The sequence below is a fragment of the Nansenia antarctica genome (assembly GCF_963989245.1).
Source record: "Nansenia antarctica genome assembly, chromosome: 2".
Taxonomy (NCBI): Eukaryota; Metazoa; Chordata; class Actinopteri; order Argentiniformes; family Microstomatidae; genus Nansenia; species Nansenia antarctica.
Window position 1 is genome coordinate 79,005,960 of NC_137675.1, and position 72,089 is coordinate 79,078,048.

A 72,089-nucleotide genomic window follows, 5' to 3' on the forward strand; every position below is an offset into this window, starting at 1 on the left:
AGGTAGTCTGTATACATGGGGTGTGCTTGTTAAGGTTAGGTAGTCTGTATACATGAGGTGTGCTTGTTAAGGTTAGGTAGTCTGTATACATGGGGTGTGTTAAGGTTAGGTAGTCTGTATACATGGGCTGTGCTTGTTAAGGTTAGGTAGTCTGTATACATGAGGTGTGCTTGTTAAGGTTAGGTAGTCTGTATACATGGGGTGTGTTAAGGTTAGGTAGTGTGTATACATGGGGTGTGTTAAGGTTAGGTAGTCTGTATACATGGGATGTGCTTGTTAAGGTTAGGTAGTCTGTAAACATGGGGTGTGTTAAGGTTAGGTAGTCTGTATACATGAGGTGTGCTTGTTAAGGTTAGGTAGTCTGTATACATGGGATGTGTTAAGGTTAGGTAGTCTGTATACATGAGGTGTGTTAAGGTTAGGTAGTCTGTATACATGGGGTGTGTTAAGGTTAGGTAGTGTGTATACATGGGGTGTGTTAAGGTTAGGTAGTGTGTATACATGGGGTGTGTTAAGGTTAGGTAGTCTGTATACATGGGATGTGCTTGTTAAGGTTAGGTAGTCTGTATACATGGGGTGTGTTAAGGTTAGGTAGTCTGTATACATGAGGTGTGCTTGTTAAGGTTAGGTAGTCTGTATACATGGGGTGTGTTAAGGTTAGGTAGTCTGTATACATGAGGTGTGTTAAGGTTAGGTAGTCTGTATACATGGGGTGTGTTAAGGTTAGGTAGTCTGTATACATGGGGTGTGTTAAGGTTAGGTAGTCTGTATACATGGGGTGTGCTTGTTAAGGTTAGGTAGTCTGTATACATGAGGTGTGCTTGTTAAGGTTAGGTAGTCTGTATACATGGGGTGTGTTAAGGTTAGGTAGTCTGTATACATGGGCTGTGCTTGTTAAGGTTAGGTAGTCTGTATACATGAGGTGTGCTTGTTAAGGTTAGGTAGTCTGTATACATGGGGTGTGTTAAGGTTAGGTAGTCTGTATACATGGGGTGTGTTAAGGTTAGGTAGTCTGTATACATGGGGTGTGTTAAGGTTAGGTAGTGTGTATACATGGGGTGTGCTTGTTAAGGTTAGGTAGTCTGTATACATGGGGTGTGTTAAGGTTAGGTAGTCTGTATACATGAGGTGTGCTTGTTAAGGTTAGGTAGTCTGTATACATGGGGTGTGTTAAGGTTAGGTAGTCTGTATACATGGGGTGTGTTAAGGTTAGGTAGTCTGTATACATGGGGTGTGTTAAGGTTAGGTAGTGTGTATACATGGGGTGTGCTTGTTAAGGTTAGGTAGTCTGTATACATGGGGTGTGTTAAGGTTAGGTAGTCTGTATACATGGGCTGTGCTTGTTAAGGTTAGGTAGTCTGTATACATGAGGTGTGCTTGTTAAGGTTAGGTAGTCTGTATACATGGGGTGTGTTAAGGTTAGGTAGTGTGTATACATGGGGTGTGCTTGTTAAGGTTAGGTAGTCTGTATACATGAGGTGTGCTTGTTAAGGTTAGGTAGTCTGTATACATGGGGTGTGTTAAGGTTAGGTAGTCTGTATACATGAGGTGTGCTTGTTAAGGTTAGGTAGTCTGTATACATGGGATGTGTTAAGGTTAGGTAGTCTGTATACATGAGGTGTGTTAAGGTTAGGTAGTCTGTATACATGGGGTGTGTTAAGGTTAGGTAGTGTGTATACATGGGGTGTGTTAAGGTTAGGTAGTGTGTATACATGGGGTGTGTTAAGGTTAGGTAGTCTGTATACATGGGATGTGCTTGTTAAGGTTAGGTAGTCTGTATACATGGGGTGTGTTAAGGTTAGGTAGTCTGTATACATGAGGTGTGCTTGTTAAGGTTAGGTAGTCTGTATACATGGGATGTGTTAAGGTTAGGTAGTCTGTATACATGAGGTGTGTTAAGGTTAGGTAGTCTGTATACATGGGGTGTGTTAAGGTTAGGTAGTCTGTATACATGGGGTGTGTTAAGGTTAGGTAGTCTGTATACATGGGGTGTGCTTGTTAAGGTTAGGTAGTCTGTATACATGAGGTGTGCTTGTTAAGGTTAGGTAGTCTGTATACATGGGGTGTGTTAAGGTTAGGTAGTCTGTATACATGGGCTGTGCTTGTTAAGGTTAGGTAGTCTGTATACATGAGGTGTGCTTGTTAAGGTTAGGTAGTCTGTATACATGGGGTGTGTTAAGGTTAGGTAGTCTGTATACATGGGGTGTGTTAAGGTTAGGTAGTCTGTATACATGGGGTGTGTTAAGGTTAGGTAGTGTGTATACATGGGGTGTGCTTGTTAAGGTTAGGTAGTCTGTATACATGGGGTGTGTTAAGGTTAGGTAGTCTGTATACATGGGGTGTGCTTGTTAAGGTTAGGTAGTCTGTATACATGGGGTGTGCTTGTTAAGGTTAGGTAGTCTGTATACATGAGGTGTGCTTGTTAAGGTTAGGTAGTCTGTATACATGGGGTGTGTTAAGGTTAGGTAGTCTGTATACATGGGCTGTGCTTGTTAAGGTTAGGTAGTCTGTATACATGAGGTGTGCTTGTTAAGGTTAGGTAGTGTGTATACATGGGGTGTGTTAAGGTTAGGTAGTCTGTATACATGAGGTGTGTTAAGGTTAGGTAGTCTGTATACATGAGGTGTGCTTGTTAAGGTTAGGTAGTGTGTATACATGGGGTGTGTTAAGGTTTAGGTAGTCTGTATACATGAGGTGTGTTAAGGTTAGGTAGTCTGTATACATGGGGTGTGAACCTCTTCTTATCCACCTCATTTTTCTGGTTTTCTGCTCGAAATGACATGCCCACAGTGAATATAGAATATCTCCACAATCACAAGGGCCTTCATAATGATCTTGTTATCAAATGAAAGCTAACACCTGTGGGGTGGCTGTAGAAGTGTCAGAATCAAAATCTATGTTACTGTGTCAGAGTAAATAGAGCTAGAACATTATAAAACATCTCAAATTCAATCTCCGCCTAAAAAAACAACAGCTTTTACAGTGAATATCACCTTGGAAACCTGATAACCAAGCCCAAATCATCTAGGAATCAGTACTCCAGGGTCTTATTAGTACTTGTGCCAAAGTTGATGCTAGTAATGTGAGCAAATGCAACTTTGTACCTGTTTTAGTACAGGTATGTTTAGGCGGACACCTATATGTTTAGGCCATTTGGAGATATGTTGGCACCATCTTTGACCTTTGACCTTTCTCATGTATCAGATTTCTTTTTCTTTTTTTTTTTCTTTTTTGGGATTTTTTTGAGTTGAGAGGAAATTTGGCGTTGAAACCGGACATGACACATTCTCCAGTTGGAGAAAACTGGATGTGACTTAGGCCGTGTTTACCGTCTCTGGAAAAAATGGTGGCATCGTATAGCATGCAAAGTTGTGAAAAAAATGTGATATCGATGAAGAGAATTGATCGAGTTAAACTCTTTATATCACTTCGGATCCCCATGAGGGTCCGTGGATATAAAGAGGCTTTAGGTTTGGTAGTCTGTATACATGAGGTGTGTTAAGGTTAGGTAGTCTGTATACATGGGGTGTGTTAAGGTTAGGTAGTCTGTATACATGGGGTGTGCTTGTTAAGGTTAGGTAGTCTGTATACATGAGGTGTGCTTGTTAAGGTTAGGTAGTCTGTATACATGGGGTGTGTTAAGGTTAGGTAGTCTGTATACATGGGCTGTGCTTGTTAAGGTTAGGTAGTCTGTATACATGAGGTGTGCTTGTTAAGGTTAGGTAGTCTGTATACATGGGGTGTGCTTGTTAAGGTTAGGTAGTCTGTATACATGGGGTGTGTTAAGGTTAGGTAGTGTGTATACATGGGGTGTATTAAGGTTAGGTAGTCTGTATACATGAGGTGTGCTTGTTAAGGTTAGGTAGTGTGTATACATGGGGTGTGTTAAGGTTAGGTAGTCTGTATACATGAGGTGTGTTAAGGTTAGGTAGTCTGTATACATGAGGTGTGCTTGTTAAGGTTAGGTAGTGTGTATACATGGGGTGTGTTAAGGTTTAGGTAGTCTGTATACATGAGGTGTGTTAAGGTTAGGTAGTCTGTATACATGGGGTGTGTTAAGGTTTGGTAGTCTGTATACATGAGGTGTGTTAAGGTTAGGTAGTCTGTATACATGGGGTGTGTTAAGGTTAGGTAGTCTGTATACATGGGGTGTGCTTGTTAAGGTTAGGTAGTCTGTATACATGAGGTGTGCTTGTTAAGGTTAGGTAGTCTGTATACATGGGGTGTGTTAAGGTTAGGTAGTCTGTATACATGGGCTGTGCTTGTTAAGGTTAGGTAGTCTGTATACATGAGGTGTGCTTGTTAAGGTTAGGTAGTCTGTATACATGGGGTGTGCTTGTTAAGGTTAGGTAGTCTGTATACATGGGGTGTGTTAAGGTTAGGTAGTGTGTATACATGGGGTGTGTTAAGGTTAGGTAGTCTGTATACATGAGGTGTGCTTGTTAAGGTTAGGTAGTGTGTATACATGGGGTGTGTTAAGGTTAGGTAGTCTGTATACATGAGGTGTGTTAAGGTTAGGTAGTCTGTATACATGAGGTGTGCTTGTTAAGATTAGGTAGTGTGTATACATGGGGTGTGTTAAGGTTTAGGTAGTCTGTATACATGAGGTGTGTTAAGGTTAAGTAGTCTGTATACATGGGGTGTGTTAAGGTTTGGTAGTCTGTATACATGGGGTGTGTTAAGGTTAGGTAGTGTGTATACATGAGGTGTGTTAAGGTTAGGTAGTCTGTATACATGGGGTGTGTTAAGGTTAGGTAGTCTGTATACATGAGGTGTGTTAAGGTTAGGTAGTCTGTATACATGAGGTGTGCTTGTTAAGGTTTGGTAGTCTGTATACATGGGGTGTGCTTGTTAAGGTTAGGTAGTCTGTATACATGGGGTGTGCTTGTTAAGGTTAGGTAGTCTGTATACATGAGGTGTGCTTGTTAAGGTTAGGTAGTCTGTATACATGGGGTGTGTTAAGGTTAGGTAGTCTGTATACATGAGGTGTGTTAAGGTTTGGTAGTGTGTATACATGGGGTGCGTTAAGGTTAGGTAGTCTGTATACATGGGGTGTGCTTGTTAAGGTTAGGTAGTCTGTATACATGAGGTGTGTTAAGGTTAGGTAGTCTGTATACATGAGGTGTGTTAAGGTTAGGTAGTCTGTATACATGGGGTGTGTTAAGGTTAGGTAGTCTGTATACATGAGGTGTGTTAAGGTTAGGTAGTCTGTATACATGAGGTGTGCTTGTTAAGGTTAGGTAGTCTGTATACATGGGGTGTGTTAAGGTTAGGTAGTCTGTATACATGAGGTGTGCTTGTTAAGGTTAGGTAGTCTGTATACATGGGGTGTGTTAAGGTTAGGTAGTCTGTATACATGAGGTGTGCTTGTTAAGGTTAGGTAGTCTGTATACATGGGGTGTGTTAAGGTTAGGTAGTCTGTATACATGGGGTGTGCTTGTTAAGGTTAGGTTGTGTGTGTGTGTGTGTGTGTGTGTGTGTGTGTGTGTGTGTGTGTGTGAGTGTGTGTGTGAAGTGAGCTACAGAAATCCATATATTTTGAGTGAGTCAGCTTAAAATCCCAAACTGAGATAACAACAAATGCGCATTTCTTCCGCAAGATGGCGCCATCTCCTCACAAAACAGCAGGCCTACATTTCACCTAAATGATATTGCCTGATCAATGAAAATAAATAAATCCAAATTATTTTTCAGCAAAAACTAAATTATATGATATTGTGTATGCTATATATTACATAAACCTAAATAAATTCTCGAAATATACGTCGATATAGATTACTTACAATAATAAGAATACGTATTATTGCTTATGGTAATGATTCGTTGGAAAACCAACATCCAATTCATTACAAAGGCGACCGACGTCGCACGACAACATTCGATTCTCAATTCACACCACCGACCGGGGAGGCTGATTACTATAGGTTCTACCAATCCTACCCAATATTGCTTGCCTTGCCTTCCAGAATTTCTACAATATGCAACTGGGCATATTGTGCTTACATGCTTGATTATTATTATTATTATTATTATTATTATTATTATTATTATGTAATATAGGTGTCTTGTAATCCCATATGAGATGGGCCTTGTAGCTGTGTATGCTCCAGTCTCTCTCCCCGTTATGGGTGACTCAATTAATTTATATGTTACGGTACATGTAGGGAAACTAGGGTTAGGGTTAGGTGCTAGGCTGACTTGGTACATGCTGGCATGTCTCACCCTAACCCTAACCTTAACCTTAAAGGGCTCTGCACACAGCGTGCGATTCTGTTGCGCGTCAACATTCCATTTTGAAGTTTGAATGGAAGTCTATGAGAACATCGTAAAACATCGCATCCCAATGCACACAGCGTGCGATGCAATTTCTGTTGTATGTTCTCATAGACTTCCATTCAAACTTCAAAATGGAACGTTCACGCGCAACAGAAATCGCACGCTGTGTGCAGAGCCCTTAACCCTAACCCTAACACCTAACCCTAGTTTTCCCACATGTACCGTATTTCTACATGTACCGTAATATACACCAGTTGAAGTTTCCCAATTTTCCCATTGTGACGCAATCCGTCGCACGACTATGCACGACAATCGATATTTAGCAGTGCGACAGAATGTCCGATGCGACTCGTCGCACCCCGTGTGCATTGTCTCATTCAAAACAATGGAAGCGATAACCCAAACAATTCTGTCGCACGACAAAATCGCACGCTGTGTGCATTGGCCTTGTAAACGTGTGCTTATTTGAAAGGTTTAAAACATAAAATCATGCCACAGTATTTTATATTGAATATATTATTATTAAAATACCACTTTTAACAGTTTTAACTGTTCCTTTGTTAGGACGGTTGTTGCGCCACCTGACATTTTGGGGGGTTTGAGATGCTAAAACACAAAGTAATCCATATTATTAGAATGACAATACATTCAAACTAAACATGCTGTATAGAATAAAATCATATATGACTTGAATTGATTAATCTATTTTTAAATGGAAATAATATACTCGGACACAAAAATATGTCATGTCATTGACCCATGTCTTAGGACAGTGATGTGTGTCACAAGTTAACCAAGTCAACACAAAGGCGTGTTAACCTCACCATAATTGTATGATTTTTCCTTGACTTGTTACGTTCTCTGGGTATGTGATAGAAGCGCTATACAAATAAAATGCGTTATTATTATTATTATTATTATTATTATTATTATGACTTTTGGGAAGGGAATTGAGGTTGAGAGATGATTTCCGCTTAAACTTACCGCTACTTACCATACCTGTCAGTTTTACACTCTAGTACTGCTGCATAGATATACATAGAAATTACAACACAAAATCTGAGAGGTTTATACATTTTGGGAGAGAAAGCGGGCCCTGCCCTGTCCTTATCGTGGCTAATCAATCAAGTGCGCTAGTAGAATACTATTATAATAATATCTGCTGCCATGAGTTGGGTGATTGTTGACGTGCAAATTGCAATCAATGAAATGCACAGACAAGTCGGCTAGCCAGCTCGAGGCCGATTCTGCTGCGTGCGCGAGTGTTTGGATCTCCATGCGGATGTGACATTACAGAGAAGAGCGCAGCCGCCATTTTGGGTTTTTCCTCAACTCAACATCACAAACCAAAGGGAACGGGTGAGAGGCTCTGGCTGTGACCGGGCACATTTCTTTAATTGAACACAGTCCTTTGAAATGCGACAAGGTGCCGAATTTTGTTGGTTATATTAATACGGGGGTTTAATGTGTGGAAAAATTGATATCGGACTGTGGCATATCTATCATCTTAAACTTCTAAATTAGTGCGTTTACCAAATTAGAAGCGGGTTTGAATGGATAGCTCTTTTCTCCGCTCTCCCCCAGACTAGGGACAATCGGAGGAGCACACGGACTGGGAATAATATTGCGGGGGAAAGTTGTTATTTTGAATGTGTATGAGTAGTAAATGAACCGTTGTTGTTTTTCCCCTGTTACACTAATTTCGTTAGTTGCCTTGGCCTTAGTGGTCAGGTGGCTAATATAAAACAGGGTATTTGTTTCTCCGGGCTGCAGGTTGCGGTGTGAGTTGTCTTTCTCACTTCGCCTCTATTGGCCCACATCTCCTTGGGGGTAAAAGTCGGATTGATTTAATTCAACGGGCCTCCCTTGTTTGGAGCCCTAGTCATCCACCCACCGCCACCCCGTCAGCAGACTTGCACCCATCAAGGCGCCGAGATTGGGCGAATAGCGAGCAAATACGTCCGCGTTTCTCTGCCTGCTCCCCCGCCGACCTCCCCTCCTCAGTCCCCGGCTCTGACAGCAGACAAGGCCGAGGTCGTCGTTTTAGAACAGGCCCAGAAGGACCTGTCTAGCCCTCCAACACCACCTCACCCTCAACAAACCCGAACCCGGCGGCTCCCCACGGAACCGACGTCGGACAACAAAGTCCAGGGAAACAAAGGCAACAGGCACCATCATCACATCACAACAACAGTCACTGCCAACATGAACCACCACCACCACACTCAGCAGCAGCAGCAGAAAGCCGGCGAGCAACAGCTTAGCGAGCCCGAGGACATGGAGATGGAAGGTAAGAAAAGGCCACAGGCAAGAAACGGGACTCCTCAAAACACGTTGAATTGTGTAAGCCAGCTTATATGTATGTTGCGGGGTATAAAGTGCATAAATGTGTGAGCGATTTGTGAGCTCAACTTTCCAGTAAACATCGAGGCCTGTCAAAGCCTGCCCAGTGCTCGGTGTAATTCTGCTGATGATGCGTCCATTGCATTGCAGCATTATTACTCTCTCTGCTGACCTCGTTAGCGCAGCTACACGACTAGCGAGCTGCACAACTGAATGGTTCGTGATTAGCTTGGGTGCTAGGCGGTTGTTGACAGTTCCAGAGGTACATTTCACTTGTAACTTTTTGAAAAAAGATATATTTCTTCAATAATAATCACACTCCTTCTTTATTGGTAAACGACGTGGCGCCTTATTGACGCAAGCTGGATGTAAGGATGTCAAGTGAGCGAACGCTGTGTGTCATTTCTCAGTCTATTTTTTAAAATTTCTTTTATTTGATCAGTTGACTTAGCTTGTAGCTTAGCTTAAGCTACGTGAATCATTCATTCAGACCGGTTAAGTCAGTGGATATTAGCACGTTAGCTAACTTAGCTGGTTTGAGCTAAATAAACCGAGTCGCCGGCGGAGTCCCGCTACAAACACGGTCGTTGTTGCGTCGCCACTGGTTAGGAACGACTCCAGTCACCGTTACGTGTTGTTAAAATGTGCATTTGAAGCCCCGTTTGTGTTGAAATGTTTGTAAACAGTTGTGTTCACTTTAGCCTACGCATGCAATTTAACAATGGCAATTAATGACCCACCACTAGGTAACGTTGATGTTATGCTAGCCTTTTTACTTCTATTATTAGGGTTTGGGTTATTAGCGAGTTATTTGACAGTTACCGTGTGTTTTTTTTAGAGCACAGTGCAGCGAGCTAAACGTAAAGGGAGTAAATCATTTATTTGTAAAATTAGGTGGTTTAGCTTTTGCTGTTAGCCTGCGACCGTGCGTTAGCTTGCTAGTCTAGCAATCCCGCAAGGTGAGATCTGTGGTGTGAAAACATCGCGCCGCTTCGTTTTGTTATTGTAACCAGCTTGTTGAGCTCTACTTATTAATTATGTCATTTGATCCACCGTGTATTTCTTATGAATCTGAACACTGAAATTAGCCTCGGCTAGCAATTAGCAGGCAGCGTCAGAAGGCCTCGAGTCAGGGGGTGTGTGGCGAATTTATTCCAAAGATGGTGGATGTTTTTTTTTGTGTTTTTTTTGCAACGATCATTTTTTAGGCAAGGCCTTGTGTGTCTGTTTGTTTACGTTTTGGGAAGGACGAGTTATATTCTCTGAGTTTGAATGGCTATGTCCTAACTGGTCACAGTCAACCTATCTAACAGGTAAGTATTAACCTAAAGTCAGCAGTAGATCGTTGATGCTCATTTGGCGTCAAGTAGTTTTAGCAGAGAATGAAAAGCACCACCACGGCACTAGCCAGCTTAGCTATCAACACAGCTAGCGAGATGCGTCAATCTGCATTTGGGCGAATGTTGACAATTGTTTAGTACAATTTGCTAGTGAAATGACTCGAGTACCAATTGCAAATAACGGTAGTAATTTGCTGTAGCGAGCTAACTAACACGGGGTTAACACAAAGGGCCGAATTAATTCGTTTAGCCCAGTTTAGGTTGAAGGTAGATTCAGCGAGGCTGCTGGCGGGGCTTAGCTGTGTTGCTGCTGCGGCAAGGCCCGCATGGGGAGCTGGCATCGACATAACGCGGGGCTTTGCTGCTTCATTGTAGTCAGAAACAACGCGTGGGGCTCTCGCCATTTTTAATGATCCCTATTTGTTAGTCCGCTCGACCCCATCTCTGCCAGCTTTTTTCCCTACAAATATTTCACGCAGTCGTAGCATTATCTTCCATTATCATTTGATGCTCCTGAGCAATTTTAGATCACACACAGCATTACTGCTCATTGCGTCAGTCCGTCAGAGATATAATCTGTTTCTTATTATTTACACACAACTCTGTTTCCATCAGCACATCTGAGGCTTAGCAAAATGTGCTTTGCCTGGAGAAGCCTTTCATTCAACAGTACTGCACCGTGATCCATTGAATTTCATTGAATCGAGTCTAGTTACATTTCAATTGCTTCCCCCTGAAGTATATTTTTCCTGCTCAAACAGCAATGTTTATTCCTGGATCTGAGCTAAAAATACAGCCTAAATACAAGAAGTTGTCTAGCACTGTGAGGAGGCCAGTTTGGCCTTTTCCCACTACTAATGGAAAATATGGATTTGGGAAGGGTAAACTCATTCTAGGCCCTTGCTGAGTAAGGTGTAGGGGGAGGGGCCGGAAGTTGCCTTGCTGGTTGATTGACACATGCCTAGCAGCATGTAATCCACTTGGCAAAATGAGGTCAGTCTCCTGAGCATGGCTCACTGACATTGCAGCCAGACATCGGCTCTGTCTCAGTCAGAGACGACACACAGACAGCAGCAGCAGAGATTGCTCAGGCCTGTATTTCACTTCGCTTGCTCACTTTTTTTCTTGTTTTTAATTTGTTTCCTCTTTGGAGAAAAAAAGTAATTTTATTTTTCAGTGATGTGTTTTGATAAATGACACTCTGGGTCTGGATTTGACTCTCTCTTTGTCTGAGTAATTTCCATCCAGAGTCTTTCCTGACTCCTTTGTAAATGAGTCACAGAATCCTCTGTGGGTGTCTCTGTCTGTTGGAGATGAAGAGGAGCTCACTGCTTAATCCAACATTGTGTTCCTAATTAGCCAACAGCTGTAGTGCTGCCCAGTCTTTGCCACACACACACACACACACACACACCCCTCACCTGCGATGCTGACTCAGCACTTGGTTTTCCTTGTGAAACATGATCAAAAAAGAAAAGATGGGCTTAGAATAGCTAGCTGCTGAGGCCATAACATGGCAACATTAGAAGGAAACTGAATATTTTTTGTCTGTTTATTATTCTGTGACGGTATTGGAAAAATAAATAAATTAACGTTATTGTTTATTTGCTCTATCTGACTGTTTTCTCTCTCCCCTCTCTGTGTCTCGTCAGCTGGGGACACAGACGACCCCCCCAGAATCCCAGCCAACCCGGTGATCAACGGCAACTTGGCCATGGCAGACGGACACAACAACCCAGAGGAAGACATGGAAGACGGTGAGGAGGCCAGAGGAATTGGAGGACGTTGCAAGCGCGCACACACACACACACACACACACACACACAATAGAGGATTTTTGAGGAGGCTACGCACGCACGAACACACAGAAAACAACATAGAGGAGGATGGCAAGGAAGACACACACACACACACACAACAACACACTCCTTACCTCTTGTGTTTTTGTGTCCCTTACAGACACCAGCTGGCGGTCAGAGGCAACCTTTCGTTTCGTGGTGGAGCGTTTCAGTCGCCTGACCGAGTCTGTCCTCAGCCCCTCCTGCTTCGTCAGGAACCTGCCCTGGAAGATCATGGTGATGCCGCGGTTCTACCCAGACAGACCGCACCAGAAAAGTGTTGGCTTCTTCTTGCAGTGCAACGCAGACTCTGACTCCACGTAAGCGCGCTCACACACACACACACACACACCAATATTCAACTAGAAGCACCAAGTCAGACTCTGATAAGCACACACATAAACACACACACACAGACATATACACTCACACAGAGGTTGTTTCCCGGTGTAACGTGTGTTATGGTGCCCCCACACCCCTGCTCCTCCTCCAGATCATGGTCCTGCCACGCCCAGGCCATGCTGAAGATCATCAACTACAAAGACGACGAGAAGTCGTTCAGCCGCAGAATCAGCCACCTGTTCTTCCACAAGGAGAACGACTGGGGCTTCTCCAACTTCATGTCCTGGAGTGTGAGTTGCCTTTCAGTTTCTCATCCATCCATCCATCCATTCATACATACTGGATTATGGCTACTCAGAACTTCTCTTATCTAGTGCGTTTCTGCTTAGTAGATGATGGCTGAACACAAGTAGACAGTTTAAACCTCTTTATATTTTTATACCAGCTTGATTGAAGTAGCCTGCCTCTGCAGTAGCTGAGCTTAGATTTGCCGTGTGTGTGTCAGTGTGTGTATGTGTGTGTAACCATGTTTTTGACTGTTTGATTGTCTTCAGGACGTGACCGATCCAGAGAGGGGCTTCGTGGAGGACGATAAAGTTTCCTTTGAAGTCTACGTGCAGGCGGACGCTCCACACGGAGTGGCGTAAGTGTTGTCATCTCTCTCTCTCTCTCTCTCTGTCTCTCTCTCTGTCTCTCTCTCTCTCGCTCAAGTTTAGCTGTGTGTGTTAACCCTTTGTGTCCTGCTCGTCTCTCTCCAGCTGGGACTCTAAGAAACACACAGGCTATGTGGGTCTGAAGAACCAGGGGGCCACCTGCTACATGAACAGCCTCCTGCAGACTCTGTTCTTCACCAACCAGCTGCGGCGGGTCAGTTAGGAAACCACATCCTCCTTTCTGCCAGAGCCCTATGTTGTTGCTCCAGTCAGAAGGAGTGCACTTCATTAAGACATCCATTCAGGGCGTGTGTGGGATTGTGACTAGAGAAGTGTGTGTGTGTGTGTGTGTGTGTGTGTGTGTGTGTGTTTTAGCACTTTGAGATTTCTTTAATGCTTTACAAATAAAATGTATTATTATTGTCCATTGAGTCTCTCCCTCCCTCTTGTCCCCCCCCTGTGCTAGGCGGTGTACATGATGCCCACCGAGGGCGATGACTCATCCAAGAGCGTGCCCCTTGCACTACAGAGGGTCTTCTACGAGCTGCAACACAGTGACAAGCCCGTTGGCACCAAGAAGCTCACCAAGTCCTTTGGGTAGGTGCCAGCTGAGTGGGCCTGGGTCAAATACAAATAGCTACAGCAGCTAGATAGCACCCCTTTCAAGTGTCTTTGAAATCTGTGGATGGGGATATCTCATTTCACCCAGGGACATTGTACAGGGGGCGTTGTACATTTCATCATGGTTCATTATGAATTAGGTAATAGTCAGTGAAAAATACTGTCCATTTGTCCCTGAAAAGCCATGGAAAACGGAAATGGTGTCTCAAGATCAGTTCCATGTTCGTTGACATTCAGGGTCTCAATGTTGTATGGTTGGTGTGGTCCCGAGTGTGAGACCGACTAGTTAGTTTGCCCAGGTATTCAAGAGAGGTTCAGGACTTGCTTCGTCACGTCGACATGTATTTTTCCAGGTCATGATTCTTTGACTTGCTGCCTCAGGTTTGCGAGAGGCAGTTGTGCTCCAAGGTTATTGTTGCCAGCTGCGTTATCCTAATCGTTACATAAAAGGAATGATACCTTCGGTAAACAGAACGTGTTGGTGGAGGTAGAAATCAGAGGGCAGGCAGGCTCATTGTATTGCACAGAATGGAACGAGGACCAGTATCAAATGATATCAGATGTGGTTGATGGAGTTTCTTATTCCGTTCTTGCATTACAATGAGCCCCGTCCTCTGATTTCTGCCTCCCCTGATACATGTGTTGGGTGTTGTAACCGATGGTGATGTTGACCGTGCGTTCCGTGTTCCGTAGGTGGGAGACACTAGACAGCTTCATGCAGCATGACGTACAGGAGCTGTGCAGAGTGGTGAGTGAAGCATCCTATTGGCTACAGCCCTCTGTGGCGTCCTATTGGCTACAGCCCTCTGTGGCATCCTATTGGTATAGGTGTTGTCTGCCTAAGACCCGAGTCACACCCGTAACTTTAACAATATAAATTATTTGGGAAGGGTAAACTCATTTATTCAATTTATCATTTAACAATATAATACTTAACCTGAATGTTGACCAGACCTGAATGTTGACCAGAGCTTGAACCGTGTGCGTGTGTGTGTGTTCCAGCTCCTGGACAACGTGGAGAACAAAATGAAAGGCACCTGCGTTGAGGGGACCATCCCCAAGCTCTTCAGAGGAAAGATGGTGGTACGTTCCCTCTCTCCCTCTAGCCGGGTGTGGATGTGGATGTGTGTAGGATGTGGGGGTGGATGTGTGTGTAGGATGTGTGTAGGATGTGTGTAGGATGTGTGTAGGATGTGTGTAGGATGTGGGGGTGGATGTGTGTAGGATGTGGGGGTGGATGTGTGTAGGATGTGTGTAGGATGTGTGTAGGATGTGTGTAGGATGTGTGTAGGATGTGGGGGTGGATGTGTGTAGGATGTGTGTAGGATGTGTGTAGGATGTGTGTAGGATGTGTGTAGGATGTGGGGGTGGATGTGTGTAGGATGTGTGTAGGATGTGTGTGTAGGATGTGTGTAGGATGTGTGTGTAGGATGTGTGTGTAGGATGTGTGTAGGATGTGTGTAGGATGTGTGTAGGATGTGTGTAGGATGTGTGTGTAGGATGTGTGTGTAGGATGTGTGTAGGATGTGTGTAGGATGTGTGTAGGATGTGGGGGTGGATGTGTGTAGGATGTGGGGGTGGATGTGTGTAGGATGTGTGTGTGGATGTGTGTAGGATGTGGGGGTGGATGTGTGTAGGATGTGTGTAGGATGTGTGTAGGATGTGGGGGTGGATGTGTGTAGGATGTGTGTAGGATGTGTGTAGGATGTGTGTAGGATGTGTGTAGGATGTGGGGGTGGATGTGTGTAGGATGTGGGGGTGGATGTGTGTAGGATGTGTGTAGGATGTGTGTGGATGTGTGTAGGATGTGTGTAGGATGTGTGTGGATGTGTGTGGATGTGTGTAGGATGTGTGTAGGATGTGTGTAGGATGTGTGTAGGATGTGGGGGTGGATGTGTGTAGGATGTGTGTAGGATGTGTGTAGGATGTGTGTAGGATGTGTGTAGGATGTGGGGTGGATGTGTGTAGGATGTGTGTAGGATGTGTGTAGGATGTGTGTAGGATGTGTGTAGGATGTGTGTAGGATGTGTGTAGGATGTGTGTGTAGGATGTGTGTGTAGGATGTGTGTGTAGGATGTGTGTGTAGGATGTGTGTGTAGGATGTGTGTGTAGGATGTGTGTAGGATGTGGGGGTGGATGTGTGTAGGATGTGTGTAGGATGTGTGTAGGATGTGTGTAGGATGTGGGGGTGGATGTGTGTAGGATGTGTGTAGGATGTGTGTAGGATGTGGGGGTGGATGTGTGTAAGATGTGTGTAGGATGTGGGGGTGGATGTGTGTAAGATGTGGGGGGGATGTGTGTGTAGGATGTGGGGGTGGATGTGTGTAGGATGTGTGTAGGATGTGTGTAAGATGTGGGGGGGATGTGTGTAAGATGTGGGGGTGGATGTGTGTAGGATGTGTGTAAGATGTGGGGGGGATGTGTGTAAGATGTGGGGTGGATGTGTGTGGGATGTGGGGGTGGATGTGTGTAGGATGTGTTTGGAATTTGGAAGGAAGGAGAGACTCGTGCACTGTTGTTCTTCCTGCTCTCAGAGTTCATTGGTGACAGTCGGCCCACCCTCGGTCTTTATCAGGCTGAGACCGTGGGGCAAAATAAGATGCCTATCGGCTGAAGTGACAGTTGGTGATCCAGTGTTTCCCACAGGGTTTAGTGAGACTAGATGCAGTGCAAATCCCAAAGATGGTGTCGCTCGCGTGTACACATATTTTCGTTTCGTTATGAGACTATGGCGGGTAGGGATGTCCCGATCCCACTTTTTCACTACCGATACCGATACCTGGGCTACGGGTATCGGCGATACCGATACCGATCCGATATTTGTATACATTTTTTGACCCCTGAATAATAACAAATACCTCCCCAGTATATAGTCCACACCAACAACAGTTAAATTAAAGACTGCCAGCCTTTATTAAAGCAACAAATGCGACGTGTTGTGGATTGGAACTACGGATCATAAGCTTTCAAATGATGTGTCATACATTGAAATCCGAAAAAATATGAAGTTAGAGTAATTTGAATGTTGTTAGACGTCAGGCACATATAGGGTTAACCTCTTTGTAATGAAACCGGAAGCACACAGCGCAGCGCTATGCGCATTTTAAGCGCATATAGGACTCGCGTGAAGCGCTATGCGCATTTTAAGCGCATATAGGACTCGCGTGAAGCATTTCTGCGACACGCGTTTTTGTTCACTGTTTTTATTAGCTCATCGCTTATACACATAAGTTTGACTGCGGATGACAGTAGGATCGGATCGGAGCCTTTTTTTTTCTGGTGCGATCCCCGATCCAGCATTCAGGACCAATATCGGGTCGATATCCGATATCAGTATCGGATCGGGACATCCCTAATGGCGGGACAAATTAGACTATGGCGGGGTGCCACAGCCTAGGTAATTAATGGGAAACACTCTGATCAATTCACACGGTGGTCATTAAGGTGTGTGTGTGTGTGTGTGTGTGTGTGTGTGTGTGTGTGAGAGAGAGAGAGAGAGAGAGTGTGTATGTGCACTAAAACAATGTGTGTGTGTTCCTGTTTCTGTGCAGTCCTATATCCAGTGCAAGCACGTAGACTACCGTTCCGAGCGGATAGAGGATTACTATGACATCCAGCTCAGTATAAAAGGAAAGAAGAACAGTGAGTATAAGATTGTTTTCCTCTCCTCCTCATCATCAGTAGCTAGCTAGCTTCCTCCCTTGGCATTACCTCTCACTGAAAAATGTGATTTGTGAAAAGGAAGGTAGTCTTTCGTGTGTGTGTGTAGGAAGGTAGTCTGTTGTGTGTGTGTGTGTGTGTGTGTGTGTGTGTGTGTTAGGGCTGCACGATTTGGGGAAAAAATCGAATTGCGATTATTTGGACAGATATCGCGATTGCGATTAATTTGCGATTAATTTATTTTTAAATAGCAAAAAAAAAAAAAAAAAAAAAAAGGGACTTTTTGTAAAGTGTGGCCATATCTCCGGCTAGGAAGGTCGTATCAACGTGCAGTTTGTTTGTACGTCTTCAGGGGACTTAGAGGCTCCCTCCTCTAGCACCCCCACAGCCCGAGCTACATTGGGTTGCTTTAAAGTTGGGTTGCTTTAAAATCAAGCTTCAGATTAAAACATGTGATGGAGCATTACTAACCTGACTCAGGTGGTTTGTTTCACACAACCATCTAGGAAAGCTTAATTGGAAGCTGTTTGGAAAAGGGCAGGTACTTTCAAAAAATACTTGGCAGGTGATTGGATGAATCTATCTATCACCTATTTTCAGAGAGCATTACCACATGATACCATCAAACTATTAACTGCTCTAATTCTAATGCAAGGATGAGAACTTAAAAGATATGAATTGGGACAACATATTTATTTATGTTTTTTTTAAACAGCAACACCATTTTGTTTCTCTCAACAAGTGTCTTTTTTTTACGTTCATTGACGTTGACGTTCATTGACGTTGAATCCGACGCGCTGTATGACGTATCCCATACGGGTAGTGGTGTTTCTCAACCCTCTCCTCGGGGCGCCCCAGCCGCTCCACATATTTGATCTGTTCCACCACCAGCACACCTGATTCAACTAATCAAGTCCAAAGCAATTATGATTTGGACTTGATTAGTTGAATCAGGTGTGCTGGTGGTGGAACAGATCAAATATGTGGAGCGGCTGGGGCGCCCCGAGGAGAGGGTTGAGAAACACATAGTGAGTTGGACTTGTGATCGGAAGGTTGTGAGTTCAAATCCCGCCTGAAACCACACCACTACTAGTGTGCCCTTGAGTAAGGCACTTAGCCCTCAGTTACTCCAGGGGGAATGTCCCTGTAATTCGTATTTGTAAATCGCTTTGGATTAAAAAAGAGTCTGCTAAATGGCAAAAAAAAAAAAAAAAAAAAAAAAAAAAAAAATCGCAGGCAAATCGCAGGCTTTGCGATTAGCTAATCGCGACATTTCAAATCGCGATTTCGATTTAAAATCGATTAATCGTGCAGCCCTAGTGTGTGTGTGTGTGTGAAAGATGGTAGTCTTTCTGTGTGTGTAGGAAGTCTTTCATAAAGCGTTTGTGTGAGGAAGGTATTTCATATAGTGTGTGTGTTGGCTCTGCCGAAATCTCCCTCTCCCTCCCTGCAGTCTTCGAGTCCTTCAAGGACTATGTTTCTGTGGAGCAGCTTGACGGAGACAACAAATACGACGCAGGAGAGCACGGCCTGCAGGTGAGGCTACGTACAGGCTCCATGAAGGCTTCATACATGCAGGGCTTAGAAAGGCCTTATAGAGGGGTCAGGACAGAGTGCATTCTGAGTCGTTGCAGTCTTTTTTTGTCCAGTCATGGAGGCTTTGACAGTCACTAACGGTGTGTTTTTTCCAGGAAGCGGAGAAGGGAGTCAAATTCCTGACATTCCCTCCCATCCTTCACCTGCAGCTCATGAGGTTCATGTACGACCCTCAGACTGACCAAAACATCAAGATCAACGACAGGTAACACACACACACACTAATCATATGAAGAAGAATAGAAGCCCTCTGTAGTGATGTCCAGTTTGTTTGTCTAGAGAGCCAGGCAGAGGCAGGTTGACTTCACTGCTTTAAATGTCCCCCAGGCTCTGACTCATCATAGTGGCGTGCCTCCAGGCACTTGGCCTGGCCCCGCAGGGCGCGTGCACACACACACACACACACACACTCGCACACACGATCACACACGCACACATGCTCGCACACATGCTCACACACACACACACACACACACACACACACACAGTCTGTAGATTTGATATGGTAGGTGAACAGACGTTGTGACTCAATTTTTTGGCTTTGCTGTGTAACAGCCTCTTCCCATCTCTCTCTCTCTCTCTTTCTCTCTCTCTCTCTCATATGCATTAACAAGCCTTTCCCATGTCTCCCCCCATTCCTCCCTCACCTCCCCTTCTCCCCCCTTTTCCCGACAGATTTGAGTTCCCGGAGCAGCTGCCCCTGGACGAGTTTCTCCAGAAGACGGACTCCAAGGACCCGGCCAACTACATCCTGCACGCGGTGCTGGTCCACAGCGGAGACAACCACGGGGGCCACTACGTCGTCTACCTCAACCCCAAAGGAGACGGCAAAGTCAGCGTGAAGGAACCAATAGTGAGGACAACGTTTATTACTATTATTACTGGGGGAATGTGTTGGGGTGTGTGTGGGGGGGGGGAGCGGGAATCCAACAATGACGCTAAAGGAAAATCCAGGCATATTTTGATATGTCTCGTGAGAGTTGTCAAAATAAGGCTGGATTTCTTTGTAAATCTCACGAGATTTATCAAAATAAGGCTGGATTGTCCTTTAGCGACGTTGATGGAATACCCCCCTGGTGGGTTTTGCGATTTTAAGGTTGTTTTGACATGATTAGGTGAGTTATGTGTTTGGGATTTCAGATCGATTTTCAGTCCTAGAGGTCTTTGTTTCCCGGTGTGGTGAAACTCATAACAGCTGATGGTTGCCTCTTATTTAAGCAATAATGCCCTGTGCTGAGAAATATATAGTTCCCAAAACTACAAACGTTGTCAAGGGAACGTGAGGCACATCTACTGTGGCTTACGAATACCATAACACAATGGCTGTTTTCATCAACCTGTTGTATAATGCTGGTCTCAGTCCGAGGTTTCAGGGTCTCCTTGACCATGAGCAGAGAAAGTGTGCGTCAACTCATTTAAAGAAGTACAATAACTGCCGGAAAGACATGAAACCCAACTGGAATTGAATTCTGTCTCTTTTGGCTCTCTAACAAAAGCTGTTGACTAAGAAACACCATTTATGCTTCATCCGTTTGTTTATCTATAAAATAACTTCCTTTTTTTTTTTTTTTTTTTCTTGATGGAGGAGTGAACCAGGATGAATGGAAACAAACTGTTGTCTTAAGAGCTCTCTGTCTCTCTCTCTCTCTCTGTCTGTCTCTCTCCTCTCCTCTCTCTCTCTTTTTCTCTTCCCCTCCCTCTCTCTCTCTCTCTCTCTCAGTGGTGTAAGTTCGACGATGACGTTGTGTCACGGTGCACCAAAGAGGAGGCCATTGAACACAACTATGGTGGCCATGACGACGACCTCTCGGTGCGCCACTGCACCAACGCCTACATGCTGGTGTACATCCGCGAGTCCAAACTCGGTGAGTCAGCGTGTCGGTGACGCATTATGACACCGTCTATCTAACCCGCCGCACCAACGCAACGTACATCTAACATCTTCCAGTCCAGAGACACTGCTACTACTCTGCTTCGCCTCCTTCCATAACGCTTCATTACAACACTTTGTTAGGATTATGAGCCCCCATGTATACCTGTTTACCTGGTGTGTACCTGTAACCCACGGGTGTGTGTGTGTGTGTCTATGGTCTTTAACCACCCCCCCCCCCCATCTTCCTCAGGTGTGTGTGTGTGTGTTTCTATGGTCTTTAACCACCCCCCCCCATCCTCCTCAGGTGTGTGTGTGTCTATGGTCTTTAACCACCCCCCCCATCCTCCTCAGGTGTGTGTGTGTGTGTCTGTGGTCTTTAACATCCTCCCTTCTCAGTGAGGTGTGTCTCTTTGAGCTTTAACTCTACTTACCCCTCCTTCCTCCCCAGGTGACGTGTGTGTGTGTGTGGTGTGTGTCCTTCTCTCTATAGTCTTTAACCCTACCTCCCTCCCCCAGGTTGTGTGTGTGTGTGTCCCTCTCTCTATAGCAGGGGTCCCCAAACTACGGCCCGCGGGCCGAACACGGCCAGCCCCCACACTTGGACCGGCCCTTTGAACAACGTGTAATTTCTAACTGCAATTGCGGCATTGCACCGACGTGGTGGCGGGGGCGCTGTTTCGCATATAAGTTAGCTTTCGTGTTTGCTAGCGAAATAGCTGATAGTTGATGTTGATTGCTCAAGGAGAATACATATTTGAAAGTACAGAATGCCTGAGAGCCTTATATTGCATTATATTACATTACATTTTGAATGGTCATCTGGTGCCTGAATATTGTGTTTTCCTTTACATAAATAATGACATTTCCACCATAAATTGATGCAGAAAGGGCACAAATTGCATCTAAATTCACCAGAATGCAAGAAATTAAGTGTTTGATGCTCGTTTAAGGACCCCCAGACAGCCCTGCTTCATGGGTCCTCCCGTGTATGATGAGGGTCCTCCCTCAAGTATCAGACTGTAAAACTGATTATATTTCATTGACATATCACTATAGGTATACATTCCATCCAAATTCAACTGTATAGACTTTGTTTGCATCCACCAGTGCTCTCCTGCGCGCAATTGCTTTGCGCAACCGCCTCCATTCCACTCCGTTCCATATTATTTTATGTTAGAGACCAACCCAGGCCCCCCATCACAGAAAGGAAAAATGATGTGGCCCTCACAGAAAAAAGTTTGGGGACCCCTGCTCTATAGTCTTTAACCCTACCTCCCTCTCCCAAGTGAGGTGTGTGTGTGTGTGTGTGTCCGTCCTTCTCTCTAGTCTTTAACCCTACCTCCCTCTCCCAAGTGAGGTGTGTGTGTGTGTGTGTGTGTGTCCGTCCTTCTCTCTAGTCTTTAACCCTACCTCCCTCTCCCAAGTGAGGTGTGTGTGTGTGTGTGTGTGTGTGTGTCCGTCCTTCTCTCTAGTCTTTAACCCTACCTCCCTCTCCCAGGTGAGGTGTGTGTGTGTGTGTGTGTGTGTGTCCGTCCTTCTCTCTAGTCTTTAACCCTACCTCCCTCTCCCAGGTGAGGTGTGTGTGTGTGTGTGTCCTTCTCTCTATAGTCTTTAACCCTACCTACCTCCCCCAGGTGAGGTGTGTGTCCTTCTCTCTATAGTCTTTAACCCTACCTCCCTCCCCCAGGTGAGGTGTGTGTCCTTCTCTCTACAGTCTTTAACCCTACCTCCCTCCCCCAGGTGAGGTGTGTGTCCTTCTCTCTATAGTCTTTAACCCTACCTCCCTCCCCCAGGTGAGGTGTGTGTCCTTCTCTCTATAGTCTTTAACCCTACCTCCCTCCCCCAGGTGAGGTGTGTGTCCTTCTCTCTATAGTCTTTAACCCTACCTCCCTCCCCCAGGTGAGGTGTTGCTGCCAGTGACAGATGCGGACATCCCCCAGCAGCTGGTGGAGAGGCTGCAGGAGGAGAAGAGGGTCGAGGCCCAGAAGAGGAAGGAGCGCCAGGAGGCCCACCTCTACATGCAGGTCCAGGTAGGAGACTGGAAACAGCCACCATTACGGCTCTAGGCTTACACCTCTACATGCAGGTCCAGGTAGGAGACTGGAAACAGCCGCCATTATGGGTTATAGCTTTATTTACACCCTCGAGCAGATGAAGCCCTACCAGATGTCGTTTTCATTCATTTTGTTTGTTCTTTATCGTGTCATATCTCTGCCCCCTCTCCCCTCCAGATTGTGACAGAGGACCAGTTCTGTGGTCACCAGGGTAACGACATGTATGACGAGGAGAAGGTGAAGTACACAGTCTTCAAGGTTCTCAAGAGCTCCACGCTCCAAGAGTTCGTCCAGAACCTCTCCCAGACCATGGTGAGACGTGTGTGTGTGTGACCATGATGAGACCTATCTTCGGCTTCTCCTCTCCTCCTTCTTCCCCCCCTACTTCCTCCTTCCCAGCACGACCGAAGCAGCCGCTCTCCATCCCATTGACTTGTGTCATGCCTTCCCCAAGTGTGTGTGTGTGTGTGGGTGGTGTGTACAGCAGTCCTGAGTGTGTGTTGTTGATGTGCTGCAGGGTTTCCCACAGGACCAGATGAGGCTGTGGCCCATGCAGGCTCGCAGCAATGGGACCAAGAGGCCCGCTATGCTGGACTACGAGGCCGACTGCAACAAGTCTGTAAGTACCTGTGTGTGTGTGTGTGTTTGTTTCATTAAAACCTTTATTTACCCAGGTTAGTCTTAAGATAACATCTCTTTTATAAGAGAGACCTGGTAAAAAGGTGTGTGTGTGTGTTCTGTGCAGATGATAGACTTGAGCGACAACGAGAACCCCTGGACAATATTCCTGGAGACGGTGGACCCAGAGATGGCCGCCAGCGGGGCCACGTTACCCAAGTTCGACAAAGACCGTGAGTCTCCGCCTGAACAGGATGTTATGATGAAGGATGGGACACGGACTTGGTCCTGTTCCAGTTGTCAATTAGCTCCTCTAGACAAAGAGGGAGGTTATTCACCGGGTTCATATGGAGGTCTGGAAATGTATGGATTAAAATATTGACAATTTCCAGACCACGGAAAAGTATGGAAAAAGCTCAAACGAAAAAACAATTGACACAGTCTGGAATTCCAAACCTATGCCATATGTGACAGTCTGGTCGTTTGAGCCTTTAGTCGGCAACTAAATCAAAATGTTCTGACTTTTATTATGAAACACGGAAATACATTTCAATGTTGTCGTAAATCACAACACACACTCGCTAGTCAAGCCAAGATACTGCAATGGAGTCGGTGAGTAATCCCCATTGCTACCTAGTTAACTAGAACAGTACTTTACATTGTTAGCAGGTTCACAAAACAAGCTGTGTTCGTTGACTAGCGAGTGCGTCATTGATTTTCAACAACCCTGAAATGTATTCACAATTTTCTAAAGAAAAGTCTGAACATTAAATCGGATGCCAACTTGCGGACCAATTGACCAGACAGGGTCACATAATACGTCCCAGAGGAGTTCAGAATTGTATTCAGCGTTTTCTTTTTGAGACTGATTATTTACACAGGTCCGTGTTGCTGCGTTGTGTACTGCAGTGCGAGCCTATTTTCTGTTTGACAACGGTCTTGAAGCACATATAATTCCACAACATACACGCACAGATTTCCAGAGCAGTTTGAGAAAATGTGTAGGAACCTTGTGTTAAATGCTTGCTTTAGATCTTCTTCATTGGGTTGTTAATCCTTGGTTGGTAAATTCATGTCTGGCCTCTGTCTGACATCCATCTGTCTCCTGGCTTTCAGACGACGTCATGTTGTTCTTGAAGATGTACGATCCAAAAACCAGAAGCTTAAATTATTGTGGACATATCTACACACCTATATCCTGTAAAATACGTAAGTGTGTGTGCGTGCGTGTGTGTCTGCGCGTGTGTCGAGTAACATTAGCCCTGTTTTTAATGTGTTTAAAGTCTCGAGTGTAATGTTTTTTTTTTTCATTTCTCTCAAAACAGGAGACCTGTTGCCCGTCATGTGCGAGAGAGCAGGGTTTCAACAGGAGACTAGCCTTATCCTCTATGAGGTGAGAATACACACACACACACACACACACACACACACACTCACTCTCTCTCTTTAACTGCCCTAACTAAGATGAGAACACACTCCTCCTTTACTCATACCCTTCATGACAGCTGAGTCTACATTTCCCATGTCTCCCTGTTCCAGGAAGTGAAACCGAATTTAACGGAGCGGATACAGGACTACGACGTGTCTCTGGACAAAGCTCTGGACGAGCTCATGGACGGTGACATCATCGTGTTCCAGAAGTAAGGAATTCCCTGTCCTCCCCAACCCCCCCTCGAATGAATGGTTCTTATTCTTCCTTGTCTAATTTCGCTGTGAGAACTCAGTATGATGAGAGCCCTGCTAAGTTAAAAAAAATAGAAATAAAATAATGCAGCTGCGACGACCAATGTAGCAACAGAGAGACAGACAACAAGGAGAGGAGAGCAACAGAGAGACAGACAACAGGAGAGGAGAGCAACAGAGAGACAGACAACAGAAGAGGAGAGCAACAGAGAGACAGACAACAGGAGAGGAGAGCAATAGAGACAGAACTGAGGTGAGGTGAGCAACAGAGATAGTTCAGGATGATAACAAACAGTTCAGTATGACAGAGACAACTAATAGAAAGACAACTGTATGATTATAGAGTTTACATGTTCAAGGAAATATTGTATGATAATAGAAAGGTACACTTTAATTTAATTAAAGAAGTAACAAAGAACACATTTATTATCACAATTGCATTGTGTTCCATGTAGGGCTGCAACTAACGATTATTTTGATAATCAATTAATCTGCCGATTATTTTTTCGGTTAATCAGATAAAAATGGAAAACAGATTTATTTTGCAAATTTTATTTTATGTTTTCGAAATCAGCCAGGCCTATACATATGTGTGGTGGCCTGGGAAAACCCTTCACATGGTGGCATTTTGACTTTCATTTTTTTATATTTCCATAAATTAGAAGTTATCAGCTATTCATAACTGGTTGAATGACTGAGATAGCCCTTTATTTTAAAAAGTTATGAGCATTTTAATGTAGCATGTCAAAAAAAGTGAAAGGGGAGAAATCCTCCCCTTTCTCCTCTGGGTCGGGGGAGGAGCCTATGCAAATCGGCCGGTCTCGTTTGTCTGCTTGTGATGCGGTGGTAGTCTGCTCGCCTCGTCGGTATGCGAGGGACAGATCCATTTGTGTGTCTTCTAGTTAAGATTTTATTACTTTATGCTTATTGTGAGCATCAGTAAACTGGCAATAACACAGGTGGAAGTATCGTCTCTCCTTTCGCTCGTGCGTGCGTTGCTTAACTGAGAATGAGACACGTTCAACGTGATGTTGTTTCGCTAGCAAACTACCCGCCACAAAAACATCAAAATAAGTACTTTCTCTTTTGTTTTCTTAAAATGTTTATTCACCATAATGTAGTATGGAGTTCAAAGTACTAGAATACCACATAATATCAAAATCGCCGAAATCGCGATTTCCATCTATATTTGCTCTTTGCCACGAACGAACGCCAGCGACATCCGACGGGTTTTCCCAGGCCACCACACATATGTGCAAAATGAATAAGTATTATTAAAAAATAATTATTCGATTCGTTGTTGCAGCCCTAGTTCCATGTCTTTCTCCATTGAATAAATAATGCCTAGTTGAATGGCTAAACAAGACAACTGTCTGGACAGTACTGCTAGAATTATTCACCTTACCGCTGCACAGATAGACAAAGGGTATAAGTCCATTCTGTTAACATTAGGTCTACTCTGCTAACAAAGACTATTCCAGTTGATTTGTCAGTTGTTGTGCATTATATTTTTGTTGTGTTTGCAGTTTGCCCTTTAATAAGTTATATATAAAAATAATTAAGTTATATATATATATTCTTATGCTAAAATCGACTGTAAATCCAGATTTTAAAGTTGATATTCTTCCCCGTGGAGCATGCCCCCATAACCTGTGCCCCACCCAACATTTTTATCACCAGCCGCCACTTTGTCTAACCCTAAACCCCCTGTATTCCTCCCTCCCTCCCCTCCCCTCCTCTCCCCTCCCCTCCTCTCCCCTCCCCTCCTCTCCTCTCCTCCCCCTCTTCTCTTCTCCTCTCCTCCCCCTCTCCTCTCCTCCCCCTCTTCTCTTCTCTCCTCCCCTTCCTCTTCTCTTCTCCTCTCCTCCCCCTCTTCTCTTCTCCTCCTCTCCTTCTCCTCCTCTCCTCTTCTCCTCCTCTCCTTCTCCTCCTCTCCTCCCCCTCTTCTCTTCTCCTCCTCTCCTCCCCCTCTTCTCTTCTCCTCCTCTCCTCCCCCTCTTCTCTCCTCTCCAGGGACGACCCAGAGAATGACAGCAGTGAGCTGCCCACAGCCAAGGACTACTTCAGAGACCTGTACCACAGAGTGGACGTCATCTTCTGTGACAAGACCATCCACAACGACCCCGGCTTCGTGGTCACACTTTCCAACCGCATGAACTACTTCCAGGTCAGGAGGAGGAGGAGGAGGAGGAGGTCAAACCAGCCTGATTGCGTACTAAACTAAAAAGGCCGGAGAGCATGTTGTTGTTATTCCGATGTACATTGTTAATTGTGAACGTACCTGTAGTGTAGGTGAGTGTACCTGTAATGTTGTTGTGGTTTCTCTGTCAGGTGGCGAAGACAGTGGCCCAGAGGTTGAACACAGACCCCATGCTCCTCCAGTTCTTCAAGTCCCAGGGGTAGGAATCCTGTCTCACACGTGCACACTCACAAACACACACGCTCAAATACAATCTACGTCACACTCGCCCTTGTTGACATCTTGAGTAACCTGTCCCCCTCTCTCCTATCTCCCCCTTCCTCTCTCGCCTCTACTTTACCCTCCTCCCCTGCCTCTCCTCTGTCCAACCCACCCTCTCTCCTTTCTCCTCCCTCTCTTCTCTCCTCCCCCTCTCCTGTCCTCTCTGGGCAGGTACAGAGACGGGCCAGGGAACCCTCTCAGACACAACTATGAAGGCACTCTCAGAGACCTGCTGCAGTTCTTCAAACCACGCCAGCCCAAGAAACTCTACTACCAACAGGTGTGTGTGTGTGTGTGTGTGTGTGTCGTGTGTCTGTGTCTGTCTGGATAATTGTTGGGACCCTGCGTGGGGATGGTTGTTGGGGAAACTGAATGTGTGCTCACGCTTTTTAGTGTTTTCTGATCATTGCTTCTTTCTCTCCACCCACCTGCAGCTGAAGATGAAGATCACAGACTTTGAGAACAGGAGGAGTTTCAAGTCCATATGGCTCAACAGCCAGTTTAGAGAGGAGGTAATATACACGCACAATAAACTAATGCTAAGTGTTCATTGCTAGCTATGTCTCAAATGTCGGATAGGCTGGTGGAGGTAGTAATCGGAGGACACGGTCATTGTATCATCGCACTTTGGTTTGATACCGTCCTTCATTCCGTTCCATGCATTACAATGAGCCCGTCCTCCGACCTCTACCCCCACCAGCCTTCCCTTGCTCAAACGGTCCCCTAGCCCCTAGTCCTGGTCAGAGCCATGTATAGAGACTGGCTACGTGCGGCGACGGTGTTTGGTTTGGGACAGAGCCACCAACCATGTTTCCTCCCCTCCTAGGAGATCACACTCTACCCAGACAAGCATGGCTGTGTGCGCGACCTGCTGGACGAATGTAAAAAAGCTGTGGAGCTCTCCGACAAAGGCTCAGAGAAGCTCCGGTAAGGCGTGTGTGTGTGTGTGTGTGTGTGTGTGTGTCTCTCTGTGTATGTATCCACGCATGCGTCTGTCTGTCTCTCTTACCTGATAAGATATCATTTTCCTGTGTATGTGTCTAGTGGTAAACACAGAGACGGGAGGAGCCAGAGAGCATTTCTGTGGGAAAATAAGGCCTGGTGGCCTGCTCCTCTGGGTTGTGGACATGTTGTGCTTTACTCATTGCGAACCTTATTGGTTGTAGCTTCAGCTGTGTAATGGCTGGGGTCTCAATCGCTGCACAGGAAAAGTGTGTGTGTGTGTGTGTGTGAATAATAATGAGGATGTCTGCAGTGGGTACGTTGCTAGTTTCCACGGTGGACAGCTGGCTAGCTGGACTTGGAGCCACTCGATCATCTTCTAATTCTAACGATCTTTGTCATAAACCCCTGAGAGACGTGAGACCACCCGCCCCTTGTGGGCTTATTAGACACATGCAGTAGCATAGCAAATATATAATAATAATTAATATTATTATAATTTATAACTTTTATTCGTATAGTGCTTTTCCTGCAAACATTGCATATACAACATACGACAACGCTGCCTTCCAGTACTACTTCTAGGGCGACATTTTCCGTAACAATAAAAAGGGAATGAATACTTTGAATGCCACTAGGGGCAAGTAATTGCATTTCTGTCTACATACAGATTTACATTTCAAACATATTTAATGTGGAAGAGAAAAAAAGATTATGCCACACACTAATTAGATTCACTCCTCTCTCTCTCTCTCCCCCCCCCTCTCTTTCTCTCTCCTCTCTCTCTCTTCCCTCTCTCTCCATCCCCCTCTCCCTCTCTCTCCCCCTTCCCTCCCTCTCTCTCCCCCCCCCCTCTTTCTCTCTCCTCTCTCTCTTCCCTCTCCCTCTCTCTCTCCTCTCTCTCTCTTCCCTCTCCCTCTCTCTCCCCCCTCTCTTTCTCTCTCCTCTCTCTCTCTCCCCCCCTCTCTTTCTCTCTCCATCCCCCTCCCTCTCTCCCCCCCTCTCTTTCCCTCTCCTCTCTCTCTTCCCTCTCTCTCCCCCCCTCTCTCCCCCCCCTCTCTTTCTCTCTCCTCTCTCCCCCCCTCTCTTTCTCTCTCCTCTCTCTTCCCTCTCTCTCCATCCCCCTCTCTCTCTCAGGCTGTTAGAAATAGTAAGCTATAAAATCATCGGAGTGCACCAGGAAGATGAGCTGCTAGAATGTTTATCTCCTGCCGCCAGCCGGACGTTCAGAATAGAGGTAACACACACACACCTCTCACACCACACACACACACCTCTCACACCACACACACACACCTCTCACACCACACACACACACCTCTCACACCACACACACACACCTCTCACACCACACACACACCTCTCACACCACACACACACACCTCTCACACCACACACACACACACCTCTCACACCACACACACACCTCTCACACCACACACACACACCTCTCACACCACACACACACACCTCTCACACCACACACACACACACCTCTCACACCACACACACACACACCTCTCACACCACACACACACCTCTCACACCACACACACACACCTCTCACACCACACACACACACCTCTCACACCACACACACACACCTCTCACACCACACACACACCTCTCACACCACACACACACACCTCTCACACCACACGCACACACCTCTCACACCACACACACACACCTCTCACACCACACACACACACACCTCTCACACCACACACACACACACCTCTCACACCACACACACACACCTCTCACACCACACACACACCTCTCACACCACACACACACCTCTCACACCACACACACACCTCTCACACCACACACACACACCTCTCACACCACATACACACACCTCTCACACCACACACACACACCTCTCACACCACACACACACACCTCTCACACCACACACACACACCTCTCACACCACACACACACACCTCTCACACCACACACACACACCTCTCACACCACACACACACACCTCTCACACCACACACACACACCTCTCACACCACACACACACACCTCTCACACCACACACACACACCTCTCACACCACACACACACACCTCTCACACCACACACACACACCTCTCACACCACACACACACACCTCTCACACCACACACACACACCTCTCACACCACACACACACACCTCTCACACCACACACACACACCTCTCACACCACACACACACACCTCTCACACCACACACACACACACCTCTCACACCACACACACACACCTCTCACACCACACACACACACCTCTCACACCACACACACACACCTCTCACACCACACACACACACCTCTCACACCACACACACACACACCTCTCACACCTCTCACACCACACACACACACCTCTCACACCACACACACACACACCTCTCACACCTCTCACACCACACACACACACCTCTCACACCACACACACACACACCTCTCACACCACACACACACACCTCTCACACCACACACACACACACCTCTCACACCACACACACACACCTCTCACACCACACACACACCTCTCACACCACACACACACACCTCTCACACCACACACACACACACCTCTCACACCACACACACACACCTCTCACACCACACACACACCTCTCACACCACACACACACACCTCTCACACCACACACACACACCTCTCACACCACACACACACACCTCTCACACCACACACACACACCTCTCACACCACACACACACACCTCTCACACCACACACACACACCTCTCACACCACACACACACACCTCTCACACCACACACACACACCTCTCACACCACACACACACCTCTCACACCACACACACACACACCTCTCACACCACACACACACCTCTCACACCACACACACACACACCTCTCACACCACACACACACACCTCTCACACCACACACACACACCTCTCACACCACACACACACACCTCTCACACCACACACACACACCTCTCACACCACACACACACACACCTCTCACACCACACACACACACACCTCTCACACCACACACACACACCTCTCACACCACACACACACACCTCTCACACCACACACACACACCTCTCACACCACACACACACACCTCTCACACCACACACACACACCTCTCACACCACACACACCTCTCACACCACACACCTTTCACACCACACACACCTCTCTCACACCACACACACACACACACCTCATACTCTTGTCTCACCCTTCCTCTTCCCCTCCTTTCACTTTCCCTTCCTCTTTCCTCCTCCCCCCCCCCGCTTTTCTATCCATGTCTAAAAGCCAGCGCTACTATCTGTCTCTAAGTATAGACTAACCCTCCCTCTCCCTCCCTGTAGGAGGTGCCCCTGGACCAGTATAGACTAACCCTCCCTCTCCCTCCCTGTAGGAGGTGCCCCTGGACCAGGTGGATCTGGACAAAGACAACGAGATGCTGATTCCTGTCGCACATTTCCACAAGGAGGTCTTCGGGACCTTCGGAATCCCCTTCCTGCTGAAGATCAGACAGGTGTGTGTGTGTGTCTCTGTGTCTGTCTGTGTGTGTGTGTGTGTGTGTGTGTGTGTGTGTGTGAGAGAAGGGAGAATGTGTTTGACGCATGTTCTTTAAATGACAGTGTTCGATGTCTGCATCACTCATTTCTCGTTCGTTTCTCGTCTGTGTCTCAGGGCGAGCCGTTCCGAGACGTGATGAGGAGGATCCAGAGCATGTTAGACATCCTGGAGAAGGAGTTTGAGAAGGTCAGCGTCTCATAATAATCTATTTTAAAAAGTTTTTCCTTCTATCACAGAGACTGCCAATGGCCCCAGGCCTGAGCTAGATGACTCTTCCTGTAACGACTGGTGGATTGATGATTCACTTGCTTAGTCAAATGTATTGATTGTAAGCCGCTTTGGAATAAGGCGTCTGCTAAATGCCTAAAATGAAAATGTCTCTCACACCTCATAAAAACACCCGTACAGACTCTCGCTTTTATTGGTGCACGTATTAGATATTTGTGAATATGTGATGTTATTTTTTATTTTTTATTATTTGACCTCCTCCTCCTTGTATGCGAGTCTCTATATTGCTGTGGCGCTGTCCTAATGGGAGTTGGTGTGTGCTGTTGATGGTGTGTACGTGTGTGCTGTTGATGGTGGTTGAAGTATGCGGTTGTTGTTGTTGTGTGTTGGTGATTGTTGTGGGTCTGTGATTGTTCTAGGTGTGTGTTGCTGATGTGTGTGTGTGTGTGTGTGTGTGTGTGTGTGTGTGCGTGTGCTATTGGTGTTTGTTGGTGATGAGTTTTGGTGTGTGTTGGTGATTAGGGGTGGGAATCGCAAGGTAACTCACGTATCGATAACCGTACCATATTTTGCCCTCCATACCGATAGTACATTAATTCTGTGATAATTGATACATTGTTAGACAATTCCTCAAGGACATGATGATATCTGTGTTAACTGGTATTTCATAACGTGGTTCAAGTGTTAGAAGCATTCGACAGAAACCTTTGTTTTCCACAACACTGTACAGGCGAAGGTCCTTGCAAATAAACCCAGCGATAGAATTGGTAATAGTCGTAGCCCTCGGGAGTTAAAGGGAGGCCTTGTTTTGAAATATAATCGTTCCAGATGACTGCATGGGAATACGACACGTGTGGATGAGAGTTGAGATGAGTTGAGATGAGATGAGAAGAAAAAAACCTTGCACACTTATTGCTCGCGTGCCATTGGTTAAGCTGCCGGCCCAAAAAATATATTTTGCCATGTGAAACGATAATCGTATCGCAAGAGTCCACGATACGATAATCACTGTATCGCTATTTTGTCTATTGGTGATGGGTGTTGGTGTTTGTTGCTGGTGGGTTTTGGTGTTGCTGTGAGTTGCTGATGGTGGTGGGTGTGTTGGTGATGGATGGTTGTGGGTGTTGGTGATGGATGGTGGTGGGTGTGTTGGTGATGGATGGTGGTGGGTGTGTTGGTGATGGATGGTGGTGGGTGTGTTGGTGATGGATGGTGGTGGGTGTGTTGGTGATGGATGGTGGTGGGTGTGTTGGTGATGGATGGTGGTGGGTGTTGGTGATGGATGTTGATGTGTGTTGGTGATGGATGGTGGTGGTGGTGGTGGGTGTTGGTGGTGTGTGTTGCTGTGTGTTGGTGATGGATGGTGGTGGGTGTGTTGGTGATGGATGGTGGTGTGTCTTGGTGATGGATGTTGATGTGTGTTGGTGATGGATGTTGATGTGTGTTGGTGATGGATGTTGATGTGTGTTGGTGATGGATGGTGGTGTTGGTGGTGTGTGTTGCTGTGTGTTGGTGATGGATGTTGCTGTGTGTTGGTGATGGATGGTGGTGGGTGTTGCTGTGTGTTGCTCATGGGTGTTGGTGGTGTGTGTTGGTGGGTGTTGGTGTTGGTGGTTGGGTGTTGGTGGTGGGTGTTGGTGTGTATTGCTGGTGGGTGTTGCTGATGGCTGTTGGTGTGTGTCGCTGATGGCTGTTGGTGTGTGTTGGTTCTCCTCCAGTTCAAGTTTGCGATCGTGATGATGGGCCGGCATCAGTACATCACTGAGGACGAGTATGAGGTCAACCTGAAAGACTTCGAGCCACAGCCAGGTACGTCTCTCTCTCTTTCCATCCTTCCCTTTCCCATTAGTCTTTCCTCCTGTTCCCTCTCTTTCTCGTGCTCGGAATGTTCGATGGTCGTTGGTAAAAAAACTACTAAAATACAGGGTTAAAGTTAATTTATGCTTTGTCGATCGACACTGCCCTCATCTGACAACTGACAGAAATGACGTCTTGTCAGCCTTTGTGTCGCGTGCCTCCTGATCGGAAGATGTGCGATCCTTCTTTTTGTTGAGTGACGATATGTCCAAAAACACCCTTTTACACACTCCCTTACCAAACCAGGGCTCCCCTTAAAGCACTTTAGATGGCTTTAAGATGGTACCATGGCTACCTTTGCACATTTGGCAACTCGGTTCTCCCTCTCTCCAAATCAAACAGGCCCAAACACTTATTATTTTGTAATATATAATATATATATTCTAATCTTTTTCTAATAATTTAAATGTTTTAATCTGTGTACTATTCTCCTCTTGATGTATTTTTTTTATGCTGTATGTAAAGCACTTTGAATTGTTGTTGAATTGTGTTGTATGAAATGTGCTATACAAATAAACTTGCCTTGCCTCCAGGTAACATGTCCCACCCGAGGCCCTGGTTAGGGCTGGACCACTTCAACAAAGCTCCAAAGAGAGGCCGCTACACGTACCTGGAGAAGGCTATCAAGATCCACAACTGAGCAGCCCCCTCACTCACACCCAACCACCCTTCCTCCTCCTCCTCTTTCTCCTCCTTCTCTAACCGACCATAACCACGGACTGTAACCAACCCTGTGTGCGTGAGCGTGAGCGTGAGTGTGAGTGTGCGTGAGCGTGAGCGTGTGTGCGTGAGTGTGAGTGTGCGTGAGTGTGAGTGTGCGTGTGTGTGTGCACCACCTTTAAACACCCCGGCTAGTCTGGCTACACAGGCACCATGTATCGTCAGCACCCCGGATCTGCTGATGATGGAGACGCTAGTCCCCCCTCCTCCCACTCCCCCCCCAACCCCCACTCCCCACCCCCTACTATTTGAGGCTGTTCGGTTTTTTGGCTTCTCTAACTGTTGACTGCCTATTGTTTTTGTTTTTTTCGTCTGGAAGATTTTAACAAAATGCGAGGACGAACGAGTATGAACTTCTAGACTTCACTTTTTTGGCGGGTTTGTTTTTAATAACAGTTGTTTCGGCTGCTGCGTAGTGAGTGGGATGATGATGCGATGGAGAGAGAAGTCGCCATTTTGCAGAAAAAAAAGGAGCTTGGTCCTTTTTAAAAGAGAAACCCAGTTGCAAGTGGCTGAGGCTTGCTAGTTGCCCTGATGTGGTTGTCATATATCCTGGTCCCCCCTTTAGTGCAACTAGTCAAAAACAATTTCCATGTTTACACAATTCTTTCTCACTTAGTTTGGTTGGAGGAAAATTCAGTTTTTGTCTTTTTCTGCAAATCTTGTATAATAAAATAAAAATCCACAGCATCTGTTTAAAATAAATACAAAAAAAGAAAGAAATCGTCTGTACTTCATCTGCACGTTGGCACTTAATATCAGAGGTTTTACATTTCTCAGGACTGGTAAATGTAAACTTTGGTTGTAGTTTTGATTTGCATACCTAATCCACCTCCCCTTCACTCCAGACTCGTTTTTTTTTTGGTTACTCTCCCCACCACCCCTCTCCTCTTTTTTCTCCCTGTTTAGTCCCCTCTCTTCCTCCCCTCCCTCTCTCTCCCTGAGGGTTAGTGATGGTGACTATCGCCCTCCAGTGGCTTGGGTTAAATTTACTGTGCTGTGCTTGGTAGTAAGCCGCAGCCCACACTGGTTTGAGGATGTATAGATAAAACCAGCATTATGAAAAAACACTTTCAGCCCTTTTATTATGTTTTTTTTTTTTTCAAGCACAAAAGGAATGCTCCCCATATAGCTCATAGTTGGCTTTGTAAAGACAACATTTGAAATTGTATATTTAAAAATATGAACTTATGAAATTGAACTTATGAAATTAAAAACACACATGTTGTTGGGTTCAGAAGGATACTGGTGTTCATATTCCTTGTGTGTAGTTTTTATTTTTGGGGGTTTCCTGACTTTCCATCTAGATTGTTCTGTTTATTATTTGTTTTTCTCTTGTTTTTCCTTTTAACTAATTGCATCGGTTTTTGTCTTGTTAAGTGCAGCGAAGATGATCTGCAGAAATCACACCTTAATTTGATCTTTTCCAGTCTAAAAAATTCCTCCGTGTAGCAGCAGTGTACGACAACTATTCCTGTATATTGCCTTTTTGCTGGAAAATGTATGTTGAATAAAATTTTCTATAAAAACACCTTCGCAGCTAATCCATCTGAGTAGCCTCATAGCAACACTAGAGGGCGCCCTCCCCTAAAATAATTATCATCTCTATGGTAGACTTCTAGAGGGGGAGGACGGAACTGTATATCACAGTGTGTATATTTCGTTTCCTTTTGATATGTATATAGTGTGTACATATAGCTATAACTAGCTGTAGCATTCTCAGCAAGTTAAGGTTAGTTTTCGGTTTTGACCCAGTCGTGTTGTCAATGGTGTTCGGGTCAGAAAGGTCCTTTTAAACCGGGGTCAGACGACACAATATTTTTTGTCTTTCACGATTGTCATCAACTCAGATTAGGCAATCATAGTGCCATAAATTCTTGCCGTGTCTTGGCCGGGAGTGTGGCAAGTATGGCCTGACCAATCATCTTATGCTGTCTTTCACGACCTTGCTCGACCTCATAGGTTGTCGGGGAGGGGAACATTTAGTACATTCTTAATCATGGCTAAGGAAACGCTGTGTCATTCTGGTGGTCTTGTGTTCCGAAACCCCTCCAAATGTGGACTCATTCCTGGGTGTCACGAAGAAGACAGTAGCCTACGGGTTGTCTCTCTTTCAAAGAGAACTTGAGGTGACGCTGTTGCACCTGACAGCAGCATCCCTTTTTCTCTTCGCCATGTCCAGTGTGCACCAGAGAGCACTCGGCATCCTATTATTAGTCACCTTCAAGGAACACAGAAGTTGTCAAACTAGGCGAGAAAATACAAACAATTCTCACATGCTAGACTTTTCATCTGCGTGTTGTGGGAAGTCCCAGTCCGTAAGGTCGCGGATATTGATTGTCACACTACAACGGGTAAAGACGCCCGTTCGTCGTGCCCGACGTTCATATTCTCACACAACGCTGGAAATGTGTCAGCGACGACAAAATCGTGTCAAAATCTGGATGAATTTGTGTAGTCTGATCCCGTGTGTCTCACCCAATCAGTAGTCCAGTTAGTATAGTAATATTATAGCCGAAGGATTCTCAGCTGCTTTCTGTCGGTGACAGGACCTACTGAAAACCAATCAATCAAACTAGCACATACACCGAATGCAACTAGTAAGGGTGTGTTCTCACTAGAACATTTGCTTCACTTGGAATCGGAGTTCAGGATAAAATTCGCTTTGCTCTGCGTCGTTTGGAGCTGTGAGAACTCTCATTCGAAGGCACTCCCGGAGCAAACAGCCGACGGATGCTCCGCTTGAAAAGGGTGGTTTCGCTCCGATTAGAAACGACGCATCGAGGCCGTCCATAGGAAAACAACAACAGCGCATGCGTGTTGATCTGGCAATTTAAAACATTTCTGACCAATCAACTACCACGTCTGTTGCTTCGATTGCGTATGTTACTTCTTGGAAAAGGGCTGTGAGAACGCAAATCAGAGAAATAAGTTATGCAACAATGTTGCAATCTCATCCACTTGCTCCTGGTCATGATTCAGACTTTCATGTGAGAACATGACCTAAGTTAAAAAGGGTGTTAAAAGGAGTTCAAACTAAAATAACATGAGAATGAATACATATAAAATACAACACAATAAAACAAGAAATAGGCTAAAAAGGTGTGTTAAGCTTTCTTTTAAAGAAGAATTGGGACACGGACACCCCTACCCTACACGTGAACGAGCAAAAGGGGTATGGCTAAAATGGAGGGCCAAAGTGTGAATGGGATTGGGCCTATAACTATATAACCCTAACATAACACTAATCATAACCTAACTGTAACTCTTACCTCAACCATTTTAAATCTCAACTTCAATGAAGTCAAAGTCGGGACATCCCAACCATCCAACTAAGCGTTGCCCCTGTTGGTGTGGTCCTAGGAACAGGTGTAGTGCTTACCTATGTTTACCTGGTCCTGAGAGACAGGCACATCCTCGATGGTGGTGGAGGAAGGGCTGGAGGGCGGGTGCACATTCATGTATACATTAACATCCGCACCTGTCCCCTCCACTGGAGAAAGAGGGAGATGGGGAGAAAGAGAGGAGACAGGAGAGAATGAGAGAAAGGGAAAGAGCAATGGTAGTAGATGGGTTCACTACACTCAGATACTAAACACTAAATGTGGCTGTTTAGGGCCAGTAAAAGCAGTAAAGAGTAGACAGACACATTTATGGTAACTATCTATGGTACAGGTATGATGGGAAGCTGGTGGAAGTAGAAGGTATCAAAGGACGATCTCATTGTGTGTTTGATACCATTCCTCATCCCATTACAATGCGCCCGTCCTCCCATTTCTACCTCCGTCAGCCTCCCCAGGCTATAGATAAAGACAGATAGGGACTCACCTGGTATGAGGTAGAGGGGAGGGTCTTCTGTTTGGCTTCCTGGGGAGAGAGGGGTCAGGAGTCAAGACGACGACGACGACGATGATGAGAGGTGAGTACTACCAACTATATACACTGTCACACACAATGACATTGAGATTGACTGTTTGCCATTGAGGATAGTGAGGATGTAGGATGGATGTGCCATAGGCTGACCTAGTGCTTTTTTTCAACCACTAAATGGCAGTATAGCCATATATAAGGTCTAATGAAGGCCCGACACCAACAGACTTCTACATATAGATGATGGTGAAAATGAGACCATTTCTGCATACCAATTCTCTATTTTTTTCTACCACTTACCACTTGCTAAACCCCTCACTCCCCTACATGGATTTAATAGCATAGGAATGGTGTATGCGTGGGTTCCTACACCAATCATATGCCTTTAAATCTTTTGTGAATGTGGGCAATGAGTTTCGGACTAGCATGATTCCATCTAAACCCAATTGTCAGAAATATCTGACATTTTTATTGTTTGTAGATGTGTTATTATTGCCTGACAAGGGTTGGACCTCACAAAAGCCTATGGCTCCATACCCCACAAGCTGGTGGTGGTGGTTCTGAACCACATTTCCATTGCCCCTGTGTAAGAAAGTAGACAGTGTCAGATTCATCAGTTTATTTGTAGTCAATTGTGTCTTGTACGATAACTATCACCGCTCTATATGGTCACCTACTTTAACAGGAGAGAGAAAGTGAGACATCAGAATGAAGTGAAGTGTGTGTTTCTGTCTTTGTCTGTGTCTCTGTCTGTGTCTCTGTGAATTGACCATAGCGTTAGTTCAGGCGGACACTCTAAGGCTCATTTTAGGTGGACTGCGAGAGCTTGCAAAGAATGTAATTAACTTGTAATACAGTTCTATGCTGCTTTACAGAAGGCAAGGCAGTCTATGCGGTTGCTTGCGGCAACAACTAGAGGGGGCTACACTGTTGTGATGTAGGTTGATTTAACTCAAGCTGCCTTCCATCAATCAAAAACTTTGCTACCCGCATCGACGGAACACGCGTCAATGTAAAAATCTGAATCTGACCAGAAACAATACAATAATACATTAGACTTATATAGTCCTTTTCTAGACACTCAAATACGCTTTACAAACTGAGAAGATCGAGTAGTAATCATAAAAAGAAACAAAAAATAAATAAAAGAAAATATAGGGGCCTAATTAAGGTAGTGCTGGGGACACATGGGGAGGGGGAGAGGGTTAACTTGGTTAACTGGTGAAGGCAAGCTTGAAGAGGTGGATTTTGAGGGCTTGTTTAAATGTTGGGAGGGTGTTGGCCTGTCTGATGTGGTTGGGGAGGGCGTTCCAGAGGGACAGGGCTGCGGCTGAAAACATCATGAAAATGTCAACAATGTCAGCTTGTCAAGAACACTATCTCAGACTGAGTCAGGTAGCTCGCATGAATTCTGATGACACAGCTGGCTGAAGAAGCACACCGTTATCTGATGTTGTCATTAGCTGTTGACGAAAGCACTGACAATACTGTGCCATACCATACAGAAATATGGTGCCTGTATGGTATGGAGATTTTTTTAGCTTTGGGAAGAGATTGCTCTTTTCGTGCAAAGTAAAGGAAAACAAGAAAAGCTACAATGTAATATGCATCCATTCTAATGTTGTGTTTGTTATGTGCATTGATCCATGGATTAGGATGGTGTGTGATATGGTGTCTCAGGGTGAGATGTACTTGGTGTGTACAGGGCCAACATGTCTGAGTAACCTCAACCAGAACCTGACCAGTATAGTTATGAACTGAAACAACCCTTATTTTTATTCAGACTATTACGTATACTACTTTGTATATGTACTCTGTGCGTGCGTGTGTGTGTGTGTGTGTGTGTGTGCGTGTGTGTGTGTGTGTTCATGCAGCCACATGTTTATTATAATCAAAGCCATTCCTCTTTAGTTGTTTTCTGTCACACATGAACTCAGAAAATAATCTGTTGGAACACAAACAATTTATATGCCACAGACTGGACATTAGATCAGAGCACATTTATTTGTTGTACCATAGTTCTGCCTTTCTCAACTGCGAACAAAAGATTTGTGTGTTGGTCTGATGGTAAAAAAAAAAAAAAAACTTTATTTTTCACTTCACAAAAATGTTGATGTTTGATGGATAAGTAATAATGAGGGTTTCTTAATCTCATAAATTCATGGGATCTATGTTATAACACAGAGAAATGTGAACGTGTGTGACCACATACAGAATGTTTGTGTCTACGTACGTGCATATATATCGACGTACAAGCATGTGTTTTTGTTACCAAACTCTTTTCTTTTTTTTCTTTTTTTATAAATTGTACAACAGTTGGACACTTAAATGTCTGCTTGACATTATTTTTCCTAGACATCTGCTTTCAGAGCCTGTTATTAATTACATTATTACTAAAACCAATAATAATCAAATGCAGAGGCAATTGTGTAATATGATAAAGAGTAGATACATTTCTATAGTCATACAGTTACAACCGGCCCTTTGAGGGCAACCATAATGCTGATGTGGCCCGGGATGAAGTTGAGTTTGACACCACTGCTCTAAGTCAACATGACAGAAGACTTCAGGTATCAAGTCAGGTGATTTCTGCTCAGTCAAGTCTGTCTCCAGATGGCTATGCAGCCCCTCTATTATGCTTGGGGGTGCTCTATGGTGTTTATAGTGTACTACTGTAACAGTCAATACTTGCTTAATTTGACAGTGCATCGTTGGTCTCTTCCATTATGGAGTTGATAAGTTTCTCTTGAACTCTGTGTTCAGTCATTGTATTCTGTAGACCCCAGAGATGTTGTTACATCTGGTAAATATCATAGTATTTACTCTGCAACGTTGCTTGTTACACGCATTTCATTGTACGGTAAACATTTGTATGCTCTGCATATGATGAATACACTTTTACTGATTTACCTTTATTCCAGATCAACTACTTCCAGTAACATTCCCTGAGAGGGACGCCTACTGGTCAATTAGTAGAGCTACACCAAAGACACTAACAATGGGGCTTTTAGTATCGCAAAAGTATCTCGCCTGATCAGCATTCTTGAAGTGTTCCTGTTTCGTACACTTTTACAAACCCTTCTGGATCAATACTATAATACAATATCTTATTTGTAAAAATAAATAAACAACATCAATTATTAATATAAGTTGCATATTGTTTGTGGTTTCTTGATTCCTATTTATCATATTTAAAAGCTAAATAAAGTTTAACTTTGGCGGTCTTATTTCGAAGAAGTCCTCATTTACAAAGATACATTTACTTGAGAAACGTGCGACAACGTGTTCATCGCGTCTTGTTTTGATTCAAGCGCATAGTTACTGTTGTACATGTGTACGTAGCTTGTTGGAATTATCTTTTGTTTCTGGAGTGATCAGACGTCCTACAACCCAGGTATCGCTGAACATCTCTAAATGTGAGTCAAATGTTTCCTGGTGACCCTGAGTAGACACGATTGCATACAGCCGGGCGTGGGACATCGTGGATGTTGACCAGGGGCCGTATTACAGAAACGTCCTAAGTTGCATATCATATCTTAACTGTTTGGTAACCATGGTAATTAGGGTTAGGACCGAAAAGCCATTACAGATCACAGTTCCTTAAGCACACATAAGGATTTTCTGGCCGATTTTGGCCCGATTTTCGGATGGCTGAAAACGACAGAAAACGCCCGATTATCAGATGGCTCTTAACATTTTCCTATAACAAAATCCTGTGGTGTGAGGTGTGTTAAGAGTCAATCAATTGTCAATTGTCAATTGTCTCTCCCGACAACCTGCTCGGAAAATGGGCGTGGCCGGCAATCGTAAATGTCAAATGTGTTCAATATTTACGACCAGAAATCCTAGGGTTGCCAGATTTTTGGTGGAATTCGCGGTTTTAGACTGTGGTTAGGGTGGAAAATGTCATTTCCATCTGGCAACCCTGCTCGCGAGTCCAACTATAACGTAGCCAATCAAGAAGCGAGCTGACTTCTTCTTTTCGTTATTCGGCACTTTATTTGCCCTGTCGCACATGGTTGTCTTGTACAGGTCAGTCAGGGTACTACGTTAGATAATAATAATAATAACTTTATTTGTATAGCGCTTTTCCTGCAAACGTTGCGGCTCAAAGTGCTTTAATCATTATATAATCTTAATTTAATTATTTTGTAATTTAAAGGCAATATTAAAAGGATGGGTTCACGTGAGATTTCTGGCGTGGGGAACGAGACTCTAGAGAGTCTGGAGTCTGTCCTAACGAAAATCTTTATGTCTGTGGGGTGCTGAAATGGGAAAATCGGCGCACACCACACACAATACGATCAAGGCTGTTCAATCCAAGATTTTTATCTTCATGTGTGGGGTCTGTCTCAGATAAGATTTCGGTTAAGATTTTGAAAATCCTTGTGTCCTGTTGTCTGTCTCTCTGTTGCTCTCCTCTCCTGTTGTCTGTCCGAATATCGGTTGTTAAGTCGCGACGTGTTTCCGGGTCCAAAGTTGGCTGAGGCGCTGTCTTCGAAATGCCTCAGTAATAATAATAATAAATTATATTTGTATAGCGCTTTTCCGAGGCTCAAAGACGCTGACAAATATGGGGAAAACGGGAAAGTGCTGTGTCCCTTGTTGTATGAATAGATCCGAGTCTAAAAAACGATTGAACTGTCATTCTACCGCTGTAGTACACTGGTATTCTGGTGCGGAGAATTTCTGGTTTGGATCCGGAAATTGCAAAACGTCACGTTTGACGTCAGACTTAACAACCGGATATTCAGGGCTCTCAAATCTCACGCATTTTTAAATGTGTACTACCCCTAGCTGCAGCCTAGGTAAGCCTATAATATGCGCATGCTCGGGCGCACTTTTCTGTGCCCCGGCCATAGGAGACAGCCAATTGGAGCGCTGCTACAGCTCACGTGTAAGCCAAAAGTATTTGCAGTGCCATAGACAGCCATTCGGCCGGCGCCCCGACTCCTCCCCTATGTATTTTCACAGTGAATTTTACACACACACAGATAAAATGTTTATTGTATTGGAGGATTTTCAATGAATGCTGATAGGCGCCGACAGAATATCAGCCGCATTTTATGAATAAACAATGTTTATTTTTAAAAATCTTTTACAAGTACCAACTACGAAGTGGGGCTGCGTTGGAAGGTGGGGGCGGCGCCCTAGCGCCCTCTATTGGCCGGCCGCCACTGTGTCTCATGCATTGTATGCACTATCGCTATTTTCTTAGTCTCTATTTCTATATGGATAACACAGTGGAGGACACAATGGCTACAGCAGATGCAAGTACTAATATCATACAAGATGTTTTGAAGTTAAAGGTATCATTGTATGCGATATTCTGCACATAAATATAGTTTTCGGCTCCATTATTTGCACATCAAAAGTGTTTAACACCTGGGGTCTTAGTTTTGTTGTTTTTCATTGTTCTCGTTTCCTTCCCTGAGGGGAAATCATTGTTGATTACAGACTTCCATTATGGGAACCACTAAAATGACCAATAAACGAGGAGGATGCTTCGCGTGCCATTGGGGTGTATAAACTTTCCAAACTATGCAGCACAAAACCAGAAAGTAAAGACACTCGTGAGAAAAGCTGATTTGGGAGTGCATATTAATCCAGAAGTTGTGTGTGTCCTCAGGCACGCAGACTGTTACATTAATGAAATGAATGAGAGAGAAAAACATGTTTAAATAATCTCCAAGGTCCACATTAAGCGCTCTCGGTTTTTATTCTACAGAATTAGGATATTTATCTAATTGTTGCCATTACAAAGTTCCAATAAATCCACCAAATGTTGGTAATTTACTGTAACGGACTGAGTTCTAGTGGGTTAACATTACTGTGGCTTTAAGAGTTGTTGTTGTTGTTGGATGACGTTCATCCGGGGGAGGGAGGGTTCTGGGGCTGGGAGCGGAAGAGGAGGGACTTGGGAGAGAGAGTGGGAGAGTGAGACGAGAGGATTGAGTGCTGGGTGTTAGATAAGTTTGAGTGTGAATTAAGAGAGTTATAACTTGTAAGAACTGAGAATAAAGCTGGAAATCAAGAACCCTCCGTCTGGTTTGTGACAACGCTACACTGGTGTCTGAAGTGGGATAGACCCACCTAGCCCAACACAGCATCGATACGAGGGATGCTCCACCCATCAGGATGAGACCCCGACGCCTGCCGATGGCTCGACAGGCAGCGGCAGAGAAGGCGTTACAGAACATGCAGCGTGCGGGTCTCATTGAACCCTCCACCAGCCCCTGGGCCGCCCCAATCGTCATGGTCCCCAAGAAAACAAAGGACGACTGGCGCTTCTGCGTGGACTTCAGACGCCTCAACGGCGTGACCAAAAGGGACGTCGTAGTTATCAGCACCACACAGGAGAAGGTGCAAGCGGTGGAAGACTGGCCCACCCCCAACTCCAGTTCCGAAGTGAAAAGTTTCACAGGACTAGCCTCCTACTACAGGAGATTTGTGAGGGGCTTCTCCACCATAGCCGCGCCCCTGTTCCGGCTACAACGGCCCAGGGAGAAGTTCATCTGGACAGACGAGTGCCAGAGAGCATTCACCTCATTGAAGAAGGCCCTCTTGGAGGCCCCCATCCTCACCCCCCCCGACCCCACCCTGCCCTTCATACTCGACACGGACGCCAGCAATGTCGGCGTGGGGGCGGTGCTGTCACAGGTGACCTCGGAGGGGGAGAAGGTGGTGGCGGACTGCAGCGGATCACTCAACAAACATGAACGCCGCTACTGCGTCACCAGGCGGGAACTGCTCGCCGTGGTCAGGGCTGTCCAACATTTCAAGTACTACCTCGGGGGCCTCCACTTCACAGTCAGGAGTGACCACTCCGCCTTGCAGTGGCTCATGACCTTCAGAGAGCCAGAGGGCCAGCTGGCACGCTGGATCGAGGAGCTACAGGCGTACGACTTCAACGTGATCCACCGTGCGGGTAGACAGCATGGAAACGCGGACGCGCTTTCCCGCCGGCCCTGCGCCACTGACGGCTGTACCTACTGCGAAAGAAGAGAGGTGCGGGAGGAGGAGCAGCTGCGACAAGGGGTGAGATGCGCCGCAGCGGCCCTAACAGCTATCGACGCGGGAGAGTGGAGCCGCAAACAGGAAGAGGATGCTGACATCGGGCCCGTGCTCACGTGGGTAGCGGCGCAACACCAACCCCGGTTGGAAGAGATCGGCCTGTGTTCAAGGGCTACAAAGGGGCTGTGGAGTATGTTTACCAACCTGCGCCTGTGTGACGGGGTACTGCAGAGGGGGTGGAAAGACGCGGCCACAGGAGAGACGCTGTGGCAGGTGGTCGTACCCAGGACCCTGCGGGAAACAATGCTACAATCAGTCCACGGAGCCCCTGGATCTGGTCATTTCGGGGTCAGCAAAACGCTCCGCCGCCTTCGTCAGGGGTTCTACTGGGGCCAACATGGGCGGGACGTGGGGGACTACTGCCGCCGCTGTGACAGCTGCACAGCACGTAAAGGCCCCACGGGCACATCTCACGCCCAACTCCAGCAGTTTCCCACAGGCTGTCCCATGGAGAGAGTGGGGATTGACGTGCTAGGGCCGTTTCCTCGCTCAGACAAAGGAAACCGCTACATCCTCACTGCCATGGATTATTTCACAAAGTGGCCGGAGGCGTACTGCCTGCCGGACCAAGAAGCAGAGACAATAGTGGATGCACTGGTGGAGGGGATGTTCAGCAGACTGGGGGTCCCTGAGGTCATTCACACCGACCAAGGCAGGAACTTTGAATCTCGCGTGTTTGCGGCCATGTGCGAAAAGCTTGGCTCCCACAAGACCCGCACCACACCCCTCCACCCACAAAGCGACGGACTAGTTGAAAGATTTAACCGCACACTGGGACAGCAACTGGCCATAGTGACGGCTAAACACCAGCGAGACTGGGACGCGCATGTCCCCCTGGTGTTGATGGCGTACCGGTCTGCGACGCAAGACTCCACCTCCTGCTCCCCCGCACTTCTCATGCTGGGCAGGGAGATTAGGACCCCGGCTGAGATGATGTTGGGCAGACCGCCCGACCCCCCGGCGGACCCCCCGGGGCTGGAATATGCCCGAAAGCTGCAGGATCGACTGGAGTGCGCCCACGAGTTCGCCAGAAAACAACTGCGGAGTGCAGGGGCGAGACAGAAGAGGAACTACGACGTGCACACCAAAGGGCAGCATTTCACGGCCGGGGAGCTGGTCTGGGTTTACAACCCCCAGAGAAAGAAAGGCAGGTGCCCCAAACTAGACAGCAAGTGGATGGGGCCCTGCAGGGTCCTCGAGAGACTGAGCGAAGTCGTGTACAGGGTCCAGCTGCCGCCAAGAGGTAGGAGAGTCGCCCTGCATCGAGATAGACTGGCCCCCTACCGTGGCACGGGCACCCCCCCAGGAGAAGGGGGTGAACGGCGCGGTAACCGGGTTGAGCACCAGACCCCACCCCGCCCCGCCCAACCCCCCCCCAATGGACTATCACCCCCCCTCCCCGCCCCACCAAATCCCCCCCCTGATGGAGTTTCGCCCCCCCGCCCCGGCCAACCCCCCCCCCAATGGACTACCACCCCCCCTCCCCGCCCCGCCAAATCCCCCCCCCATGGAGTGTCGTACCCCCGCCCCTCCCCAACCCATTTCCCCCCCAATGAACGGTCGCCCACCCACCCCCCCACCCCCAGGTGGCCCCAGAGGAGAGTAAGGCCCCCAAGGTACCTGAGAGACTATGAGTGGTCACTCGGGGCGAGTGACTTTGTGGGGGGGAGGTAGTGTAACGGACTGAGTTCTAGTGGGTTAACATTACTGTGGCTTTAAGAGTTGTTGTTGTTGGATGACGTTCATCCGGGGGAGGGAGGGTTCTGGGGCTGGGAGCGGAAGAGGAGGGACTTGGGAGAGAGAGTGGGAGAGTGAGACGAGAGGATTGAGTGCTGGGTGTTAGATAAGTTTGAGTGTGAATTAAGAGAGTTATAACTTGTAAGAACTGAGAATAAAGCTGGAAATCAAGAACCCTCCGTCTGGTTTGTGACAACGCTACATTACATTAGAACATTAACATGAATATATGCTGTTGTCAATAAAGACGTTATCGAAGCGTATCAACTTGTGGTTATGGACGTATTCTACTGTGTGCGTAAATTCAATGTGGTACACATAAACCAGTAGACGATTTCGAGTTCGTAATGATACAATACAATAAAAAAAAACTTAAGATTGTTCTTTTTCTTTTCCATTTGATCCAATATTTCCATGTTGACTGTTTTCATTTGATTGATAGCCCATAGCGAGATACTGGGCAACAAGTGGCTGAACTAAACTATCCATTTGTGTTCTGTTCTCTGAGAGCATTTCATTGCGTATTTGGTTCAGTGTGCGTTCGTAAATTCGCTCTAAGAGCGACGGAGCGCACACTGGGTTCAACGTCATAAAGGGATCAAGTAATTTGATTGGACAAGAGGCGTTCCATGAGTGCTGATCAGATTTCCAGAACGAGTTTACGAACGCAGCCTCAGTGTGTGGCTGTGCGCCGGCGGTGAGCTCAGCATTGTTCTGACTTGTCAAACGAGGATGATGACACAAATGAAGATGCATCGTGCTGCTGTCGGCGTGGGCGGAAACACACTTGAACAAAAGTTGTTTTGGGTGATGCGCCCAAGTACTGTTCGGATAATTTATGCGCAAGAGCTCAAAAAATGAAAATCAAAATCTCTTTATTGTTTCCATTGTTTTGTCGTCATGCAGCATAGTGCCAGCACCGTCAAATTCTGTAGAATAAACCAAATCTTTACCAGAAAAAAGTATATAGATAGCCTCAAATGACATTTAAATGAGGATGATTGAGGCTCAAATTAAACCATTTTAGTTTTAAAGGAATAAACTTAATTCCAGCTGTTGGTTTTGTGACAGCTGTGCTTAACGGTTGGCATGTTCATTCTCATAGTGCCTCTCATACACAGCATGCAAATTCCATGACTAGTGCACTTCAGGTTCCTTGGGACCAGTCATTACCATCAGCCCCAGTATCCTGAGCCCCCTAGAACAGGAAAGGTGTGTCCTTCCCTTACAGCCGTATGTTCTCTCTAGTATAGACTACAGGTCCTGGGAGGATGTCTCTATTGGCCTGTTGGATTCCCCTAGGAGATCTAGCGGGGGATTATCACAGTCCTCCAGACAGAGGAGGCACGAAACGTGTGTGATAACCCCGTCTCTACGGAGTAGACATCCAACAAGACACTCTCTGGTGAGCTGGTGAGGCTGTGGAAATGCCTCCAGGGCATTAGTGAAATGTACAAATGAAAAGGGTTCCCAGGACCATCAAAAACTACAGAGAGTAAGATTGTCTTCAAGGTAGACAAGTTTCCTAGAAACTGCTCAGTTTATGATCTGATGATCCAGATTTAAAAAAGCTATAACAAGCTGTAATCCCACTTCACAAGAGGGAGTTTAACAATAGTTAACTACCTTAACTGTTACATAGCTCATAACTGTATCTCCCTCTAAACTACAGTACTTGCCTTCCTGTAGGCTACCTATCACTATCATTGTCATGTTTTTTAATATCATGTTCTTATATCACTATTTGCACATCTGGTTAGATGCTAAACTCTATTTTGCGTTGTATAGTAGCCTACTTGCGCAGTGCAATGACAATCAAGTTTAATCTAATCTGATAGTAGGATAGTGTAAAACCTGTATCACAAAGCATTGACTCAAACATAACACTGCATATAACTACTATTGTATAGCCTTCCCTACATAACACTCTATATAACTACTGCTTATATAGTAACTTACCTTCCCTGCAGTATAAACGACCAGAGTATGTAGGCTATAATATACAATGTTGTATTGGTTTCACAGCTCTGAGTACAGGTTATGCCAAATGACCCTGACAACACAAACGATAGAATAAGCCTTTATATGTGTAGCATCTATTCACAAGAAGTAGGAGAGTAACCTATCAAGCAAGGCTAAAAGGCATTCCAAAATCCCAATAACCGGTTGAGAGAAAAGAGAAAAAAGACGCACTTCGAACAAATCCGATTGAGGGGGGTCTCCGACAGTGGGTCTTCGAAAGCAGTGATGCTCAAGTAGTTGATGGCACGAGAGCAGGGTAGTTAGCATTCTACCCTGGACAGCGACAGATTGTTGCGCATGCGCACGCTATTCAGCGTGCATCAATGCCGTGTGTGAGTTCAAGAGAGGGATTCGAGAGAGCCTTTGATATGGTCGCAGACATGGATGGAGAAAAGCGGAAAAGAAGTATCTGGTCACGGCAAGAGCAGGTGGCCGGAGAGAAGTCCTTGAAAGACGGGAACAACACGCGTGACGATATCCCCGATAGAGTGACACTGAAAAAAGAAATAGGACTTTTAAGCGCTTGCACAATTATCATAGGTAAGGTTGAAGAAGTGGTAGCTATTGCATTTATTAGAATCAATTGTGAGGTTGTTTTTCCATTGCAGTGCTTTCTTTTAAGATACAACTTTTTTTTTTTTTTTTTTTTTACTTCAGAGGCATGCACTTGGTGAATTTAAATTATTAGAATTAATGGTGGACTGTCAAGCCTAATTAAAAGTTAGCTACATGCTTTTCAAGCACAATTCGGATGAGAAATGTTTACCTTGATTTTTATTTTATCTTATTAAGGGCTCAAAAACAAAAGTGTCGGTTGTTAATACTGAAATCATGTTTGTAGTCTTTAGTCAGATACAACACTATCATGTCATGAACAAAGAAAAAAATAGGGATGAATCACATTTTGCCATACACTGTACAATGTGTGTGCTACAAATATTATATCACCAACTTCAATGATCCTTCTTTGCAAGTGTGATTTAGACCTGTGCTTTATCTGTGTCAGTGTGACATGTATGATGTTTGAAATGAGCAGTTATGGCTCTGTGGTAACCCTGCCCTGTGATAACCATGGCTCTGTGATAACCCTGCCCTGTGGTAACTCTGGCCTGTGATAACCCTGCTCTGTCTCTGTGATAACCCTGCTCTGTCTCTGTGATAACCCTGCCCTATGATAACCCTGCTCTGTCTCTGTGATAACCCTGCTCTGTCTCTGTGATAACCCTGCTCTGTGATAACCCTGCTCTGTCTCTGTGATAACCCTGCCCTGTGATAACCCTGCTCTGTCTCTGTGATAACCCTGCTCTGTCTCTGTGATAACCCTGCTCTGTCTCTGTGATAACCCTGCCCTGTGATAACCCTGCTCTGTCTCTGTGATAACCCTGCTCTGTCTCTATGATAACCCTGCCCTGTGATAACCCTGCTCTGTCTCTGTGATAACCCTGCCCTGTGATAACCCTGCCCTGTGATAACCCTGCTCTGTCTCTATGATAACCCTGCCCTGTGATAACCCTGCTCTGTCTCTGTGATAACCCTGCTCTGTCTCTGTGATAACCCTGCCCTGTGGTAACCCTGCTCTGTGGTAACCCTGGCCCTGTGATAACCCTGCTCTGTGATAACCCTGCCCTGTGAAACCAAAACAATAATGTTTTGACCCTCTAATATACTATACAAGTAACATAGTCTCTGATAACATTGTCTCTGCTGCCCCCCTGTGGACGTTAGATGATGTACTTAAAGGGCTCAAAAACAAAAGTGTAGGTTGTCGATACTGAAATCATGTTTGTAGTCTTTAGTCAGATACAACACTATCATGCTTATAATGATGAAAAATGCGTATGGATCTTCCACCTGCTACTGAGGCTCCTGACGGTGTATTAAATGAATAAAGTGTCAAATTGACAATATATCTTGTTTGTTCCTTGTACTGAGAGAGAGTTCAATCATCCAATCCACCAAACAACTCAAAACAATTGTCAATACCAACAGGAGAATACACTGTTTAGCATTGGCAGAGGATTTTGGCCATCCCACAAATGCATGATCCTTACAAGTTGGACATCATTGTAAAGGTAAATAAACAGGCTTTCCAATGTTATAAAATACAATGCCAATTAGCATTGTAACAACAGATAATTTAGTTTATCTTGGTATTCTAATAAGGTAAGACCCTTTAAGCTAAAGATATGCAGACCAAAGCATTAGAACGTAACACAATTTCCCTTATTTAGAAATCCCAATGTTGACAGGTATGGTAACAATGGGCATTGTTCTACTTCTCTCAATAGTGCAGAGCACCCATGTCTCTCTCTCTCTCGCTGGCTGGCTACCTCTTTTCCCTTCTCTGTCTGAGTTACTATTCCTCCATCCTCTTTCTCTCTCTCTCTCTCTCTCTCGTCTGTCAGATGCTAGCCCTGGCAGTACTGGACAGGATCCAGTCTATAGACCGGCGTCAGTGCCAGTCATCCTTGACTCCACCCTCTCCTTCCAATCTCACATCAAGTCCATCACCAGATCCGCCTTCTTCCACCTAAGAAACATTGCCATACTCTGACCATCACTCTGGACTCACCTCCCGCCTGGACTACATTAGAGGGTCCATGCACATTCATCCTACTGAAGTGTACATTGTTTGACCTGTATACGTTTACCCGACTCGGTTGTCTCCTCTTCATGTCTTCTTCTACGGTGTGTTTTGAGGAGTAGATTGGGAGAGAGGTTGCAAGGAATTGAAGAAAAAACAAGAGGCATATGAGCCCAAATCTAAAGTCTTTCCTTGACTCCTTGAAATTCTATCTTGAAATTCTCCTCCAATACATTCTGAGGTCAGGAGAGAGTACATGAGTTATCAAGGAAAGACAGACATTCGGACTAGTTACACATAGAAGGGTAACAGTTAAATTCCTGAGTTCACAGCCTGGTATATACCTTTTAGTGAGAACATGCTGGTGCAATCCACTAATACTTTCATATTGTTAATTATAGAACAAGATGGGCATATACAGTTAAAGCTGTATGTCAGTGAAAAGCTTTACCCAAGGCTAGACTAGGGCATGTTAAATTGTCTTCCACTGCCTTCTGCTGAAAAGTCTGAGATTGGCATTCCTTTTCCATGCATGTTGAAAATGTATTCAGAACCTGGCCTAGTTAAATTGAGCAACTCCTTGGTGGGGTTCAGATGGACTGAATATGATACAGATTTCTATAGACAATTACAAACAGTAAACAAGTGTAAATTAAGAAACTTTAATTTACCCTTCAAACCAAGCAGCACAATAAAAAAATAATTAAAACCTGCTTATACAGTAGAGTAACCTCATCAAAAGTTAAAACAAATCTGGAGGAAGATAATTGAACTGAGAACAAAAACGGATACATCTCTAAATGTAATATTTAATAATAATATATATTTAAAAATAATAATTGCACACGGCCCCGATTTTGTCGCACCGCCGAATTCGATTCCATTGTTTTGAATGAGACAATGCACACGGCGTGCGATGCGATTTTGTCGCACGATAACATTCGATTCTCCATTCACACCCACTCACTTCGTCTCATTCAAAACAATGGAATCGAATTCGGCGGTGCGACAAAATCGGGGCCGTGTGCAATTATTATTTTTAAATATATATTATTATTAAATATGACATTTAGAGATTAATTCTCGTTGGCTGGGTCTTAACCAATTAAAATGCTTAAGTCTTAAGTTTGGCAAGCTGAACAGTAAAGAGAGAGCTGGATAAAGGTTGGGGGAAACACAAAGTCCTCTGAGGGTTCCAAGGCGATATTTCAGGGCAGACTGATGGGGGTACTCAGTCGCTCTCACTGCCACTCTCTGACCTCACATAGAAGTCTTCCCCTCCCCCGATCTCCTCGAAAAACAAGCGACCTGGTGACAATCACAAAACAAGGTGATCCCTGAGAGATTATTATCAGAGTGAATATCTTAATACAGCAGAACAATACAACAAGTCTAGTGTTAAGAGATTTAAGTCTTACCATTTGGAATCTCCTCTTCATTGTCCTCAAAACTCGCTAGGTGTAGAACATGTCAATAACGCGATCCCTGTGAAAAAAAAAAAAAAATCTATAAGACGCCAATTGTCTTTGGCAGTCAACGTTACTATTCTATAAGACGCCAATTGGCGTCTTTGGCAGTCAATGAGTTAACAGTGGCACTACAGAGAATTATATAATCAATAATAATAATAATAATAATAATAATAAAATCAATTAGGCAATAAATCAGTGCAGCGTCTACTATTCCCTTTTCCACAAAGACAGCATTGACGGTGACATACACATCCATCTGGAATGTGTTATTATTTAGCCTGTGAGGCAAGATGGACCTAAGACGAGTCAACATGTGGAGGAGTGATGAACAGGATCATACCGTTCGTTTCCAATGAAGAGAGAGAACAGGTTTCAGACGTCCAAACTGACACATAAAAAACGATGTAATGTCCTGCATGACAAACCTGAACACCACTCGCTCAGAGGAGAATTCACATCTCTGTTCCACAGAGTTGAGCAGCAGTACTCTCAGAACGACTCCGTCGTCTCTCTGAAACCACTTGATCTGTGGGTGGAAACTGACAAAGACATGCACACAGTATACCCATGATATACAGACTAAATATAACTTGGTATTCTGAAATAGGCAAAAAATATTCAAGTACCTTTTTACAGAGTCCTCTGCAAAGGCTTTCTCAACATTTATGACCTGCTTGCCCTCCATCAAATTACCTAAATAGGACATAATAATATTCAGTGATAAGACAGCCCTCATAGTCGTCAATAAAAGTAAATAAAAAAACAGCACGGTAGACTAGGCATACATTTAAGTGGATATTGTCGATCAGTTTGACTGGGCATCATTTCAAGCAAAAATATTTAATAATATGGCAGAAATAAATATGTGGCTCATAGTTCACCACAATAAAAACGCCAGAGAGAGAGAGAGAGACATTGATTTGAAAGCAGGGTTGCATGCAAACAATTATGTTTTCATACCATTTTCACATGGGGGTTGGACTGCGGAAATCCATTCTTTTACGGTGACATCTGATGAATCGACGTCCGGGTTCAGAGGGTCCGGCATCAGAGGGTCTGGGTTCAGCAACTGCAACAACCTGCAGAGACACAGCGGCAGCTCGGGTCACTGGTATGATTCTCAAACATGTTTGTACCAACGCACTGAAACTCCCACCATAGCCCCAAATGTCACGGTTATGAATTGTCAGCACATGTGTATTTCAATTTCGAGTGAGCGCAGCATTAAAAGACACCAAAGAGAGCAGCACAGGGCAGGATGACCATACCGTGCACAGGCTAGCTCATCCTCGAAGGTTGGCTGCTCAGCAAAAGCCTCCTGTGTAAGAGCTCCAGGTGGGTCACTGGGAGTACTGTCATTAGAGAGGTACAACACAGCATAGGAGCCTTTACACAGGTACAACACAGTATAAGAGCCTTTACACAGGTACAACACAGTATAAGAGCCTTTACACAGGTACAACACAGTATAAGAGCCTTTACACAGGTACAACACAGTATAGGAGCCTTTCAAAACCAATGACCAACTTAACAGCATTGTTAACCACACAGAGAATATACAAATCACTTTCCTTGGCGTTTAATATGATAAAGTACAATCAAATGTTTAACATTTTATTTTTTTCAAATAGTAACATGGACTTCACGCTGCAGACAGACATGAAGTAGAACATCAGACAGAGAAGGACTGGCACACCTTGGTTCAGTGCCCTGCTGTTCAATAGGATCATCAGTTTCACCTCCACCGTTACTGCAAGAACATAGAGATCTGGACTATTACAACAGGTCATCATCACATTTTTTAAATTAAGTATTGGAAAGAGGAAGTATTTTGTCTTCTTTTAGCTCTATACTTCTAGCTATATACTCCAACAATTTGGATTTTAAAATCTAACAATTACTTAGGGGTGGTAGTAGTAGCAGTTGTGTAACGTGCATTCATACCATCCTGCTGTTTCATCTACGGTCTGCTGCGTTGCACCAACCAGCTCCTCTTCATCTTTAGCCCCAGAGATCCCATGAACATCATCTTCTTCATTTTCTTCCTCAAGATCAGTCTAAACGTCAAAACATCCACAGTACTTAAAGGGACGGTTCGGCCTATTTTCATGCTCAGGTGAAATATCATCTTACCTTGAGTTGTCCTCAAAAGCCAGTAGTGAAAGATTCTACTTTGCTACCGCAGCACAGGCTAACAGTTACACTAGGGCCACACTGGCTACCTCTACCTCAGCAGGGCTACCTCTACCTCAGCAGGGCTACCTCTACCTCAGCAGGGCTACCACTACCTCAGCAGGGCTACCACTACCTCAGCAGGGCTACCTCTACCTCTACCTCAGCAGGGCTACCTCTACCTCAGCAGGGCTACCTCTACCTCTACCTGTACCTCAGCAGGGCTACCACTACCTCAGCAAGGCTACCTCTACCTCTACCTGTACCTCAGCAGGGCTACCACTACCTCAGCAGGGCTACCTCTACCTCAGCAGGGCTACCTCTACCTCTACCTGTACCTCAGCAGGGCTACCACTACCTCAGCAGGGCTACCTCTACCTCTACCTGTACCTCAGCAGGGCTACCACTACCTCAGCAGGGCTACCTCTACCTCTACCTGTACCTCAGCAGGGCTACCACTACCTCAGCAGGGCTACCTCTACCTCTACCTGTACCTCAGCAGGACTACCACTACCTCAGCAGGGCTACCTCTACCTCTACCTGTACCTCAGCAGGGCTACCTCTACCTCAGCAGGGCTACCTCTACCTCTACCTGTACCTCAGCAGGGCTACCTCTACCTCAGCAGAGCGTGTGTCGCGGAGCTGCTGCGGCTCTCACTCGTGCGGTATCTTTCTACATTGAGTTTGCCTTTCTGAAAAGTGAAGGCAGTCATCTATGAGCAATATCTGCCGATACTAGGGATGCACCGAAGGTTCGGCTACCGAATGTATTCGGCCGAATAATAGCAATAACAATGCTTCATTATCAGACCATGACAGAATAACGGTGCTCTAACCTGTATGCAACCTGTGCTCCTACCCTGCCAGTCTGCACTGATATAGGACAACAGTGCAACAACTTTGCGGCTGAACTTCTTGTTGTGACATTTTTGTTCATCCCGCCCCTTTGTCACTTTGGTTTCTTGGAAACAAAACATGCCCCCCACCCCCAAACCCTACTGTTAGCAGATAGAAAAACAAGCTCACTTTGCTGACAAATGAAGCGTATTTAGTGATCGTAAAACAGTTGCTTGTTATATCGCGTGGGTACTTCAAGTTGCGTATTATGAAAAACTAAAATCACATTTTGTTCAAAAGAAAGCTATGTTTAGGATTCACAAGGTTTCACAGTTGACAACTGGTTGCACCTTTCATCAGCTGCCATCACATATGGACCTAACTGTATACTTCCTGGATTTGGATGATGAATCACCAATATGTAGGAATGAGACATTAGGGGATGTGAAATATATACATTTAGAAAACTAAAAACAGCCACACTCACATTAGGAACCGGCCTTTGAGCACTCGAAGCAGGATTCAGAAACGTCAGGAATCTGTTAAGAAAAAGTAGGAATTAACTCTTTAGAGCTATTACAAAACTAAAAGTCAATATCTTACCTGACCCGATTCAGATTTTTTAACAAGTCTGCCACCAGAGAAGTTTCTGTGTCCTGTGTGTCCTCTCTCAACCCATGATGCCTAAACCCACACATGTTTAAACAATTCAGATCTAATTACATCATGCTGCATATAACGCAGCCATATTTCTGAGTTTATTCTCAAAACGATGTAAAAACATTTGTACCCCTCGTCACTGTCAAGCTCTGGATGGTGCGCCTCCTTTTGGTTAATTCCGCCTCCCTCAGAGAGCTTTCTGACCTTTCCTTGGCCCTTAAATAAAACCACAAAGAACATTTAAATTAATTGGGGAAATTCAATTGCAAATCACAGTAATCTCTCCTAGACGTTGATATGGGCAGTGACACTGACCTGTGATGCTCCATTGGAAGTCTGCAATGCCACTTGCCCTGATGTTATTACCGGTCTCTGATTGGTCACTGAAGAAATCAATATAGAGGGCTTTTTTTATAAGTGGTACCATCAAAATCTACCCCTTTCAAAATACATGCATTAGCATTGTGGAAAAGGGGAAAATAATAATAATAATAATAATAATAATAATAGTGCATTCACCTTTCGTGACAGCAGGGTGCCTGGGTGAGAACAGGGGTAACAGTGATCGTATGGTGCAGCCATTTGTGGCCAGGAAACTCTCCGTGTCAGAGTAGATGTCACAAGTCAGGATGGCAGGGGATCGATCCACAACACCATTCTGTGCAGGGGAATGACTCTTCCAGCTTGGGAAACATGCAAACCTCTTGGTGACTAGATCGTCATTTACACAGATCTGGGAGAGAGTGGGAGAATTAGCTTCTATGACTAACGTTAAACAAATGTACGTTAGAAATTCTGCACACTTCACTACTTTTTTCTTTTTGCAAATCCACATTTCCGCACCATCGCACCTTTATGTTTCTTATGGTCAGGTAGAGCTCAATGAAAGTGGAATCAGCTTGTGTTTCACGCACCACTGCCTCCATCTGGTTGGATGCTTCAGGTAAACAATTGAACAGACAATATAGTTATTTTTATGAGTGGGGCAGTCCCACTCATAGTTTTCATTTTATTGGACAGATATAGTGAAGACAGACAGGAAAGTAGGAGAAGAAGGGTGAAAGGGCATGTCAGCAGGGCATGGGCCGGATTCGAACCCAGGCCGACATGGGCATATGTGTGCACTGTAGACCGTGGTGCTAGACCACTGGACCACCCCAGGCCACACAGACAATATAGTTAGTGCTGATTTGGGGCTGATATAAGAATCCCAACACTGAAGTTGTACAAGACTATCTATCAACAAAGATGTTAAAATCACACTTCTCATCTTACAATGACACAGAATTATCTTTACAATGCTACAGAATTATCTTGCAATGGACACATTAGTTTACCTTGTAAGAGGTTGTGCAGATAGCGAGTAGCAGAGCTGTCCCATTGATTTGACGGTCTAGAATGAAAACGTAAGCTCTCAAGGATCCGTAATAACCACACAATTCAAATCTAATAGCACAATTGCAATTACAGTGATTTAAGACCAATATCAACCCTTACACTAGTCCAGTAGTTAGTCAAACCTTACACTAGTTCAGTAGTTAGTCAAACCTTACACTAGTTCAGTAGTTAGTCAACCCTTACACTAGTTCAGTAGTTAGTCAACTCTTACACTAGTTCAGTAGTTAGTCAACTCTTACACTCGTTCAGTAGTTAGTCAACCCTTACACTAGTTCAGTAGTTAGTCAGCCCTTACACTAGTTCAGTAGTTAGTCAACCCATACACTAGTTCAGTAGTTAGTCAACCCTTACACTAGTTCAGTAGTTAGTCAACCCTTACACTAGTTCAGTAGTTAGTCAACCCTTACACTAGTTCAGTAGTTAGTCAACCCTTACACTAGTTCAGTAGTTAGTCAACCCATACACTAGTTCAGTAGTTAGTCAACCCTTACACTAGTTCAGTAGTTAGTCAACCCTTACACTAGTTCAGTAGTTAGTCAACCCTTACACTAGTTCAGTAGTTAGTAAAACCTTACACTAGTTCAGTAGTTAGTCAACCCTTACACTAGTTCAGTAGTTAGTCAACCCTTACACTAGTTCAGTAGTTAGTCAACGCTTACACTAGTTCAGTATTTAGTCAACCCTTACACTAGTTCAGTAGTTAGTCAACCCATACACTAGTTCAGTAGTTAGTCAACCCTTACACTAGTTCAGTAGTTAGTCAACCCATACACTAGTTCAGTAGTTAGTCAACCCTTACACTAGTTCAGTAGTTAGTCAAACCTTACACTAGTTCAGTAGTTAGTCAACCCTTACACTAGTTCAGTAGTTAGTCAACCCTTACACTAGTTCAGTAGTTAGTCAACCCTTACACTAGTTCAGTAGTTAGTCAACCCTTACACTAGTTCAGTAGTTAGTCAACCCATACACTAGTTCAGTAGTTAGTCAACCCTTACACTAGTTCAGTAGTTAGTCAACCCTTACACTAGTTCAGTAGTTAGTCAACCCTTACACTAGTTCAGTAGTTAGTAAAACCTTACACTAGTTCAGTAGTTAGTCAACCCTTACACTAGTTCAGTAGTTAGTCAACCCTTACACTAGTTCAGTAGTTAGTCAACGCTTACACTAGTTCAGTATTTAGTCAACCCTTACACTAGTTCAGTAGTTAGTCAACCCATACACTAGTTCAGTAGTTAGTCAACCCTTACACTAGTTCAGTAGTTAGTCAACCCATACACTAGTTCAGTAGTTAGTCAACCCTTACACTAGTTCAGTAGTTAGTCAAACCTTACACTAGTTCAGTAGTTAGTCAAACCTTACACTAGTTCAGTAGTTAGTCAACCCTTACACTAGTTCAGTAGTTAGTCAACCCTTACACTAGTTCAGTAGTTAGTCAACCCTTACACTAGTTCAGTAGTTAGTCAACCCATACACTAGTTCAGTAGTTAGTCAACCCATACACTAGTTCAGTAGTTAGTCAACACTTACACTAGTTCAGTAGTTAGTCAAACCTTACACTAGTTCAGTAGTTAGTCAACCCGTACACTAGTTCAGTAGTTAGTCAAACCTTACACTAGTTCAGTAGTTAGTCAACCCTTACACTAGTTCAGTAGTTAGTCAACCCTTACACTAGTTCAGTAGTTAGTCAACCCATACACTAGTTCAGTAGTTAGTCAAACCTTACACTAGTTCAGTAGTTAGTCAACTCTTACACTAGTTCAGTAGTTAGTTAACCCTTACACTAGTTCAGTAGTTAGTCAACCCATACACTAGTTCAGTAGTTAGTCAAGCCTTACACTAGTTCAGTAGTTAGTCAACACTTACACTAGTTCAGCTTTCTCTTCGCAGATGGACACCTGGAGCCTCACAGGTTGGATACCAGCCAGCTGGAACTTCCTGACCCAGAAGGGCAGCTGCAGAAACTTCTCCAATGGGGCTCGGACCCTGGAGAAAGAAATAGAAGGGTTCTTTGGAGACAATTATAATGTCATAATCGTTATATATTTAGGGATGTACTGATTAATTGGGCAGCAATCGGTATTGGTCGATAATGGTTAGGAAATTGATCAGCCGAATGCTTTAAAATGGCTGATTGTTCAAACCGATATTGCGATATCTAACCTGGCATGATAATTTGATTAGGAATATTTTCTTAATGTCTGTACGTGATCAATTCACCGAAGGAATATACTGTCTTGGACAATAGATCCTAATAAACACTGGTGGCTGATTGTTGTAACTAAAAGCCAGCGTGAATTCTCTCTGAAAGGTCCGTAAACCCAGACATTCTGCTCCTCTGAATGAGCCTTGTACGTGGTCAAAAGGGTGAGTTTCTGAAATTCAATGGATGCAAAATGCTCATAGGTCCAGAGATGCCAGACACACACACACACACACACACACACACACACACACACACGGGGATTACTGAAAGGCAGTAATCTGCTCCTGCCCATTAACAAACCTATTTGTCAGATCTTTTGATCCGTTTTAATCTCATGTTTGTTTTGAGTGATTATAACAGCCAGCTGGGATGGATTGGGCAACGCATGCTGTAAACTGAGATTATGTTAAGATTAGACAGTGAAGGCCTATCTGAAGCCTCTCTCTCCGGGTCTATTCAACTCTGATGGCCTGTCAGGCCTAATGCGCCTACTCTTGCAACGGTTGTTCAGCCAAGTTACCCATAATGACCCAAGATCAGTTTTGCCCTTTCCTACATAATGATTACGCTATGGTAAACTGACTCTAGATCAGAGCCCCGTTTCACCACCTGAACCCGAAGCGTTGCAGAGTGCAGTGTCACTGGTCTTAGGTCAATAAAAACCAACAATGTAAATCGGTATGGGTATTGGCCGATTGTGTTATGAATAATCGGTAAGGGCCTTGAATTTTCATACTAGTGCTTCCCTACTTACATTACACAGGGTTCCCTCACCTTCTGAAACATCAAATTCAAGCACCTTTCAAGGACTTTCAAGACTCAATTCCTTCAAATTCAAGGGCCCACCACAGCATAGTTTGAGACAGATCTAGATGAGAATTTATATACAGGGTATATACAGGAATCTTGAGGTTAATTTCAATACCTTTCTAAGACTTTTTAAAGGCCTTGTCAATATTTTTCCAGACCTCACCGCCACTTGGAGCTGTAACCGTTTACATCAGTGACACCTTTAACTTAACAGTTTTAGTTTTAATAGACACTAGACCACTATCATACAACACAATTTCCGGTTCATCTTTGTTTTTTAATAGAACTAATAAATTCACAAACTTTTACAAAACGTTTTTCGGACTCAAACTCTTTGGACAGAGTCTAATTCAGAAAGATATCTACAAAATTCAAGACCTCATAAAATCGTGATAAGACTTTTTAATACTTATTAAGGGTCTTGATTTTCCCAAAATTGATTTATCAACTTTTAATACTTTTCAAGACACCGCGGATACCCTGATATAATAGGAATGACAATGAATGGTTTTCAAATCTAACTAATTAACCGTAGCAACTAGTATGGTTGTTTTATTCCCTTCTACAGGTTACCTATATTTTGGGGGGGGAGAGACAGAGAGAGAGAGAGAGAGAGAGAGAGAGAGGGGAATTCAAGCACTTTCAATGACCCATGTACATTTTCAAAAACTTGTAAGGCCTTGATTTTTTTTCTCTCTCAAATTCACAATTTCAAGGACCCAGTGGGAACCCTGATTACAGAAACGCATTGTTCTTCTAGTTCTGTATAGTTTCAGCAGCAGAGTCGAGACATACTCATCTGAGCAGACGACGGTGTGTTCTCCGTGGTCGACCAGGAAGCACAAGGCCCGACTGCTGACGGCACCCAGGAAGAGGGACTCCACTACGGCTCTGCACCAGTTCTTCAGGCTAGAGACGTACACCACACACATCTGGGGGAGCAACACAGTAGACCCAAGTTCTCCATCTCATGTAGGAAGAAGAGCTGTGGTCATTCATAGGGATGGGAATCGAGAAAACCTGAATCTGTTCTTTCTTTTATCGATGCCGGCATTTTTGTTTCTGACAGTTGCACGTTGCAAAAACCCAATGCGGCAAACTCTGTGGTGTAGTATCCGGCGTAGATATAGAAACGTAGATACCTCATTGGACACTGCTGTATGTAGCCGCCATGCGTCTGACTGTCTATCGTCGTGCACGAGGCATCTACTGTGTGTAATATCTATGGTATCCGAACCATGCATACGTTGGTAGTGTAATAGATATTATATATATATCTACACTACAGGTAGATATTACACTACGTTGTTGGTAGTGTAATATCTATGGTCCGAAGTGTAAAGTTTTATCGCAAAAAAGACAGTATTCAAGCTCTCAGGCTATGCCACAATTCAATTCAATTCAACTTTATTCGCCATGTGCAGTGCACACGGTATTCTCCAAGCTGAACAAGCTACAGTACATACAACAACAAGCCGACAACACAACAATACTCAAGACACACAATATATACGAGTGAATAAATAACAACTTAGTGAAAAAACATGTAAAGTGCAAGGTGCAATGATCAGGAGTTTTGAGGAGGGCTATGGCTTTGGGGAAGAAACTGTTCAAGTGGCGTGATGTTTTTGACCTGATGGCCCTGTACCGCTGTCCAGAAGGGAGTAATTCAAACAAGCTGTGAGCTGGATGTGTGGGGTCAGCCACAATCTTGCGTGCTCTCTTCAATGATCTGGAGCTATGGAGGTCTGTGATGGGAGGCAGAGGGCAGCCGATGAGCCGCTCAGCTGTATGTACGACTCTTTGTAGCTTGGCCTTGGATCGGGCAGACGCAGTGTCGTACCAGACAGTGATGGAAGATGTTAAGATGCTTTCTATGATGGCCCTGTAGAACTGGACCAGGATGTGACGACTGATGTGAAGTCTCTTCAGCTGACGGAGGAAAAAAAAACGCTGCTGGCCTTTTTTCACTAAATGGGTGATGTTGTTATCCCATTTTAGTTTGTTGGAGATGGTAGTGCCCAGAAACTTGAATTCATCCACTATCGTGACATGGGAGTTATTGATGACCAGTGGAGAGTGAGTTGGAGCCTTTTTCCGGAAGTCCATAATCACCTCCACTGTCTTGGTGTTGTCGAGTTCCGGGTTATTGGCTGCAGACAAGGACACCAGGCGGCCGACCCTCCCTCCGGTACGCAGTCTCATCATTATTAGTGATGAGCCCAACCATGGTGGTGTCATCTGCATATTTGATGGTCTTGACAGATGTGTCACCAGAGGTACAGTCGTTGGTGTACAGGGAGTAGAGCAAGGGGGAGAGCACACAGCCCTGAGGAGCACCAGTGTTAACTGTGCGGGGCTGAGACAGATGAGGGCCCATCCTGACATACTGCCTCCTGTTGGTGAGGAGGTCAGTAATCCACTGACTGATGGAGGGGTGGATATTCAGCTGGGCCAGTTTATTGTGGAGGAGGTCAGGAATGATGGTATTGAAGGCTGAACTATAATCCACAAACAGGATTCTGGCATAGGTGTTCCGATTTTCCAGGTGTGGCAGAATATAGTGGAGCGCCAAGTTGACTGCGTCGTCTGCTGAGCGGTTGGGTCTGTATGCAAATTGCAGGGAGACGCCTGCAACACCTGGTATCCGTTCCCAAACGTTGTTTGAGAAAGCTGATAAAGTAGTATGTTATCTATTTAAAATGTGACAAACAAAGTCAAAGGAAATGCAACATTGTGGAATCTAAATGGTAGACGAACTGCACGTCGCTGCCACTGAATAATAATGCGCCCATTGATACTTTGCGCTCCGTGCCAGATAGTGCTACTAATGTGTTAATGTTTCTTTGTCTGGGACAAAATATCGATACAGCGATTATTGTGTCACGGCCTCTTGTGATACAATTAGCAGCTCACGTCGCCAAATACCGATATTTGAAAAAAAGAAATTTTGAGGGGAGAAACAAGCTGCGCACGAGCGTTGTATAACGGAGATGAACCAACTACGTTGAAGATGATGAATGGCTGTAAGCGGGGAAAAACTAATACGAAAAGCACCTCTGACATACAAATCTAAAGTCTGGAACCATTATATTTTAAAGCAAGGCTTCCTTTTAACTCCCCGAGGGCTACGACTGTTCTATCGCTGGGTTTATCAGCAAAGACCTTCGTCCGTGCAGTGTAGTTGAAAATAAAGGTTTCCGCAGAATGATGCAAAGTAAAATGCATAGTTTAATATTATCAGTATGTATTTGTGTGATGTGACTTAGTTTGCTTTTGAATTATATCTTTTATGCAGCAGTGGTGTGCAGCTTGCTACCTTTTGCCTATTTTTGCTGTGTTTATTTGAGTTACAGAGATGCATCTCTTTATTGTGTGTTTTGTTGTGATTACGTTAGTGTGTTTTCTTGTTATGATTTGATTATCGTTGACAGCTGTGCTCCTTCAACCCCACGGAGTCAGAGGCTCGTCGAGCACAGACCAGAAAGGTGCCGGTGTTGGTAGTGAAAACTCAGCCATCCTCTTCGCCAATGTTATATTTCAGAGGCATGAAAGAATTGAGGTCCACACCGTTCCGTGGTGTGTTTGTAGTTTTACACCAAAACACAGTGTCCTACATAACAGTCGCATGCTCATTAACCTAAATGAGCCACTCTCCATGGAAAATGAGCTTTGATTGAATTCATATTATTTATTTATTTTGTTTGCAATAATGCAAAGCGGTTCCAAGACATAATAAGGTCATTTTTGTTTCTTTTTTCCCAGCCTAGGAATAAATAAATAATGTGTTATTTAATTCACTATTTGTATTCTTGAATTCATATTTCTTTAGACTACACCAGATTAATGTTAATGATGTGTTCATTAAAAACACAAATCGTCATTATTATTTTTTATTTTATTTTTGAATATCGGCAGATATTTCTCATAGATGATCGGTGGGGAAAAAAACGGTATCGGGGCATCCCTAGTATCAATAACATCTTATTCCCATCCCTATTCATCACCTCCACATTCAAGTCATGCATGGGCTAATTTAGCTAAACCAGTGGTTCTCAAACCTCTCCTCGGGCCCCCTAGCCGCTCCACATATTTGATCCGTTCCACCACCAGCACACCTGATTCAACTAATCAAGTACAAATCATAATTGCATTGTACTTGATTAGTTGAATCAGGTGTGCTGGTGGTGGAACAGATCAAATATGTGGAGTGGCTGGGGGGTCCCCGAGGAGAGGTTTGAGAACCACTGAAATAAGCCATGTAGAAATGCAGGCATACTTTTACTAGAAACTACAAAATGTGTTTCTTATACCATGAAAATGTCTCCAGAACAGGTAGATGGAGAATGTGTGCAACAGTTCAGTCATTACCTGCCCTTCATGTATAGATGAAGGCTTTAACTTCTGCACATCCTGGTTGACCTCATGATAGAAGAGGTTCATCTTCACCTGCAGGTCTTCATACGCTTTTGGACTCTCTGGTTCGATCCCTGGTCCCTTCACGATCCGGCCCCAGAGACAGAACGGATTCTCAGCCTTCGATAGAGAGCATGTCAAGTCAACTATACAGGTTAGGTCTCAAAGATGCAAGGTAACAAATATGGTATGGGGAAGGCGGTAGTCTAGTGGTTAGAGAGGCCGGCTAGCAATCGGAAGGTCACTGGTTCGATCCCCGCCTCATGAGGGAGCTGCATGTGCTCTTGAGCAAGGCACTTAACCTACGGCGGCCAGACGTCCCCGATTTCCGGGGACAATCGCCGGTTTGGGTGGCCTGTCCCCGGCAACAAAATGTCCCCGGAAAAGTCCCCGTTTCAAGCATATTTATTTATTTTTAAATCTTGGCTTGTATTGTCACCGAACCTGCTGCCAAGGGTCCTACCCATGGGGTCCTCCACCCCTTTATAACGTCAATGTATGCATATTACCCGTTAATGGACGATCGTTACATTCAATAGAAAGCATTTCAGCCCCGATTGTTCCCCATTAACGAGCTCATTATGATTGAATGGAGCAATAACAAGGTCATTCTTCACCACTCAGTGAATTACATCCAAGCGTGGGGAAAGCACGCAGACAGTCTCAATGATAATACAATGAAATATATGCAGTGGGTGTATGAAGTTGTTTTAAATTATTAATAAAAATACAATACAATATACAGAATTTTGACAACATCATTAGTCTTATGTTAGGCTTAAACATTATGTTAGGCTTAAATTATGAGTAGGGTAGTGGAGATAAAAATGGGCATAAAAAGCACAATAGTGTGTACAAATTCACCAGAATGCAGGAAATTAAGTGTTAAATCCTCCTTTTTTCTGGGGGAGGACCCCCAGACCCCCCGCTTGGTTGATGGTTGGCTCGTCAACCTGAACAGTTCTAAGAATTACTTTTAATACCACTTACAGTACACTGACACTAATGTTGAGAGGCACATTCCAGTATTTACACTTGAGTATTCTTGCTTGAATGTGTATACATTGGTCAAAATAAGGTCAAAATAAATGAAACAGCAATTGTCCCCGTTTCTGTATTTCATCATGATAAAATGTATACATTTTTCCTAAAAAGTTGGAAATGTCCCCAGATTGCATCTGAGAAATCTGGTCACCTTAACTTAACCCCTATTTGCTCCAGGGGAGCCGACTATTGCTGACCCTGTGCCTAGAGCAAAAAATACCAAATTCCAACAATTGATTGACAAGTTGATTGCATGGCAAATAAAACATTCATTCTTCTTTTAACAAGGTCAGAACTTGAACCGACATCAGCCACTATTAATACTACACATTTATGCAATGATGAAATAATTACCTTCAAAATGGATATGTAGTACATCGTTAAACCTCCAACAGCTTGGCCAACTGCAAGTTAAAACAAAGAATATCGCACGTGGCTGTATTCCATATCATTGAAACTTCAAACTCAGCTTGGTGTGTTCTTCAAATCTATAAGCTATATAATAATTAAAATAGTTAGTTACAGTCGTGCATTTTATGATTTTTGCTCAATCAAATAAGCACCTGCGGTTAGCCTGCTTAGCTAATGACTTCACGAGAAACGCAGTCTGGTAATGAAATAATATGGTAAACGGAGATTTTCTTGGCTAATTATAATTTCAGCTAGCAGATATTCGCTTGCACATGCCTTTGAATCGTGATAGCTTAGCAATTTCACTAGTTTTGTACCTTCTTAAAGTTCGCTGAGGTAAAACAAGTTGAACGTTGGCGCTTTTATTTTGAATCGAGGAGGGAGGTGGACAGGCAGAGGTCTGTTGTCGTTCACGGAACACAGATGTACGGTGGCCGACAAGAGCAAACGCGCTGCAAAGACCACCGTACAGATGCAATTCTGGAGGCAAACTAATCCCAGGAAACTCGTCCTGTTCGTAATTCCAAATGGAGACAAAAAGGGCAGTGCTTGTAAATGCTGTCCCCCCTTATGGACACATCATTCTCCATATAACGACGTCGGATGGGAGTTAGAATCGGTGCTCTACTATTCTACCTAGCCCAGAGTCCCCGGATGAGTGCCTCTAAAACTGAACTCGTATTTTGAGAAAAACTGAATAGTATTTTGAGAACTGAATTGTATTTTGAGTCAAACTGAATTGTATTTAGAGAACTGAATTGTATTTTGAGAAAAAACGAATTGTATTTAGAGAAACTGAATTTGAAAACTGAATGAAAATAATGAAAACTGAATCGAATACAATTCAATCTGTCGAATACAATTCAGTTTGTGCTCAGATTAAATTCAATCTGTCAAATACAATTCAGATCTGTGAAATACAATTCAATTTGTGGTCATATTCAATTCAATCTGTCAAATACAATTCAATTTCTGCAGGCACTAAAATAGCTCCATACAGGAGGTGCAACGCATGTGGAGAGGCCGGGTGTCCAAAAACGGCTATTTTTTAATGTATGTATTTATTTATTTGCAATAATGAGTGAGTCAACCAGCTAGTAATGTATTGCTGTGGATTTATCTCTTTCAGTCGTTAATGTGGAGAATGGAAGGACATTTCCTGGGGTGATGCTGTTTTTTGGACATGAGATTCTGAACGGTAAGTCAAGGTGATGCGGTTATACCCTGTCATACCCTGTCCCTGTCCATCATACCCTGGTTATACCCTGTCCATCATACCCTGTCATAACCCTGTCATACTGTGTGCATCATACCCTGTCATACACTGTCCATAATACCCTGTCATACCCTGTCCATCATACCCTGTCATACCTTATCCATCATACCCTGGTCATACCCTGCCCATCATACCCTGGTCATACCCTGTCCATCTTCTCAAATAATATTAAATAATATAACTAAACATCTGCTTTGCTGATATAACTTTGTCCAACTGTCTTTCAGTGGAATCTCCCAAAGAAAAAGCAAAGAGCGGGTAATTACCTCTTGATATTTGTATGGCATAGGCCTATTTCTTACTATAATCTTCCCATGGAATCAATGCATTATGTAGTAATTCCTTCAATTGCCTACAAAGCCTCCTCTGCAGTGCTGGGGGGTATTCCATCAATGTCACTAAAGGAAAATCTAGGCTTATTTTGATGTCTCGTGAAGTCTCGTCACACATATAAAAAAATCGGGGTCTCTTGAAAACGTATCAAAAATAAGCCTGGATTTTCCTTTAGTGACATTGATGGAATACAATGGTTTGTATTTATTTCCCCTTGTAAACCTTTGTCTAATGTGTCACACAGAGACAACACTGAGGTAGACTACAGGGCAGAAGGACACCTGTCCGTGGCAGAGTTTCAGCCGTACAGGAAGAGCATCACACAGGGTGAGAGGTCACCTCAGGTTATGTTCACTATCATCGTCATGTTTTAAAAATAAATATAATGTTCTTATATCACTATTTGCACTTCTGGTTAGATGCTAAACTGCATTTCGTTGTCTGGTACTTGTACTCCGCAATGACAATAAAGTTGAATCTCTAATCTATTAGTTATAAATGAAAGCCATATTTTACCTCTTTGTTAATGGAGTTAACTCTCCTCCCTCCCCCTTTCCCCTTTTGTAGAAACAGAAAGATTTGTATGTTGCTGAACATATCCATGATGTACGCACGGCTAAATGGAATGTTGTCACATCTTTTCATATTACTCTGCATTTGTATATATTACCGTTATCAAAGTTACATTATTACCGTTGCTTGGCAACCGGTAAACAACTGTTCAGCGGATGAATATACTTACAATAAAACATAGTTCCATTAAAATACATTAATGAAAAGTTTGTCTTGTCTTTCTTCTGTAAAATATTGATAGATAAATGTGGTAACCGTTGTATATAAGCGTTGTAAAAAACGTTGTATAATGGCACTCCGCTTCGCATCGTGCCTAACCACCCCGCTAGCTGTGCCGATATCCACGACATACCACGGCTTCTCGTTCGATAACGCTTAAATATCCTATATCAGTTAGTAATAATGCACGCCGACGCTGACGCTTTGGTCCAAAGCGACTTACATACACTGCAGTGAGTGCATGCATCTTTTCAGCATACATGGTCCCAGCGGGAATCTAACCCACCACCTAGCCCATGCTCTAGAAACGGAGCCACTGTGCTTGACAATGCACAAATATACAACAAAGTTTTCGGAGGAGAAACAAAGGTGTTATCTGAGTCATCAAAGGTGTGTGTGTGTGTGTGTCCTTCAGTCTAAAACTGTACTAGTCACAGGGATGATCGAGCCACCTGATTGGCTACACTCTCCCCATTCAGGTGATGCACATCAGGAAGCAGCAGGTGATTGGCATCGGAGCGGACGGGGTCGGCGCCTTCCAGCACGAGAGGCTCTGTTGGCTGCAGGTGAGGAGAGACTAGAGAGAGAGAGAGAGAGAGAGAGAGAATTTTTTGAATTTTAACGACACTTTATTTATCAATTATTCCGACATTACAGCAGAAAACATTTCACAACTAACTGTACATAACACTCGTCTTCCTGTCAAGGAAAACTACAAACGATTTGATACACAATTTTTAAAAACACAACAAAACAAAAAATCAAGTCAGCTCAGTTGCCAATGCCAGCTCATCCACTATTACAGAGCACAACACTCCCTCATGTGCCCATATAATGGCGAACTGATCCAAATTGTTCATAGCTCTATAATAGTTAAAATCTATGCCCAGTCTGGCCTTGATCATCTTTTTAAAAAGACATACGGCGTCATGATCCGAGTCCTGTTTTACTTTGTTTCTCCTACTGATATACACAGCCATCTTTGCTCTCCCTAAAATGAAATTAAACAGATGGCACTTGTTTTTTTCTTTTTTGCTGTATTTAAAACCCAAAATGTACCTCTCTTTTGAGAACACCTCTTTACCAGACTGGAAAAGTCTCTTTAATAGACCTAACAAAGGCAACAGCCTGGGACAATCTAGAAAACAGTGAAACACTGTCTCCCGTTGCGCACAAAAAGGACAGTCATGTGAGACATCAGGGTTCAGTATGGAAATAAAAGCATTAATAGCCACTATGCCATGTAAAACCCTCCACTGCAGATCGCCAATTCTTTTGAATAATGGTGGTTTGTACAGTGCTCGCCACTCTGGTTTCACCTCATCGCTGAGACCAAAGTGTGCTCTCCAGGGAGTATCACCTCTCCCGTTGAGCTTCTCTTTGTGGATAACCTTGACCAACAGTCTGTACATACATTTACCTTTAACCACATCAAGAAACACACCAGAAACATCTCCTATTGCTAAAAGAGGCCCTGTGCAGTTTTTAAAATCAGGCTGCAGCTTAACTGTAGGAAAAAGATCCTCATCACTAGGATGAAGAGACCCGTTTTTATACTCTGTCAACATGCGACGTTCTATCTCACTGAGCCCCTGCCTCCATTTTCCCAGCATCATGTTGACCATCCTGATGGATTTCACCTCCAAACGCGAAGCCAGGGCAGCAGCATTGTCCATGTTTGCCCCTGTCAATTCCACAACATGTCCCAAAGTGGTGACCTTTGACCTGCAGAGCTGTTCGGAGAGTGTCAGTCCCGGCCCACCAGCTACATCCAAACGCGCTCCCAGTACAACTGGCTCTTTCAACAACCAGAACAATGACTTTGAGTAATCCAGTGGTCCTTTCTTGAACAAACTCCATATTTTAAAAAGCACACGGTAAAAAACAGGTAGAACATTTAAACGAGCACCGCTAAAATCCATTAAAAACAGAGAATTCGACAGTCCCAGTCCTCCAAGCCGTTGTAGTATTGCACAAGCCACCGGCCTCCACACCAAGTCTTTTGGCCCATAGAAAAGTCTCTGAATGAACTGGAGTCGGAAAGTTGCACCCCTACTGCACAGGTGCACAAGACCCTGCCCACCCTCCTCCTTGGGCAGGTACAAAACACTCTGGGGCACCCAGTGCAGCTTGTCCCCAAAAAAATCTAAAAAACAAGCTTGAAGTTTAGGGAGAAGGTCTACTGGGGGGTCAACACACATCAGGCGGTGCCACAGTGTGGAAGTTACTAGATTGTTGATTACCAAAACACGACCCCTATACGACATGTTTGGTGCAATC

The 72,089-nt window shown here is 44.5% G+C and overlaps 2 protein-coding genes and 1 long non-coding RNA gene across 4 annotated transcripts in view; 2 read left to right on the top strand and 1 right to left on the bottom strand.

Moving 5' to 3' along the window:
- Nucleotides 1-8,143: 8,143 nt before the first annotated feature.
- Nucleotides 8,144-36,188, top strand: usp7 (ubiquitin specific peptidase 7 (herpes virus-associated)). 2 transcript variants are annotated; one of them, XM_080524848.1, is made up of 31 exons: nt 8,144-8,566; nt 11,612-11,716; nt 11,919-12,117; nt 12,291-12,429; nt 12,694-12,782; nt 12,898-13,006; nt 13,259-13,389; nt 14,107-14,161; nt 14,416-14,496; nt 16,965-17,055; nt 18,527-18,609; nt 18,765-18,874; nt 19,345-19,522; nt 20,390-20,534; nt 22,442-22,572; nt 22,774-22,908; nt 23,114-23,215; nt 23,342-23,447; nt 24,331-24,423; nt 24,540-24,607; nt 24,754-24,854; nt 26,911-27,064; nt 27,229-27,296; nt 27,530-27,638; nt 27,793-27,870; nt 28,185-28,285; nt 29,438-29,537; nt 31,730-31,849; nt 32,008-32,079; nt 33,840-33,930; nt 34,512-36,188. In XM_080524848.1, the coding sequence occupies exons 1-31, from the start codon at nt 8,482-8,484 to the stop codon at nt 34,616-34,618; spliced, it is 3,336 nt and encodes a 1,111-aa protein (XP_080380974.1). In that variant the 5' UTR covers nt 8,144-8,481; the 3' UTR covers nt 34,619-36,188. The 2 variants fall into 2 exon arrangements, with proteins under 2 accessions (XP_080380974.1, XP_080380973.1); XM_080524847.1 differs by having other exon boundaries at nt 8,347-8,566; nt 27,536-27,638.
- A 21,072-nt stretch (nt 36,189-57,260) lies between these two features.
- Nucleotides 57,261-57,785, bottom strand: LOC308151936. The gene is made up of 3 exons (XR_013937318.1): nt 57,646-57,785; nt 57,442-57,509; nt 57,261-57,342 (listed from the first exon to the last, which is right to left on the bottom strand). It is a non-coding gene; the product is annotated as an uncharacterized lncRNA (long non-coding RNA).
- An 8,336-nt stretch (nt 57,786-66,121) lies between these two features.
- LOC308150687 (piRNA biogenesis protein EXD1-like) overlaps nt 66,122-72,089 on the top strand; it is a gene marked incomplete at both ends in the record, with an annotated part of 14,674 nt that continues 8,706 nt past the window's right edge. Inside the window, 4 exons of the mRNA XM_080523492.1 lie at nt 66,122-66,128; nt 68,538-68,616; nt 69,262-69,361; nt 70,289-70,375. Coding sequence (XP_080379618.1) covers nt 66,122-66,128; nt 68,538-68,616; nt 69,262-69,361; nt 70,289-70,375 — 273 coding nt within the window. The remainder of the gene's footprint in view (nt 66,129-68,537; nt 68,617-69,261; nt 69,362-70,288; nt 70,376-72,089) is intronic.

What these genes read in the sequence shown, in the direction of transcription:
- usp7 (XM_080524848.1), top strand. Translation starts at nt 8,482, where the DNA reads ATGAACCACCACCACCACACTCAGCAGCAGCAGCAGAAAGCCGGCGAG. An exon ending in GACGCTCCACACGGAGTGGC is followed by an intron (nt 12,783 to 12,897) that starts GTAAGTGTTGTC and finishes GTCTCTCTCCAG; the next exon opens with CTGGGACTCTAAGAAACACA. An exon ending in CAGGAGAGCACGGCCTGCAG is followed by an intron (nt 18,610 to 18,764) that starts GTGAGGCTACGT and finishes TGTTTTTTCCAG; the next exon opens with GAAGCGGAGAAGGGAGTCAA.